Genomic DNA, 67,956 nt, shown 5'->3' on the forward strand with positions numbered 1-67,956 from the left:
TATGTAAATATTTTGAACAAAAGATTAAGAGGATGAACAGGAAAGACATTTTGCTTTGTCCTGTTTTGCTTATATTTAGTTTGGAGGCATCAACCTAAATCAACCTTTTTATGAGCCATGTTTGTTATCACTTTTAATATATGTAGATCATCTGCAGGTGTAGTTCATCAAGTTAACATGAACATGTTTCACTGATGCATGATATGCAGAAGAATAAATTTAGTCTTCAACAGTTTATCTGTTGATTTATTATGTGACTTCCAACAATAATTTGTGATACAAATATAATTTGTGATATTTTGCTTTTAAATAAATGTAACTTGGTTTGATAATTTATTTTCTGTTGAGCTGTTTTTTATTAATTTTATTTATAGTAATATTTAATTAATAGTAATAGTAAATTTGAGATTACTCCATTCACACCAGAAGATGAATAAAAAAACCTTACAACCACCTAATATAAAATACAAAAACTATACAGTAATGTGATACCGGGAGTAAATTACAGTAATATTTCACTTACTTGAGGTTCAATGTACCACTTGTCTAGTCTTGTGCAGTTCTTTAGTCCTTCATACGTGTAGGCTGAGTACACGGGAATCTTGTTGTTAGTGTCATAGAATGTGGCATAATAAACAACATTATTTAGAGTTTGACAGATCTGCTTTTATTGTTCTCCAGAAAATCTTGTTGGTGATTTTCTATTTGCAAAAAATTTATAACATTCTCTCTCAAAATCCTGCACAACTTTGGCTGAACCACCGGAGAGAAGCGACAGCATCAGCACATGAAGAAGTAGCATCATGATGAAGAGGATGAGATGATGAATGATCAACTCTGCGAGAACAAGAACCACGTGTGATTGTTTTTATAACTTACATCTTATATTGTGTAATAGGCTACATAAATAACCTCCAAACACTTACCTCACATGTACAGTATAGCAGTACAATCAAAGATCAAGCTTTAAAATTATACAGCAGCTATTTGCACTATGAGTAAATAGCAATAGAGGATATTTACACTTAGTGAAAAAAGCAGTATTTTTTTAGCAATATGCTATTTACATTAAGTGAAAATAGCATATTCTATTTAGCTACACTATGTTAAAATAGCAGGATTTTCAGCTATTTATAGGCTACAATTTATTGCAAATAGTAGCAATTATCTGCACCTCAGTATTGTAGTACATTATAAAACAAAGTTCAATAATAACTTATTGAGTGTAAATTGTAATGTAAAATTGTATTTTAATTCAAATTATTAAATAGATGCCACCTTATTGGGACAATAAAACCCTCCCTACACCTACCCTAACCCTACCCGATACTTTACTTTCAACTTTTTGATTATTTCCTTTTTATTGAAAATAACTGCCTTTCCGATGTGAAATGAGATTTGAAAAGGGAGGAAAAAGTAGGAGGAGGCGAACCTGGGTTGATCGTGTCAAAAACGACTACGTCACGCGTTTTACCATCTGCCTCACTGCAGCCTGTAGCATGATGACGTAGCTGGAGTCTGGACTATATCCACTCTGTAGTAGGTCTCGAATAAACTCATATTTTTATTTACATTTCATAATTTTGCAGACACTTTTATCCAAAGCGACTTAGTCTAATGACTTGGTCTAAGTGAAGTCTAACACAGTACATGTAGCAAGTATGGAAGCAAATAAGAGACATAACTATTTGAAATTTAACAGCCACTGAATACTTAGTTTTGAAATATTTTATTTTGAAAAACATTTATCTGAATTTATTTGCTCTGAATTCACCCCTTTGAAATTATTTTACTTTGGAAACCATGTATCTGAATGTATTTGTTTCGAATTTACCTCTCAAAACCTGAATTTCGATGAATATTTTTCAATGCTCACAAATTCAGATAAAAAAAAAAAAAAATCAACTTACAGAATTTCAGATAAAATAGATTCAGGTTGATCAAATTTGATTGCTCAAATTCAGATCTCAAATTTCAAGTTAATATTTTTCAAAGAAAACATCAGTCTAATTCGACTGCTCAAATTCAGATCGAAAAATTCAAGTTAAATATTCACATGGTAACATCCGGCTACCCAGGATAGGAAAAACAGTTGAGCCGAGCACGGCGATCATGTGCGCAAGGTATACAGTAGGTGGCGGTAATACTCCTAAGCAGTGAACGGCTATGAAACGGAAAGAAGAAGAAGAAGAAGAGCACGACGACCTGTCTGTCATGATCGAAGAAGTAAAGATGACTTCCAGGGAAAACGAAGGTGCCCCGGTAAGTTTGCTGTTTATGTATAATCGGACTCAGGGCTCGACAGAACAGAAGTATGTTGTTGCTAATTATGTTTGGAACACATATGCTATATAGCTATGGTTTGTGTGACTCGTCTCCCTATGTAAGTTAAGTCAGCTAAACAACACGTTATAGCTAGCAAGATAACTGTTTATATCACACAAATACCCCGCTGTAACATTACGTTATACTTTATGTGATGACTCTTTTAACCATATCCATCTACATTGATGGCTCCCAGTCTGTCTGTGAGTTTCTACCATTGAAATCTTTTTTTTTTTTTTTTGCCGTTTAAAAAAATATATATATGCGGCGCCAAATCAAATGTTTTATTGTCAAGATTCATCTCGGAGCTGTTGGCTTGGTTCCAGGCTTAAACCTTTTTATGAACGTTAATGTAGCTTTCAACCAAAAAGTGGGCGGCCACCGTTGAGCTCTATTGAGCCCTGAAACTCCATTTAAATTATTGGGAGAATGTTAGGGTTTGAAATGTAATTACTGTATGTTCATTAATGCAGCTGATTTTTCTGACTTCCATTTTTTTGTTTCTAAGGAACGGCTGCTTGACCACATTTTGGAACGACTCCGCTCTCGTTTAGAGCATATTCTTGGACAATTGCCTCTGGATTTGGACTACTTAGAGTTCATTAGCACACAAGAATTTGTATTTTTAAATGCCATATCCAGTCATGTAGCTGTTTCACAGCCTATTTTAGATGCCTTGACAGAGCTATATAGCCTTGTAAATGTAGAAAAAGAAAAAAGTAAGCAACACTATAAAACTGTGCAATTTGAGCAAGGACCAGTTGGACGACCGAGAATGGTCCTGTCTTTGGAGTACATTTCCAGCCTTTTGGACCTTAATCTGTCCATCCCATGCATAGCTGCACTTTTGGGGGTGTCGAGACGAACAGTCCATCGACGCATGGCTGAGTCTGATCTCTCAGTTAGGGCACTGTATAGCACTCTGACAGATGAAGAATTGGACCAGTGTGTGATAGACATTAAATCCAGGCAGCCTCATTCTGGATATCGAATGGTGAAAGGACTTCTTCAAGCTCAAGGACTGCGGGTGCAGTATGAACGGGTCAGAGCTTCCATGCACCGTGTTGACACCATCGGAGTCATATCCCGAATTACCAACTTAGGTTGCATTGTTCGAAGAACCTACTCCGTTCCTAGCCCTCAGTCCTTGATGCACATTGATACAAATCATAAACTAATCCGGTAAGTTTTTAAAGTCCTTTTATTGACAAAGGACAGATTAATTAAAAACAGTAAGATAATATTGTAATGAAATAATTATACTTTTGTGTAGGCCTATTCATCATACCATCTTTATTTAATAGTGCTGCTTTCATGCTACTGCACACATATTCTCCATCAAACATGATAACTGTGTTGTTCACATTCACTTTTGACATACTAAATTACTTTTTGATTGCTTCTAAAAATTACAGTAATAATCTAGGGTTTTAGAAATTTCTGTATTTCATTTTGCAATTGTTAAAAACATTTTTTAAATTGTTCACAAGTATAAGTTCACAATTCAGATGCTTTTTCAAAAGCTTACCTGTGAAAAAGCAAACAACTAACATTTTCTCTAAGTTATATTTATCTTTTTTGTATGTGTGTTTTCCTACAGCTACAACATTGTCATCTTTGGTGGCATAGATGGCTTTTCACGGAAGGTAAGCACAGTATTCAGTGATAAACACAGTACACATTTGTCATTCTTATATACATTTGTGTTTCATCCAAGTAGTAAAACTGCATTGTACTGCAGATTATGTATCTTGGTGCAGCTTCCAACAACCTTGCCGCAACATCCCTGGCATTCTTCCAAGAATCTGTGGAGAAGTTTGGTTTCCCTCTTAGGTAAGTATTTTACTTAGGAATGTTTAAGTTTTACAGTCATGCTTGAATGGTTTTAAACCTCTTTGAAATACACAAAAGTGTACTTTTGGTTGGTATTTGCCTAAAACACTGTTTCTATATTTGTATGAATTGGATAAAGATCATGCTGTATTTCAGGAGCCATTTATACAGGTTCTCTTATGAGAGTACTCGTGTTGCGTAAGTTAGCTTATGCTACGGGAAAACCTCCTTTTCTTGAGAATACTGAAGCCAAAAATTATCCATAATTTTGCATTTCTTGTCAACGCATTGCAGCAGCAAGCAGACCTAGGCGAGCAAGGTTGCGCGCCCATTGGCTGCTCTGCGGCAACTGCAGCAGCCTATCGACGAGCCGCCAATGAAGGCGCTAGCGCCTTAGCACATCATGTCCCGCCGAAATAGGCGTGGCTTATGGCTATAAATACCGGGCTCGGATAAGCTAGCTTAAGCAACACTCGTTCCCTCTTCTAGAGAGAACCGAGACGATTTCAGTTATTTTTGCATGACTGTATAGATCTGTTTTTGTTAAAGCAAAGTCTATATAGATATAATGGGGTACCCTTTATAACTAAGTTAAAAGCATGCATCATGTTCCATGTTAATGTTTGGTTGAGATATATATAAAAAAATAACTCTTATAAATGTTACTCTGTTTTAAGGGTACGGGCTGATCAGGGCGTGGAAAATGTAGATATTGCACGCCTCATGTTTACAGTCCGTGGCACTGGAAGGGGCAGCTTCATATCCGGCAAGAGTGTTCACAATCAACGGTCAGTCCAAAACTTCAGATAATGCTAGCTGAAAGATACCACCTCACTGCTGCCATGAAAGAACAATATTATTTGTTACAAATACAGTATATCAGCTTGCAGCAGTACTACTATTTGAGAAATGTGTGAGCTGAAAGTCCTATCTCCAGTGGAAGCTGCTGTCAGTTAAAGGGTACTGAATTGCAACCTCCTTAGCATGCAAATTCAACAGCCTTTTCCTTGCTGCAAAAAAAATAAGTTAGTTTTTTTGCTGGGCAATGGGTCTGGAATTACATCTGTATGTCACTTCTGTTTTGATAGTATGCAGTGACATTATATTCCATTAAACATTGTTTCTTCCTCTAAACAAATAAAGTAGATAAAGAAAAACACAACTATGCATTGAACAATCTGATGAATTTTCCCTGTATATTAAGTTTAAAGGTTCCTATTGAACTTCACTATTTTCCAGAATCGAGAGGCTTTGGAGAGACCTGTGGGTAGCTGTCACAAACATCTACTATGATGTTCTCCACTACCTTGAAGAAGAGGGCTTCCTCAACATCACCAATGCTACACACCTCCTCTGTTGCCATTATGTGTTCCTGCCACGGCTGCAAGATTCCCTGGACACTTTCCGCAGTGGCTGGGACAATCATCCAATAAGAACAGAAGGCCATATGACCCCTAATCAGCTGTGGGAGCTGGGCCGAATCCATCACCCAATTCAAGGCCCAGAAAATATGGAGGTATGTACCAAATGTACAACTTGAATGCTTTCGATAGTGTAAATCCCTACATTTGTGCTTGCAAACATTAGTTATGAAGATATTGCACGTATGTCAATACTCCTTACCAAAGGTTGGCCTTAAAGGAATACTTTACTGATCAGCATTAAGCTTTGTGTCCGTAGTATCCCGGTAGTATTTTCGAACGAAAGTGCATCGGTCCCTCATATCCCACTGCTCTGTTTTGTGTGTGGGAAAAATGCCTCCCTCCGATGATGTGAAAAAAAGAAAACATTTTCTCGTCGGGATGTGAGGGAACGACGCACGTTCGTCTGAAAATATTACAGAGATACTACGGATACAAAGCCTAACGCTAAACGGTGAAGTATTCCTTTAAGTTCATAAATATTTAGCAAAGCTGTTTACAAAAGTGTAGGTTACAGTAAGTGCCATAAAGCATTAGGATAAATAATACTGCAAACAAGTAAGGTTTTTCTATTTTGCTTTGATAGGGTATGGATTTTCCTCACATTGAGTGGGAAAACAGTGGACTTACTGCTGATGGCTACTCCAGTGTCATCGTCCCAGACACAGAAAGCCCACTGACTGATGAACAAATGGCAGCTTTAAGAGAGGTTGTTGACCCAAGAGCTGCATCCCAGTCCTTTGGCTGTGATATCTATGTTGCTGCTGTTCAATTTTGTGAGCATGTTCTATCTGAAACCTGAAAGACACACACATGCCCCCCTTGTTTCTGTTGTTTGGAACTCTTTTTTCCATAGTGTGTCAGATCAGGGCAAGCTAACTACCAACATTTACAAGACATAAATGCATTTTAGGCATTTCTTGTAATTGTTTTGAGTTTTATGAACGGGCCTTTATACTGTACAGATGTGAACAACTTAATTGAACTGGCAATAAAAACCCTTTGTAAGACTAGCAGCAGCTGCTAATGTGTCTATTTGAGCAAACGCCCCACAAATTAATCAGTACATGAGTTGTAGTGACCTACCGTATATGACTCTTATTCAATTGACAAGTCATCACTTTGACAGACATCCATTGCAAAATGTGCTATTACCACTGAAGATCACACTGACCCTGCATCACAATATACACATTTTCCTTGAATAACCGGAGGATTAAACATGCACTATTTTCATATTTAGGATGTTATGAAGTTAATCAGACTGAAAACTGTTGCTAAATTGCAGTCAAATGACCCTTAAAAGCACAGATGGGTGTTAAGATGATCAGTGTCATGTCTTCATAGAAGTTATTTGGTACCAAAGATTGGAAAAGCATGTTTGCAAAAGCAACAAAGGTTATAGTGGATTTGTTCTAGGCATTGAACATTCACTCTGGAGCCAGATGCATTTCTGCATAAGATGTTAAGCACAGTGAAATAAAACAGGCATCATATGAGTTAATCTATGAGTTTCCATCATTCTAATCTGAAACAATAAATGTCAATCACTGATGATTTTTTTGGTAATGAAAACACTGACGGATCTGTCATGACCACAATGATACATTTATTATAAGAACCTCGCAGACAAATACTGATGAAGCAATCTGAGAAAAGCAGCGGCAACAAAATATACTTCATCCAAATATTTATGTGCTTAAATGCATTTGTACGTAACTAAAATAACACTTAACTTTCCTTAAAACTTTTTTTTAAAAGGACATTAACTTTGAAGTTGCTACATTGCTAGCAGGTTGCATGCCAATTAATATAATTGTCCATCAAAAAACAATGAACTTTGTATTCGTAATTTAGCATATTAATATGCAATCATTTAAACATTTAACATTATTCAGTAACGGTAACGTTATTCACCACTACTTTGTCCCTACACAAGACCAAATCCTGTTTGGCAAGTGCCAATACAAGCCAGGATGTCATTTTTAAAGGATGCATAGTCCTTGTAATGTCCTGGGATTCGCAGGGTCTCAAAACAGGTGGAGGCTGTTGGGACGCTGCCTTTAACCACCTCAATGGATAGGTTATTCCTTGGCATAATCTCCCACCCTGTCCAGAATTTCAACAGGTCAGTCAATTCATCAGGTGATGCTGTGGATTAAACAAAATGGATCAAATGATAGGTTGCTACAAATAATGGAAAATAATTTAGAAAATTAATATAATGTTTAGTATTCAATAAATGTATCATAGTAGCTCTGTTATGTAACAAATAAAGCAGTTTCTTGAACAGAAATACCATAACACCATATACCCTGGTGAAATGTCAAAAAGGTATGAAAAAATACTATTAATAAAGCTGTGTGTGAAGAGTGTGCGGTTATCTACTCTTCCTGTCCTATATACAGGTGTGCAAAGATAGTCTTAATAATAACCTTAATGAATTGAACAATTTCTATAACTAACTGTTTAAAAAGTAACCTGCCACTTTCGAACTCTGTACACATACCATTTTCAATGAAGTGGCGAAGATAACCTGATATGCGGCATTTTGTGTCAAGTGAATAATCGTCGTCGTCGTCGTCATCTTCATGAGGCCAGGTGATGTGCTGCAGGATTATCTACATTGACAATAAAACAACATGACTTTAATAATCTTACCACTTTATCATGGATTCTATCTATATAATATATACACACAAATAATATTGAATTGTAAAAAGTTACCGCAGGGTTACAATCCACTGCTCTCTCCTGCGGAAAAAGCTGGGCCACTGTGTCAGGTCGTTTGGTCAGCAATGTCCACATTGGTGTCTCTTTAAGACCACGCCTGAATTGTTTGATTTGTCGTGTGACACGTCCAATTACCTGTTAATGACATTACCGGACAGAAGGTGAAACAAGTCATTTTTTATTATTATCCCAAAGCAAGTTCTGAGGATGACTTTTGCCAATATGTGACAGTTTCTTTAAATTTCACACACAGCATGGATCAACATCTTCTCAAAAAGCCATCTTCGGTTATTTCCAGTAAGGCCAGGGAGATCCCAAGCGTAGGCCAACTCCTGGACACTTGTTTTGTCCTTGTCTGAGAGTTCAGATTCCACTTCAAGCTTTAAGACAGAGAGGGAAGCGAAAGGCGAGGCAAGTTTATCTATATAGCACTATTTAAATTGCTTTACATACAAATAAAAAAGCAGTTTAAAATGTAAAAATATTCATTAAGGAGAATATAAAAAAAGCTAAAATAGCACAGTCTTCACCCCCTCAGCCATTTTTCCATAAAATATTAGAACCCACTAAAAAAAAAAAATTGGCCAAGGGGGTGGAGACTTTCTTGCTTGATTGTATATAACAGGGAAGAAATAATGAGGTTAGATAAAAAACATACAAGCCTGATTGTTTCACGGATGTCTAGGTCTGGACAGTCCTCTGGTGTTACTGTTGCAGTTTCCGGGCTTCCTCCAAACAGGACATGCACAACAGCAGGGCTAAGCCCTGACAGGCATGGTCCTCCATGAACAAAGGAGTGCCCCACCATTCTGCCTGCCATGACGAACATGTCACTTTCCACGAGAAAGTGAGAGGCTGAGGGCACTAAATGGCCTGGCTGTCCATCAAAGAGATGTGTAACAGCAGTGTTTGCTGTTTAAGAAATTTACAAATTTAGACAAAAATTCAAAATACTACATACTCTGCATAGTAGGAATTATAGTACATATTCTATAAACTTTATAAGTACCAGGTTACAGCAAAAAAAAAAAAAAAAGATATAAAAACATAACAGAATTACAATGTTTAAAAGAAAAAATGTTTAAACAAGACTTTAATAACAATATTTGCTAATGACAAGACAGCTTACACATAGCTACAGTCAACATACCAAAGTTGAAGCAAAACCCAGACTTTAGCTTGTTCATGCAAGTTGAGAGGAAAAAGCGACTCACACCCTGTCCAATGGCTGCATCACCTGTAACACAATGGAGGATTTGATATAGTAAAAGGGAAAAGCAATACTTAAGGTAGGCTTTAACTACTTTAACATGAAATTGAAGCTACCTTCAAGTCTGCAATTCAAGGGTCGTGCCCACTCCACATTTGGCTTCTTATAGAAGCAGATGAGCGCAGCGTCTTGTTCAGCAGGGCTCTTTCTAATATCCATGCTGAGAAGTAAGGGATTCTTACTTTGATGATGGCTAAGAATAGAATCCCGAAACAGAGACATGGCCTTGGTAGGGTCTTGTACCATGAGCCACTCTAGTAAGAGATAAAAATGAAAATGTTACCAATAAAATGACTTTGGATATGTAACTTATGGAAAGAGTATCTCTGCAATTACATATTCTAAAAAAATCAGACATTAAACTTACTTGTAATAAATAGAAACTGCTATTTACTAAAATCAGTACAATACCGTAATGTTTCACATGGTCAGATAAGGTGTAGGTTATGTCATGTGACATGCCACTTTTGACTGCATTGCATCACCACAGTTTACCCTCCCTAACATTATTATCCTGCTGCTAACCCTGAATAGGACCTACCATCTGTAACTTTTTCACTACTGGACGGTCCAGGCATTGCTGCTTGCTCTTCAACAGTACTCCTATCCAACACCTCATACATTCCTTCACTGCCCACATTCACAACACAATGTTAAACACTATAATTATATTTGTGAAACTGCTACATGGTTTATATCTGATGGTGAGTGAAACAAGTACATACAAATTAAAACTGAATTACAGTATATAATGTACCTTTCACCACACGAAGCAGCATGTACTTCAATAAATTCAGCGGTAAACATTTCCATGCAGATAGGACAGGGCTCCTGAACTGGTGCTGAGAAAATGGAGTTAGCAAAGATAATCAAAAATGTGACTTCAGCAAGAACCACTAAATTTAGTCATGGCTTTGTATGTTTCAACAAAACCATTTGCCCTTATCAAAAATTGTGATTTTAGGCCATCCATATTGAATGTCAAATTGTCAAATGTCAAATCTATTGAAAATGCTAAATTTATTTTTTACATTGTCTCTCACCTTGCTCACTGTTCTCCTCCACATTGTCCAGGTTGTCTTCATCATTGTCAACATCAATGATGTTGCAAGACTTCAAGTGTTCCATCAGGAGCTGCAGTGGAATGGCTGCTCCACACTTTTGGCACATTGCCTTGGGCATGTCACTGAATACTTCATTACTTAGTTGCAAAGGAGTAGTGTTAAGTTCGTCTTGAATTGGAGCCATGTAAAGAGGAGATTTACCCCCCTGGCTTGCAGCCTTTACGATCTTGCCTGTGTATCCAGTATGATCAGGTGCCACCAGGGAGAGCTTTTGGGAACCCCATCCTCCTATAGAAAACATGAACATGGAAAAAATCAAAAAATGCTTTACATATGACATAAACTGTTTACGCACACACAAAAAGTTGTGCATACCTGCTGCTTTGTAAATCATCCAGCCTCCAGTTACAGCCTCCAATTGAGGAAAGACACCTTTGAGTGTCTCACATAACTGTAAGCAAAGCAGATACACAGAACATTAATAATATGCATGTATCCTTAGAATGGATGCTGAACTGTTGAAATGAAGGATGATTGTACTAGAACATCAGTCTTGATTAGATGCATTTTAGCTTATTTGAAATCAGAATTAAAACCTGTGCCAAAGGATTATAATTTTCAAATACATTAATGCAGACTATGTTAAAGGTATAATTTACCCAAAAGTTTAAATTCAGTCATTATGGATGTTGTTATCTGACCATTATAAACTCGATGACTACTACTTCATACAATTTATAGTAGTTTGTAGCCTAGAAATTTAGACGTACCCTAGCGGCCGCAAAATTTATTTTGCAGCCAGTCAACTCTCCGTTGACTTTCGGAGCTGTAAAAACCTAAATTGGGTCAGGCCAATCGCATCGTGTATAGAGTAGGCGGGGCGGGCTTAACATAATGACGACAGAGTTGTGATGGTTCCCTGCTACTTGAAAACAAAAAATGGCTGCTGCTGCTGGCGAACAGTCTTTCGAATCGGCTTTGGCCGTGACTCTGGAGGATTTGGAGTTAAGTTTTTCTTTGAGAAAAGAGCAAAGAACAGCACTTAAGTCATTCTTAAAAAAGGAAGATGTGTTCGTAGTTTTGCCGGCCAGATTCAAAAGTTGAATCTATCAACTAACGTAAGCACTGCTGGTGGGAAAACGCTCTGGTTGGTTGAAGCGCTGTCCTATTGCGTGCAGAGGGAATTTGAAAGACAGCCGTTTATCCCGCCCCTCAGATTGACCCGTGTCTATGAGAGTTGCCAGACCTAACATCTTGATGTAGGTCTGGCTTGCCAGGCTAAGCAGTTTGTGTAACTATTAAGAAGCTTTCTTCCAAACAATTGCAGTATTAGAACCCTGTATTGCACTGCTGGTTTGCTTCTAAAGCAAAGCAGAGTCGGGCCTGGTAAGTCCCTGGATGGGAGACCAGTGCTGCTGGAACTGGTGTTGGAGGGCCAGTAGGGGGCACTCTTCCCTCTGGTCTAAATATAATTCCCAATGCCCCAGGGCAGCATACCATCATTCGGATGGAACGTTAAATGGGTGTTCTGACTCTCTGTGGTCACTAAAGATCCCATGGCACTATTCGTAAGAGTAGGGGTGTTAACCCCGGTGTCCTGGACAAATTTCCAATCTGGCCCTCATACCATCATGGCAACCTAATGATCCCCATCTCTCAATTGGCTCATTCATCCCCCAACCCCCCAACTCCCCCTCCCCAGGCTGTTGCTACAAATGAGAAAAGGTTGTCAGTCAACTTGCCTGGTAAAATAAAGGTTAATAATAATAATAATAAAATGGTTGCCAGTCCTGGTTGCCACATCTCAAAAAGGAATCGGGTAGGACTAATTAACAGAATTCTTCATGGTCATAGTACAACTAGCACAAATATACATCAATGGAATCTGCTTACCTCATCATGTGTTGTGCTCTCATCTAAATAAACAGTCCTGCGGCCCAGTCCTGCCTGCAAGTGGACTAGTTGGTCTTGTTCTTTTGGGGTTTTTTCATATTGTTTTGGCAAAAGGTGGAAAGCAACTTCTACTGGTTTAGGCCTTTTAGCAGGAACAAGACTCACTGGCGGAAAAGGCCTCTTCCCTTTTCCCTTAGTGAACATACCTGGAAACGATCTGTAGGAGATAGTACAGTCTGTTAAAACTTGATTACTATCAAACTATGAGTTTTTATAAGATTAAATTAATCCAGAGAATATAATGCTGAACCTTGTCAATTCCATCTGAATAGAAGGTCTTGGTGGCTGATTGCCAGACCTCTCATTTTGGCCTATTTGCCTCGGTTCCCTGCCGTATAGTAACCAAAAATAATCATTAATCACAGACTAGAAAAATATCCTTGTGAACAGATTTTAAAATGTATTTTAAACACTTAACCTTATATCCTGACTGCTGCAAGGAACATCACTACTGGCTGCACCTCCTCCCCTTTCAGATTCGGTCAATAAGGACATTAAGTGCCTGGCTGATCGTAACAGCTCAGCATGACTAGTACCCTGTCAACACAAATATCATACAGAAAATACAAAATAACATCACGAGAAAAAGTTTTAAACCCACTGACCGTACGACTGATGTTAAAGCTAAAGTGTAATCTGCATAAACCGCTGTTTATATCACACAAATACCCCGCTATAACGTTACGTTATACTTTATGTGAGGCTTAAACCTTTTTATGAACGTTAATGTAGCTTTCAGCCAAAAAGTGGGCGGCCACCGTTGAGCTCTAAAGTTATCTTGCTAGCTATAACGTGTTGTTTAGCTGACTTAACTTACATAGGGAGACGAGTCACACAAACCATAGCTATATAGCATATGTGTTCCAAACATAATTAGCAACAACATACTTCTGTTCTGTCGAGCCCTGAGTCCGATTATACATAAACAGCAAACTTACCGGGGCACCTTCGTTTTCCCTGGAAGTCATCTTTACTTCTTCGATCATGACAGACAGGTCGTCGTGCTCTTCTTCTTCTTCTTCTTTCCGTTTCATAGCCGTTCACTGCTTAGGAGTATTACCGCCACCTACTGTATACCTTGCGCACATGATCGTCGTGCTCGGCGCTCAACTGTTTTTCCTATCCTGGGTAGCCCGGATGTTACCATGTGAATATTTAACTTGAATTTTTCGATCTGAATTTGAGCAGTCGAATTAGACTGATGTTTTCTTTGAAAAATATTAACTTGAAATTTGAGATCTGAATTTGAGCAATCAAATTTGATCAACCTGAATCTATTTTATCTGAAATTCTGTAAGTTGATTTTTTTTATTTTTTTTATCTGAATTTGTGAGCATTGAAAAATATTCATCGAAATTCAGGTTTTGAGAGGTAAATTCGAAACAAATACATTCAGATACATGGTTTCCAAAGTAAAATAATTTCAAAGGGGTGAATTCAGAGCAAATAAATTCAGATAAATGTTTTTCAAAATAAAATATTTCAAAACTAAGTATCCAGTGGCTGTTAAATTTCAAATAGTTATGTCTCTTATTTGCTTCCATAGCAAGGGTTTTTGACCTACATTAGCCTACATATATGATGACCTACATTACAATGTAAAAACTTTAATGTCTAAATTCATCCACAATGTTTTCGTCTATATTGGCAACATCAAAGCTTAATTTATTTTATTTTATTTTTTAATAGCTTGCATTTCATATGTTATCACCAGGATGCACATCAGTGCTGTATCCAATACTATAAGGATACAACAAGCACTGTAACACGATTGATATGCAGATGTTGCACTGTAAATAGGCCTAGCTAATTATTAAGATATAGCCTACATCACTCTGACAGAGTTAGCCTAAATATCTTTTTGATTGTATCCTTTGTGTTTATTTAAATTTAATTGGGGATATTAAATTAAATTCAAAATTCATGGACATTGAAAACAAATGCAGTTTTTGTAATGTACAAGAGGACGATTTGGACCGTTTGTCTTACACATAGACTGTAAAAAAGATTCTTCCATTATAGAAAATGAAATGATCTAAACAAAACTCATCTCAGCACTGCACAGAAGCTGCATGAAGTGACATTTAGATGTGGCATTTATTCATTTAGACCATATTTATAATTGCATAAATAATGTTATGAGATTAAGGTTTTAAATACTAAATTCTGAATATAGAAATATGTTGGAAAATAATGTAATATGCCTCTTTTAGACGGGAAACTTAAAAACGGCCAGCAGGTGGCAGAAGTTCGTGATTGAATCACTGAGTCATTCAAATGATTCTTTCAAAACGGCTGAATCCTTCAGGAGTGAATCAAATTACTGTTTTTATGAACGGCTCAGTGAATCAGTGATTCGCCCAAATCAACACGGATTTGGATTCGAACGCAAACGAAACAAAAACAGCACTCTTGCTCGTGTCGTATTGCCTAAGTGTCAGGAGCATATTTTGCTCGCATATCTTGAAATTTCCGAGTTAGCAGCATGTATATTAAAACATAACATTATAAATGAATAAAAAAATATATATAATGATTGATAAGAACCAAGTGCCAAGCCGCGATGGGACTGAGCTCGAATAGCTTCGGCGTCAGCGACTTTTTATTGTACACAATCGCTGTCAATCAAAAGGAGATACAGTCTTTCGACAGACCCTCCAATCATCACGCAGAAGCCTGGAGTCCAGGCCAGCCCACTCCTCCATTCACCCCCAGAGACGCTGAGCGTCCGGGGGCGGGACATAATCACAGCATTTATCCAATCACCGTCTAGTTTCGAGGCACTGAAAAAAACTGTTCAAAGCAGCCCCATTGAAGTCAATGGACGCTGGGCTTCAACGGGGAAATACACTGACGCTACGGGAATGTATGAGAAGGAAATCGAGTCAGCCGACCTGCTATATGTAGCTGATTCTGAACGAACTCGTCTTTGAGATGAACGTGTTCTAACGCATTTTTAGTCAATAAAATGTTAACACAATAGTACATATTTTACCATTAATTTTTTGACATTATAGGGGAAGCTGAGCTTCCCTTGCAGTCTTAAAGAAATCCCCACTGATATATATATATATATATATATATATATATAATTTTGCAAAAGAAAATTACAGATGCATGGTGATATAGGCGATATCAGATCACCTAATTCAAGATCATATAAAGAAAAATATGTTGAGACACAGACAGAGCGTCCAAAGAGACAAATAAAAAGACTGATGTGTCTAGATCAGAGAGAAGGGGTTTCTGGGGGTTTCAGGGTACGCAGAGATTGAGTGGAGAACTTTTTGTTTAAGATTAAAATTTTTGTGGAGACAACTAAGAATTATTAAATGGTGAAATACAAAGAGTTATCTGTATTACTTTTAAAGGAGGTTCAAATATTTTGTGTGTATGAAGTAATAAAGTATTAACTGTTTAAAAAAAGAAAGAGGGGAAGATATGTGTGTGTTCCATGTTAAAATGGCCACTAGACGGCAGTATAATGCAGCGGTAAGCCAAGCTCAGGACTGTGTTAAAGGACAGAATAAATGCATTCTGATAACAGTACTCTGTGTGTGAGCCTCTTCAATACAAATACATTTCAGTTGTTACACAAAAATTACCTGAGGGGTATTGCACAAAAGCGAGATAAGGGATTAAACTGGGATTAAGAGCAGGCTAAAATTAATCCTAGTGATGTATGTGTTAGTTCCGCTGTCAATCCTACTAGATATTAATGTGTTTTACAGTCACTCCATGGTCTTTTGTAAATATGTTGCATCATTTTAATTATCCTGCATTAAAATACTAGATATACTGTCATTCATATAAGTATGCCTATTTTACTGTTATTATGAAGACTGTTCATATTGCTGTCAGAGGTTTGATGAATACATATATTATTGCAGTTGTTGAGATTATAAGAAATGTCTGATGAAGTTGCAAAAGTGGTTTCATTTAAGTCCATAACGAGGTCAATATGTAGTATATATATATATATATATATATATATATATAAGTTAAAGTCTGATTCAGGTGTTTCCTCTCAACGACGGCGTGCCTTTTGTTGGATGATGTAATAGACGAGGAGGTGTTTATACTCAGACGAGCATTCGGGCATGAAAGAGTCTTCCGGGACAGGTCAGACCTGTTTGCCTTTGCAGACGAATATCTGACTGAGAGGTACAGATTCTCAGGTGATGGCATCCGATATTTGTGTAGACTGCTTGGTCCAAAGATACAACACAGGACAGCGCGGAGCCACGCTCTCACTGAGGGTCTCGTCAGACCAGGCCTGTGACGTGACTGTGGCCTGCACAGTGCTGCACAATATTGCCAGCTTAAGAAAAGAAAGGGCTCCAAGAGTCGCTTTGGATATTGACTGGGACAATGCTGCCATCTTCCCAGATAACATAAATGGTAGACTGGTCAGAGAACAATATATAGTAAATTATTTCAGTTAATTCTGTTTTGATTTTGCCTATCCATTAATAAAGGATAATGTATGTCACTCTTTCATGTGTACATGCATTTTATTTGGCATTGGTAGCACACACTGTGTGGTTATCTTCCCAAATTCTAGTTCCACTTCACTGGATCAATAACTATACAGTGTACTGGACATTCATGAAAAAGGTACTAGACCACAATGTTTTTGCAATTATTATTATTTTTTTTATTATTATTATTTTGCCGTCATCACTAGTCAGCTTGGAGCTTTAATACATTGTGCAGTCATGGTTACAGTGTGAACTGAAATCACTTCTCTTTCTAGTTTCTGGATTTCCAAGTCCAGTTTCCTCAGTGTCTTGCATTTAATTTCCATCTCAAGGTCCATGTCCTGCAGCTTTCTCTTGTTCACTTCGATCTTGCCCTCTGCCAGCTCTATATGTCTCTTAAGATGCATTGTTTAGAGACGTCTGACAGTTTGTGAATTCTGTAAATCACCAATCAGTTAGCGCAGCAGGATTTGTGCATAATGTAGATTTACTTTAGGCAATACTCACTATGTTACCAGGCTGCACAGTGTCTGGATCCTGTTAAAAATAGATTTTCTATTAGCACCACATTGCTGACTACTTATCCATTATGGACTAAAAGTTTACACAAAATTGACATGATACTTCAAGCCTTCTGAAGTCCAGCGTCTCATCATATTCAATAGAACTTGTATTGATAGTTTTGACAAGACAAGCCTATGATTTTAATAAAGAGTACTCACCAGCAGATCATAGTCTGGTGGCTCCAGAAGTGCAAGTGTGTTACCAGACACTGCAAGGTAAGGCAAAGTCAGACAGTCCACGTAACAAAATCTAAATATTTGATTGTTTTCCATGTGCAGTAGTATGGCAATAATGCTTCATACAATAACCTTGTATGAAGAGGCCAGTCTCTCTTGCTGGGCCAGAGTCAGTGGCTGTCCCTCCCTGGATCCCTTCCATCACTGGCTTCCCTTTATTCAACTCCAGGGCCAGCTCCTCTGCTGTGGTGAAGTCTTGGGTTGGAGGGCCACCCCCCATGCCAGATATATGAGCCTTTTTTTTTAAATGCTAAAATCAGTGCAGACAATAAAACATTAGACACTATTCACCTAATTTTTTTCCATCCATCAAGTCACTTACCAGCCAGCAAAATGTTCTTGTATTTAATCTTGACTTTCTGCCAGGTCCTCTTTTGGCCAGACATGCTTGTTCTTTAAGAAGGACAGATAGATAAGAGAGATAAGATAAATAAACGATTAGATAGATTTAAAAAAAAAAGATCAAATCATCGGGTTATAGATTAGATCAAATCAATTAGATTGAAAAATAAATAAAAATAAAATAAAAAAATTAATGAGTAGACAGATAGATAGATTAAATAGATAAAATGAACAAAATCAATTAAATAGATGCACATAGTGGATAAGTGTTTGCATTTATTCATACATGTGTTTGCATGAGTAACATGCATGTCCACTGGTCACATTTAAGGCAAAGTGTTAATTTGTGGAAATGACTAGTAACTCCTTGAATTGTAATTATGATGGCTTCAGTGGAGCACTGGTTATTTGGACTACTTACGCATTCAATCGGTCCGCTATTGTCTGCCAGGCCTTTTTTCTTTGTTTTATTATAGCAGCTGTATTTCCCTTTTTACATATTATGCGTTTCACCTCTTCATATGTTTCCATTAGAAGCTGTTGCTCAGTTGCACAGGTTTTATCCATTTTTGCATCATTGATTCTGTGATCGATCCCGTGGTCTGTTTAAGAATGCCATGAACGAGCACTTATCCCAACTAGCTACAGTACACCTGGCTTGACATAGCTGCACGTTCTCATCCTGGCTCAGCAAACATGCAACAAACTAAGCCAGAATGCGCTGATTAAACTAGGTCAAGCCTGTTATCTGTTATCCTGGCTTTCTTAATTCTAATTTTGTGCAATACCCCTCGGGATTGCATAATTTAGTTATCCTGTTTTATTTATAAATAACAGTATCACGAGTCTGCCTGCCCATTCAGTCCTGCTAGATAATGGTAAGTGAACTTGACAATTTGACTGACCACACATATTATTGATAATAAATCAGACTGGCCTCAGTTTTTCCTCTGGGACAGGTGTCTTCCATGAGCGATGTGATGATCTTTGGAAGCACATGTGTGGTTGTGATGAGGAGATTCCTTGAATCTGTCAAGTCCAGTTGTTGAAGTAGACTCTAGTACAATATTTTTGTTCTTACAAAACAAATGGCACAGACATATGAAGTATACACAACCAGTGTAGACCGGTGGTGTACTGGGTTGTACTGGAGTGGATTCTCAAAGGTTATGTGGATATTGCTTGTGTTACTACTATTTTAATAAAATACACAAAAGCCAGTTTGTGTTGTGGAGTGACTGATATTTATTATTTACAGCCTACTAAACAGGTTCTTTTTAAGGTTGCACAGCTAGCTTCAGTCGCTCTGAATCGTTTACTTGGAAAGTGTGAAACTTAAGCCTGTCATCTGTCGGCGTTGGTAATGCACTAAGTCTTCAGTAAAAAGATCTCATCCAACTCCATTGAGTGCCTCTCTTCAATTAAGAAACCATCTCACTCAGTTCTGACAGACTGCCTACTGTGTTTCACACCCCCAAACTTAATACACCAACGAACCCCCCGTTTCAAGTGGTCCTTCGAGCCGGATACGTGAATCACAGTAGAGAGATGACATCCCGTTCTGAGTCTGATCCTCCTGTTGTCCGACCTAGACGACAAATAAGGCCACCTGCACATCTAGCAGACTATCAAGTTCATGGATCAGACTTAGTGAAGAGAGCGCCATCAGCTACACGTCTGAATGAAGCTGGAATGGAAGCAGCTGCACCCACGTCAGAGAATGCATCTAGATCGTCTTCTCCAAAGAGTCAGACCTCATACGCTGACGATCTAGTTGTCCGAGATGTATGGCCTGAGTCATATGGAGAAGTGTCACCAGAGCCCGAGGATCGCTACCTTCAAGTCCAGCAGTTGTCTGATATAAAGTCAATGTGGTTCGAGATGAAGAAGGACAATGATGAGCTTCGCAGCCACATTTTACCAGAGATCCTGTCTACGCTGCAAGGGCTCAAAGCAGAGAATGCTTCGTTGAAGCAGGAGATCCAGCAGTTTAGCACCAGCCTTGAGACTCCTCGTCGATCAGTGACACCAGTACCAGCTCCTCGCATTCACGTGCCACCATCCGTCTGTAGTCGGAAAAGTTCTGCAGTGCATGCTGATGAAGTTCCTCCACCCCGACCTGCCCAGTGCGAGCAGCTGACGAGACAGATGGGGGACCTTACGATTTCACCTAGGACGCCACATGCTGATGAGAGTCATCACGCCCCCCTTCAGAGGTCATATACCTACTCAGCTCAGCCTGCAGGAGCAGGACAGTACGATGATGCAACGCCTGGTCCCAGACACAGTCATCACCAGAGAGAGAGAGAGCTTGGTCTACCCTCACGTCCACAGGTAACGCCTAGAACGGAGATGCTGCGCACCCAAGAGCAGATATATAGAGGACCTAAGCCTACTATTCCCAGCCTGACAGCAGCTGACCCCAGACAGTTTTCCAGACTACGGATGGCACTAGAGAACCTTCTGCCAGCAGATGCAAGTGAGCGCTTCAATTATCAGATTCTGACTGATCATCTGGAGCTAGAAGAGGCCTTGCTAGTAGCGGACTCCTACTGTAACTCAGTCAGACCATATACAGACATGATGCAAGCCCTTGTGAAGATGTATGGTCAGCCCCACAAACTTGTCCTGCGGAGTATCGCTGAAGTACTGGAAGGTCCCAATCTCAAGCCAGGTGACGTGAAGGCATTCAAGTTCTTCGCCCTTCGTGTGCGCTCATTAGTGAGTATGTTGGAGCAGTTGGGTTCAGAGGGAGTAGCTGAATTAGAGTGCGGTTCACATGTGTCCAGACTCCAAGGCAAGCTTCCTCATGAGCTCCAGATCAGCTTTAAGAGATACGTCCACCCGTCTAGGATAACCCAGCTCTGTCAGATGCAGAGAGAAGTCACGTGCCTACTGTCCTTATTGTGACAATGCTAGTCACTTCCTCAATGGATGCCCCAACTTCAAGGAGCTAACTAAAGAACAGAAAGAGGCATGGATCCGCAAGAACAACAGGTGTTGGAGGTGTGGCCGCAATCATCATGCATCTAGATGCACGCTGAAGGCTCTGTGCAAGACCTGCAACAGGAAACACCTACTTATATTGCACGACCTGAATGAGCGAGCTGTGAACACCAGTGCTGAGACCGAACCCAAGGAGAACTCGTGTCTTGTGAGTAGCACGAAAGACATCTTGTATGCAGACCGCTCTGTCGCCAGCCGCAGAGTCCTCTTGAAAGTTAGTAAAGTGATCATTGCGAATGGGGATGCATCAATGGAAACGTATGCAGTGCTGGATGACGGATCAGAAAGGACTATCCTCCTCCATGCTGCAGCTCAGCGACTGAACATCAAGGGGCAGCCAGAAGATCTGATCCTGCGCACAGTGAGACAAGATCAGCAGGTGCTTCATGGGGCGGCTGTCTCTTTCACAGTATCACCTGTGTCTCATCCCCACAAGAAATACCTCATTCAGCATGCGTTTACAGCCGAGAGACTAGGCCTCGCCGAACACACCTATCCCGTGGCTTCCTTACGGAAAAGATACAGACACCTAGCTGGCCTCCCATTGCAGAATATGGATAAAGTGCAGCCCGTATTGCTGATCGGGTCAGACTGCCCACATCTCATCACGCCTGTTGAACCAGTCCGGTTAGGCCCACCAGGGGGTCCTGCAGCAGTCAAAACCCGCCTTGGATGGACTCTTCAAGGTCCTACTCAGGAGGTTCGTCGCGAGATCAACACACACCAGTGTTTCTTCACATCTGTTCTCCCCAACACAGACTTGTTTGCTCATGTCGAGAGACTATGGCAGATGGATGTGATTCCCTACCGTAGTGACAAGATAGTGACACGATCCAAACTAGATCAAGAAGCCATCAGACTCCTGCAGGAGAAGACTGTGCGAGTGGAAGTGGAAGGTACGATGCGGTATGCCACACCGCTCCTTCGTAGGCAGAGTATGCCATGCTTGACAATGCCTAAAGAAGCTGTTCTCCCTCAGCTCAGGAGTGTCGAGAGGAGACTGCTTAAGAATTTAGAGAAGGCGTCTGCCTACCAAGTCGAGATCACTAGACTGAAGGAAGCAGGTTATGTGGCCAAGCTGGAACCGAGAGAGGTGGATAGCTCCACCGAGTCATGGTATATCCCCCACCATATGGTTCAGCACAATAACAAGAACCGGGTCGTTTACAACTGCTCCTTTCAGTTTGAAGGCCACAGTCTTAATGAGTTCCTCCTTCCAGGACCCACACTTGGCCCATCGCTACTGGCAGTCCTGCTCCGCTTTCGAGAGCACCCTGTCGCCGTAAGCAGTGATATTCGTGGTATGTTTCACCAGGTGAGGCTGCTCCCCGGTGACATGCCCTTGCTCCGTTTCCTGTGGCGAGACTTGATGTCTGAGCGACCCCCTGATGTGTACCAGTGGCAGGTGCTCCCCTTTGGCACCACGTGCAGTCCCTGCTGTGCCACGTATGCCCTGCAGAGACACGTTATGGATCACAGTCAACCGGGAGACCAATTCAGAGAGGTAATTGAGAGATCATTTTATGTCGACAATTGTCTGCACAGTCTTCACTCCCCCCAAGAGGCTAAAGACCTAGTTGATCAACTTCGAGCACTTCTAGCCACTGGAGGCTTCGAGCTTCGACAATGGGCCAGCAATTGTCCGTCTGCGATTACTCACCTCCCCACTGAATCCAGATCCAGTACCTGTGACCTCTGGCTCAGTCAAGGCCAACAAGATGTCCATGAGTCTACGCTTGGACTGCAGTGGCATTGTCAGACAGACACACTCCGTTACAAGCACCGTGCCAGATGCTCTTCCTCAGTAACGATGCGTCAGATCTACCGAGTACTAGCGAGCCAATATGATCCTCTTGGCTATCTTATCCCTTACATCACCCGGGCTAAGATACTAGTACAGCACCTGTGGGACAAGAAGCGCGACTGGGACGACCCACAGTTGCCTAAGGATCTGATTACATCATGGCACGAGTGGGAGAGGGAGTTGAGTGGACTAGAGGAGGTATCTCTACCCAGGTGCTACTCTCGATCACCCCAAGACCACCAATTCAGTAAATATGATGTCCATGTCTTCTGTGACGCCTCTGAGCAGGCGTATGGTTCAGTGGCCTACCTGCGGACAGAGCACAAAGAGGGTCAAGTCGAAGTTGCCTTTATCGCCGCTAGGTCCCGTGTTGCCCCACGCAAGCAACAATCCATACCACGCCTAGAGTTATGTGCTGCCCTCAATGGAGCGCAGTTATCTCAGCTTCTGACCACAGAGCTTACAATTCCTATCCGCTCCACTACGCTCTGGTCTGACTCCACCACTGTGCTCACGTGGTTGACATCCAGTTCATGCCGTTACAAAGTGTTTGTGGGAACAAGAGTAGCGGACATCCAGGAGATGACAGCATCTGCCGTCTGGCGCCATGTCAGATCTTCCGACAACCCAGCAGACGACATCACTCGTGGCAAGCCCCTTCGAGATCTCTCCAGAGAAAGCCAGTGGAGCCAAGGGCCGGCATTCCTTAAGCTACCCTCAGATAGTTGGCCCGAGCAGCCTCCTTTATCGCTCGAAGAGTCAAACTGTGAATTAAGACAGCCATCCTTCTCTGGGTTAGTGACCACTACTACACCCTCAGCTAAGCTGCAGCACTATGACACGCTGGCAGAATGCCTGAATGCCTATGGGCAGGAGCTTCACGGGGCGGCCTACACCTCCAGTGCCGACCTCCAAAGGGATGTTCAACATGCAGTCCTCCGTCAAGCTCAAACCGAGTCCTTTCCCAACGAGTTGAGTCTTCTGAAGTCTGGGAAACCAGTATCATCCATAAGCAGACTTATCACACTCACCCCGGAGCTTGACTCTGTCACTGGACTTATTCGGGTTGGAGGACGTCTACGCCACTGTGAGGTACTGGAAGAGGATGCTGTACATCCAATTGTCCTCGACCCCCGACATCCAACCACAGCACTAATCATAAAGGAATATGATGAGAGGCTGCATCATCCAGGTACAGAGCGCTTGTTTGCAGAAATCAGGAGGACATACTGGATACTAAGAGGTTGTGAAGCTGTTCGGCGACACCAGCGCCAGTGTACAGAGTGTAGGAAGTGGAGAGGCCGCCCAGAAATCCCTCTGATGGCTGATCTACCCCTCACCAGACAGAGATACTTCCGTCCAGCTTTCTACTCGACCGGCATGGACTGTTTCGGTCCCTTCCTCATTAAGATCGGCCGGCGTAATGAGAAAAGGTGGGGCATAATCTTTAAGTGTATGACCACAAAGGCAACCCATCTTGATCTTCTCACCAGTATTGATTCTGACTCTTTCCTGATGGCTCTACGACGGTTCATTGCCAGACGAGGCAAACCGTACGAGTTATTGTGCGACCAAGGCACAAACTTTAAGGGAGGAGAACGTGAGCTGAACGATGCCTTTGCCGCCCTCCAAGATGATCTACAGACCCACCTTGCCAATCAGCAGATTAAGTTCACCTACAACCCGCCAAGCGCCCCTCACTTTGGCGGTTGCTGGGAGAGAGAGATCCGCTCCATCAAGGCAGCCCTCAGAGTGACCATCGGAGCCCAAACTGTTACTGAGGAAGTGTTGAGGACAGTCCTGATTGAAGTGGAAGGTATCCTCAATTCAAAGCCTCTCGGGTATACCTCCTCTGACATTGCTGACCTTGACCCGATCACCCCGTATTGCTTCCTGATTGGCCGCCGAGACGCGTTATTACCTCAAGTCATCTACCAGGAGTCAGAGATCCTGAGTCGGCGACGCTGGCGCCACAGCCAACTGCTTGCGGAGCACTTCTGGAGACATTTTCTGAAGTACTACTTACCAGATCTCCAAGCCCGCCAGAAGTGGAAGACTGAGAAGAAGACTTTGGAAATCGGGGATGTAGTCTTGATCGTTGATCCCCAAGTTCCTCGTGCCCTTTGGCCGGTAGGCAGAGTCACTCAGGTATTCCCAGGCGTTGATGGTCGAGTCCGGACTGCCAATGTAGAAGTCAACGGGAAGACCTACACGCGAGTTGTGGCCCGTCTCATCCAGCTTCCAGCCCTACCTGAGGACGACTAAGACAAATATAGACCCTTTGTTAGATGAGCGAATTCAGTTCCTGAATTCAGGGGCGGCTGTACAAAAGGCCCGGTTGTGTCTGTGTCCCGGATGTTTCTGACGAATCAGAGAGTTACAGCGTGGCAGCTATGTCACGAGAGGAGGCGGAGCAAAAATCGCAGGTAGAGACAGACACAGAGCACATGAGAAGATGGAGAGTCCGGCAGCTTTATTCTAATTAGTTCAGTGATACTGTAAAGAGTTGACTTCGAGTTTATACTGGGTTACAGTGTGCGTACATGTGAAGTAAGTGATTGTTGTCTATATTTTCCGCTATTATTGAAAGATCAGCCGTTATTCTCGTGTTGATTAAGTAGTAGCCGATTAGCATAGCACTGCCTGTAATACCTACCAGATTCAGCATAGTCGCGAGTATTTCCGTGATAATCCTTGTTGTGAGATGCTTATGTATACGCTGTACATTGTGTTATTAATGCATATCCGCTCTATTACTGTGTGCGCGCGTCATGCGACTATTCGTGTCTGCACGTAGCGATCATCTGATCAGTACAGGTCCAGGCAGTACCAGCTGCCCTCATGCTGCATTCACGTGCGGATAGCGCCATCTTGTGGACATTTAGAGCATAAGCACCCATGTTATATAGTAATCTAGCGTTGTTATATTTATATTGTGTGCTGTTCAGTGTTTTAATAATGTTTGTTGTAGAACTTGGAGCTTTTGTATATTCATATCATTAAGTTTATTTCTCCTGTTCAATTCATTCCAGAAACCACACATGTATACCCAAAGTCTTCAGTAAAAAGATCTCATCCAACTCCATTGAGTGCCTCTCTTCAATTAAGAAACTTGAGAGAGTGTGTTCTTTAAGACCCATGTTTCTGGTTTCCCCAGGAGCCCTGCATTCATGCAGAACTGGACAGAAATGGATATGTGCTGCTATCTATACAAGCACGAGAAATGTGCTTGTCATGGTTAAATAGAGATAATTTAATTGATACTGACACAAAATTATGGCTAGTGAAGGACAGATGTTGCAAACTATTTTTATGCTTTACTTTTGCATATCATTGTCCAAATTCATAAGAACCTAGCTAAATAAAACCTATTTTGTGGATTTAATTGAGAAACATTTAAAGGATTTTCTCTGTTTGGCCGCAGGGAGAATGACCTCTTAAAGAGTTACTCCACCCCAAAATAAAAATTCTGTCATTAATTACTCACCCTCATGTATGGAATGATTTTCCGGACTATTTTCAAAAGCAATAGCAAATTGTATTTTCAATTGCGTTTTCCACATGTGGGTGCATAAACTGGGACATAATCCAAATGCAATTGCAAATCTTGCATTACCGTTTGCATTTTCGCTTTCGCGAACGCACAGTGACTGCCACATTTCAAATGAAAAAGCAAAGTCCATTTGCAACTGTATTTCCCATGTCTTACAAGTTATGAGCCTGTCATATTTAAATATCAATATTAATTACCACATTTGGTTTTTCACTTTCTCTGCGTCGCGCATGTAACCTGCCAAAACTGCAATTCCTTTTGCATTTGAATTTCCGATGTCTACACAGAAAGCTGTCAATCATTGTGAGGGGGTGGAACTATACTAGGGGGCGTGTTTGTATTGGGAAGTGACGTCACTCACAGACGACAGTGCTGAATGCTTTAATTTAATGGAGGTAATCGGTGAAGGCTCCGCTAAAGGCAGCTGCCAATCAGTTCGTGCCTGTGTGAACGAACAGACAACCTTCTTGGCACAATACATAACTCTGTCTTTTTTACCCCAAATGCAGCGATTATCCCCTGCTAACAGCGGGAGCAACAACGGTACACACAATAGGTCAATATTCACTATTAACGAAACGCTTTTCACCTGTCTCAACATCTCTCACTGCTTCTCTCACTCCGGTGAGCACCCCCTGCTGGCCTCACTAACACCTCTTCCAGCAGCAACATAGTTTTCCCAGGAGTCTCCCATCCAGGTACTGACCAGGCTCAACCCTGCTTGGCTTCAGTCTTGGGCTGCAGGGTGATATGGCTGTGGCGAGTTAATAGGCAAAACTGTTTTCATTTATTGTATCAACAAATTTGATGGCATGAGGCTATATCTCTGCAAAGCTTTGACATATTGACACCAAACTTTATCTGCATCATTGTCACCTCACACAGAGCACACCACATCAATTGGTCAAGATTGGTAAACCATTAAATTATATTACTAATTATTGACTCCATGAATCCATCCAGCCAGTCTGAGTAAAATCACCTTTAAATGTCTTTAATTACTCATTGTTGTTCAAACACAGATACGACAGATTCTACATAGAGCTCCATGCAATTCATAGATTAATTGTAAACACAATAAAATCATTAAGATTGATTCTTAATAAACACAGTGAACACTGGGCTATTTTCACATTGAAATGGCTCTGTTTTGTGAGATTTATAAAGATAAATCCTGCTGCGTATGCAGTGATGGTTGCGGTTCTGCTCTATTCAGCTTCTATCAGGACAAACATCTCTGTGTAAATAAGCTTTAGGCAAGGCAAAGCAAGTTTATTTATATAGCACATAAAAGGAAGTGAAATAGTCATTAAAATAATAATCACAACAATAAAAACAAGGGATTTAATATAATAATCACAACAATAAAAACAAAATGATATAAAAATTGAATTAAAAAGAATTTAAAATAGTTAAGAATAGAAAATGTTTATACATAGTGTAATCAGTTCGGACGTAGCACAGTGCTCATTCAACAAATGCACAGCTAAACAGATGAGTTTTGAGTCTGGATTTAAATGTGGCTAATGTTTTAGCACATCTGATCTCTTCTGGAAGCTGGTTCCAACTGCGGGCGGCATAATAGCTAAAAGCGGACTGCCCTTGTTTTGTGTGAACCCTTGGTATTTCTAACTGACTCGATCCTAATGATCTGAGTGGTCTGTTAGGTTTATATTCAGTGAGCATATCTGCAATGTATTTAGGTCCTAGGCCATCGAGTTATTTATAAACGAGTAAAAGTACTTTAAAATCAATCCTAAATGTAACTGGAAGCCAGTGTAAGGACCTGAGGACTGGTGTAATATGCTCAGATTTTCTGGTTCTAGTCAGAATCCTGGCAGCAGCATTCTGGATGAGCTGCAGCTGTCTAATGGTCTTCTTTGGAAGGAGACCATTACAATAATCCACCCTGCTGGTGATAAAGGCATGAACCAGTTTCTCCAGGTCTTGACTGGAAACAAAACATCTAATTCTTGCAATGTTTTTGAGATGATAGTATGCTGATTTAGTTACTGCTTTGACATGACTACTAAAACTAAGGTCTGTCTCCAGAATCACCTCAAGATTCTTGATTTTTAGTTGATTGACCCCTAGAGTCAAGGTATGCATTCACCTTGAGAACTTCATTTTTGTTTCCAAATAAATTGTTTTCTCCTTGTTTAACTGAAGAAAGTTCTGGCACATCCAACTGTTAATTTCATCAATGCATTGGCAGAGGGAGTCAATGGGGCTATAGTCATTTGGAGATAAGGCTAGGTAAATCTGCATATCATCAGCATAGCTGTGATAGGCAATTTGGGTCTTTCTCATTATTTGACTTAGTGGGAGCATATACAGGCTAAACAAGAAGGGTGAAAGAATTGAGCCTTCTGGGACTCCGCATGTCATGGACGTCCACTTAGACTTACAGGTGCATCTCAATAAATTAGAATGTCATGGAAAAGTTCATTTATTTCAGTAATTCAACTCAAATTGTGAAAGTCGTGTATTAAATAAATTCAATGCACACAGACTGAAGTAGTTTAGGTCTTTGGTTCTTTTAATTGTGATGATTTTGGCTCACATTTAACAAAAACCCATCAATTCACTATCTCAACAAATTAGAATATGGTGACATGCCAATCAGCTAATCAAATCAAAACACCTGCAAAGGTTTCCTGAGCCTTCAAAATGGTCTCTCAGTTTGGTTCACTAGGCTACACAATCATGGGGAAGACTGCTGATCTGACAGTTGTCCAGAAGACAATCATTGACACCCTTCACAAGGAGGGTAAGCCACAAACATTCATTGCCAAAGAAGCTGGCTGTTCACAGAGTGCTGTATCCAAGCATGTTAACAGAAAGTTGAGTGGAAGGAAAAAGTGTGGAAGAAAAAGATGCACAACCAACCGAGAGAACCGCAGCCTTATGAGGATTGTCAAGCAAAATCGATTCAAGAATTTGGGTGAACTTCACAAGGAATGAACTGAGGCTGGGGTCAAGGCATCAAGAGCCACCACACACAGACGTGTCGAGGAATTTGGCTACAGTTGTCGTATTCCTCTTGTTAAGCCACTCCTGAACCACAGACGACGTCAAAGGCGTCTTACCTGGGCTAAGGAGAAGAAGAACTGGACTGTTGCCCAGTGGTCCAAAGTCCTGTTTTCAGATGAGAGCAAGTTTTGTATTTCATTTGGAAACCAAGGTCCTAGAGTCTGGAGGAAGGCTGGAGAAGCTCATAGCCCAAGTTGCTTGAAGTCCAGTGTTAAGTTTCCACAGTCTGTGATCATTTGGGGTGTAATGTCATCTGCTGGTGTTGGTCCATTGTGTTTTTTGAAAACCAAAGTCACTGCACCCGTTTACCAAGACATTTTGGAGCACTTCATGCTTCCTTCTGCTGACCAGCTTTTTGAAGATGCTGATTTCATTTTCCAGCAGGATTTGGCACCTGCCCACACTGCCAAAAGCACCAAAAGTTGGTTAAATGACCACGGTGTTGGTGTGCTTGATTGGCCAGCAAACTCACCAGACCTGAACCCCATAGAGAATCTATGGAGTATTGTCAAGAGGAAAATGAGAAACAAGAGATCAAAAAATGCAGATGAGCTGAAGGCCACTGTCAAAGAAACCTGGGCTTCCATACCACCTCAGCAGTGCCACAAACTGATCACCTCCATGCCACGCCGAATTGAGGCAGCAATTAAAGCAAAAGGAGCCCCTACTAAGTATTGAGTACATATACAGTAAATGAACATACTTTCCAGAAGGCCAACAATTCACTAAAAATGTTTTTTTTATTGGTCTTATGAAGTATTCTAATTTGTTGAGTGAATTGGTGGGTTTTTGTTAAATGTGAGCCAAAATCATCACAATTAAAAGAACCAAAGACTTAAACTACTTTAGTCTGTGTGCACTGAATTTATTTAATACACGAGTTTCACAATTTGAGTTGAATTACTGAAATAAATGAACTTTTCCACGACATTCTAATTTATTGAGATGCACCTGTATGCTCTCCTATACTCACATAATAACCTCTCCCTTCTAAGTATGACCTGAACCATTTGAGTACCATCCCAGAAAGCATGACCCAGTTTTCCAGTCTCTCTAGAAGTGTGTTATGATCAACAGTGTCAAACGCAGCACTAAGATCTAGTAGTACCAGCACTGATATTTTGCCAGAATCAGAACTGAAGCAAATATCATTTATTATCTTAATAAGCGCTGTCTCTGTACTGTGATGTGCTCGGAAACCAGATTGAAAATTGTCCAGGTATCCATTTGAGTTTAAGTAGTTGTTAAACTACCTTTTCAATAATCTTACCTATGAAAGGAAGATTTGATATTGGTCTATAGTTGCTCAACATGGTGTTATCAAGATTGCGCTTTTTCAGAAGGGGCTTAACAACTGCAGTTTTCAGGGAGTTTGGAAAAGTCCCAGAAAGAAGTGAGGCGTTCACCACTTCTAAGAGATCTGCTTCTAAACAGTTAAGCACACTTTTGAAAAAAGATGTGGGAAGTGTGTCAAGATAGCAGGTTGATGATTTAAGGTGCTGTACTATTTCTTCCAAAAGTTTGCTATCAATTGCTTCAAAATCAGACATAGTCACTTCTTTTTGAAATTGCAGTCGAATCTGTGTGACCTCTGCAAAACTAGAAGATGTGCCAATCTCCTTTCTGATATTATTGATCTTCTCAGAAAAGAAGGAAGCAAACTCATTGCATTTACTGTCAGAGAGCATTTCACTGGGAATCTGACTTGGGGGGTTTGTCAGTCTCTCCACAGTAGCAAAATGAGTGCGAGAGTTGTTTAAGTTACTGTTTATAAGGTTTGAGAAGAAGGTCTGTCTAGCTGTGGCTAGTTCCACATTGAAAGCATGAAGGCTGTCTTTATAGATGCTATAGTGAATTTCAAGTTTTGTCTTCCGCCACATCCGCTCAGCTTTTCTGCATTGTCTTTTCATACTCTGAACTGCTGTTGATTTTCTCCATGGTGATTTTTGTCTGCCATTCTTCTTGCAGACCCTTGCCGGAGCAATATTATCAATAACGTTCTTAACTTTTGAGTTAAATGAATCCAGGAGAAGATCAACAGAGTCTGCAGAAATGCTTGGTGTTAAAGATATAGCCTTCATAAATAGCGCACTAGTGTTCTCATTAATGCATCTCTTTCTGACAGAGACAGATCTAGATTCAGTGGTAACAGACATCAATATATCAAAGACAATACAGAAGTAATCAGATCTACATCCTTAATAACAATGGATGAAATGTTTAGACCTCTACTGATGAGTAAATCTAGAGTGTGTCCACGATTGTGTGTGGGTCCATGCACATGCTGGATCAGGTCAAAAGTGTTTAAAACAGTTATCATTTCTTTTGCTGTTTTGATTTCTGCATTATCTATGTGAATATTAAAATCCCCTGCAATAGTAAAACATTCAAACTCTGAGGAAATCATTTGTAACAAGGTCCCCCTTTAAATAAACATCAACAACTCAGGTTCTTTCAGATAAATCCCCAAGATTTATTGATGGCTTTACAGAGTTGTTTTATTACACAGGACACCCTACACACATGAGTTAACCCCGCAAGAGTTGAGCATCAAACCATGCAAAAGGGCAAACAAGTCACACAAAACCATTAAATAAATTGAAAACACAAAAAAAGATAAACCTTGTGATTCATACCATTCATCAGAGTAAAAGACGTGTAAAAATAGCTCAACTCTGCTCAAGCACTAAGCATATAGTGTCCTTGTAAATTATATATAAACAGTGGGGTAGACAAACAAAATACAGAACACAAAAAAGAAACTAGTCCACCCAAAAGGCCGTTACTATTTCTGCAAATACCCGGGTGCACTAGACAATTACCCAAACCAAACATCTAAACCAAAAAAACAACAAAAAAAACTCAAATACAACAAGAGCAACAAATGAGCTCCGTAGAGCTGAAACACACACACATTAAAATACCTTTTTTATTTATATCAAGACAAAGACCTATTAAAACATTTTAGTGCTTCAATCAAACTCCTACCTACGGCAAAGATCCAAAAGACGACATATGTGATCCTCTCGCCTATGACACAATTGGCTTCATAGAGCTGAAATACATGCATTAAACCACCTTTATTATTCTTCCTAAAACACACACCACATATTAAAACACTTTAAGACTTCAAATAAGCTCATACATATGTCCAAGATCCAAGAAAATCCACCTGCGAACCGCTCGCAAACAAACCCACTGAGCACAATACCTAGGTATTCAAAAGACAAATACTGACCAAATGACACTTGCTTGCATTGATAGACATCTTTAAATAGAGCAGCTACACTTCCACCTCTCCTAACAGTCCTGCAGACACTTGTAAAATTAAAGATAGGAGGGGCTGTTTCATTGAGGACTGTTGCACTGCAGCTGTCTTCAAGCCATGTTTTAGTTGTATGAACATCATCACGCAAGTAAAAAAAAACAAAAAACAACACAATCAGATGTGCGGTGAGCTTTGTCAACCTGAATTTGTGTAACATCGAGTAATTAATTTGTGCTTACTGTACTGACATGTGGGAATGAATCTGGTCTGGCGGGTTTTAGTCTGGTTCACAGGGACTTGCTGAGTTTCCAGAACTGTTTGTAAACTGTTGTCATATGATATGCTGTATCAGGATTAATCCATTGTCTCATCTGTAAGGTCATCTTCATGAACACAACATCAGCACATTACTTCACGAGGTTTGTGGAAGACGCACATATTACTGCATCTGACTGAAGAGTGAACAGCCAGCAAGACGTTTGTCCCTTCAGAGAGCCATTACCGTCGAGAAAGAGAAGAGTCGGGTTCACCAAGGTAGAGATATTCAGCTGTTAAGCGTGTTTGTGCTGAAGTGGCAGGTGGCATGGGAACTGAACTTGGACTCTGTTTGAAGCGCTTGAAGGGAACTCTGGGTTTTTATCGGACTCAATCCTGCCGATCTTAAAGGTTTCTTTTCTACATACTCATGCAAAGTTTCTGCATTTCTCCTGCTATGGCTTGCTTCCTAATCTAGTGTTCTAATAAACCTGGCATTACCAGGGGCCTCATTCATAAAGCGTGCTCATTCTTAGAGTGTGCGAATGCTTAAATCCACGCCAGCGCTCATATTTGTAAAAACTGTCTTTGACGTGGAAAAGTGCTTAGCGTCACATCAGGGTCCGAGCAGACGTACGCACTTTTTCTTGTCGGAGTAATGCAGGTTTTTGGAAATGTAAGCTGTTCTTGAAGCTTGCTGTTCTAAATTATGATGACTGGTGATATTTCATATGTTAATGACATTAATTAGGAGTTGTTTACAAGGCAGAGAGCTGAAACCATTCAGTTGCGCGCAAGTTCAAGACCATTTGCGATTCATAGATTTCACATCTGAAAGAGAGGCGTACGCGTGTTTTCTGTTCGTACATTCATTCTATGAATCACACGTATGCATATTCGAGAGATGATCGTAAGATCAAATTTAGGATAGTTTCTGCACAACATTTTATAAATGAGGACCCGGATCACCGTTGTTTTCAGAATGCACGACTATCTGGGTTTTTTTGGTTTTTTTTACTAACTGTGCTGTAAAGTTTTCTCACCGGTGAATGACACATGATGTAGCCCAGCGGTTCCCAATTCCAGTCCTTGTGCCCCCCGCTCTGCATATTTTGCATGTCTCTCTTAGTTAACACACTCGGTTCAGATAATAGCTCGTTAGAAGTGAGCTCCGTGCATGAACTATGTTCCGATTGACATGCTCCCTATACAGTGTTCATTGCTCTCTACTCCCTGAGCAGGGAAATCCGTTGAAGTTTACTTCACTTCGGAACATTCACTCACGGATTTGCGCTGCGCAGCGTCTTCACACACAGACGAAACTTACTTGAGAAGTGTGAAGTGTGACATAATATACCTCTGCAAATAAGTACAATTTAAATTCACGTCTCGCACACTTTAATGCCCTTTGTATGAAACATATACACTCGCTTTGAACTGGAATGATGGTGGAATATCTGGTGATGTCCACTTCGCAGGGCACTTATTACGGTCGAACAGAACAACCGTCGGACGTGATAAGATACACATATGAAAAGTGCAGAGCAGGGAGGGCGAGAGGACTGTAATTGGGAACCGTTGATGTAGCCTATTGTAGTAATTTAATGTTGTCTCTGGTATTTTGCTCTTTGAGCGCATGTGTTTTCAGGGGGCGTGGCTTTGGATGGCGATTGCAGGGAGGGTGGGACGTTCGCTTTCAGTGCTATCAGGCTAAAGTTAGCATTTTCCGAGATCTCCTACTGCATCTTTAATAGTCAATTCATCCTTTATAAAGCATTGTTCCAACATTAATAGGCATTAATAAGCAGTTTATAAATATAGCTATAAATGTTTTGTTCTTGAGCATATCTACAATGTTTAATAATTGTATTTTCATACTTTATTAATAATCAATTTATCATTTCTAAATTATTACTGACAATTATTTGTCAGTGGTTCATAAGATCGTTCAGAAAGTGTAAGTAAAAGATTAATAAACTATTTAAATGTACATTTATAAATCTTATTATGTAGACATATGATAATAGTTGCTCAGTGTGTTAATAAATGCTTTATTAACACATATTCCTGCAGTCAGGTAGTTATAAAACATTTAGTAGTTGCCAAAGGAGATTTAAAGGCTCATTTATCTCCCAAACAGAAAAGTTAAACAAACACAACACAGAGGGATACAGAACACAGAAATATTTTTTCAAGATGCAAAAAATGAAACTGTACGACTGTACACTTGATTAAAAATGAAAAATAAACCTCTGCAATTTCATAGAAAAAAATAAAATACAGTTGTACAGTTGTACAGTTTCATTTTTTGCGTTCTGCAAGTTCTGTATCCCTCTGTGTTGTGTTTGTTCGTAAACATTAAAAACAAAAAGAAGTGTACAATACAGTAAAACTGCACATTTTAGAGTGGCCTTTTATTGTGGCAAGCCTAAGGCACACCTGTGCAATAATCATGCTGTCTAATCAGCATCTTGATATGCCACACCTGTGAGGTGGATGAAGTATCTCGGCAAAGGAGAAGTGCTCACTAACATAGATTTAGACAGATTTGTGAACAATATTTGAGAGAAATAGGCCTTTTGTGAACATAGAAAGAGTTCAGCTCATGAAAAATGGGGGCAAAAACAAAAGTGTTGCGTTTATAATTTTGTTCAGTGTATATATATGTTTATTTAGACTAGTTATGTGTTTGTGATTTAGTTAATAAAACTTGGTGCACAATACATATGAGTATTTGTTTCTGATTCCCTGCTTGCAACAAAGTCAATTTAACGATTTTGATCTTGTTGCATGCTCTGAGTATTACTGTACCTCAAAAAAGGGTATTTCTCTTACCCTGGAAATTAAGATTTCTATTCATTCATAAATAGTAAATACTGAGCGTTCGCTAGATGATCTGGTCAATTGATTGTACTCTAAATTCTGCTTTATCAAGCTAATTCTATTAACTTATCCAAATATTATAATTAATTATAAAGAGTTATGATTAATTATTAATATTCCCCCTTTGAGCTAATTTACTACAGTACCTTTACAGCCTCAAGTCTTTTTTTTTTTGTTTGATGCGATAAGCTTTGCTCATCAACATTTGGCAATTATCTGCCATTTGTCTCCTCACCTCTTCACCTCTCAAGCTCTGTCAGGTTGGATGGGGGCAGACACACATTTTCAGGTTTCTCCAGAAATATTTGATTGGGTTCAAGTCCAGGCTGTGGCTGGGCCACTCAAAGACATTCACAGAGTTGTGTATAAGCCACTCTTGCTGTGTGCTTAAGGTCGCTGTCCTGTTGGAAGGTAAATCTTCTGCCAAGTCTGAGGTTCTGAATGCTCTGGACTGGGTTTTCATTAAGGCTATCTCAATATTTTGGTGCAATGAGCTTTTATTCTATTCTGATGGGTCCCTCAGTCCCTGCTGCTGAAAAACAGCCTCGCTATCAGCACACTTTACTTTTGGGATGGTACTCTGCAGGTGATGAGCAGAGCTGGTTCCCTTCAAACATGATGCTTAGAATTGAGGTTCATGAGACCAGAGAATCTTCTGGTCGGAGAGTCTGAGGGTCCTTTAGGTGCTTTTTTTGTAAATTCCAAGTGTGTTTTCTTTTGACTTCACTGTAAGGATCCACCCGCTAGCACAAACAGCGTAATCCAGCGGCCTGGTCGAAGGCTTAATGCATGTTCGGTCTTTTACTTGCGTCTCTGAATTTATCTGGATTTAGTTTCAAATTTAATCTAGCTCCGTATTCAATCTGACTCCAATTCCAAGTGATTATTAAGTTTGGACAATATCTATAATTAAAAACTGATCACAGACATCGAATGTATATTAATTTAGATATTTGATCATTCTGGAAATCCCATACTTTCAATTCTTCGTTCATTAGCGACCCAGTGTCGCTTAGCAATTCACTCGACCAACTGTGAACGCACGGCACAAACTCACCAGTTGAACTTACTCAGAGGATACAGGGTGACTATAATACCTTTAAATAGGCTGCACCCCGCAAACACATAATAAAGAGCGTATTTTTTATATAATCACAAAAACTGTAACATGTTAGTAACTTGTACAGAAATCAGAATATCCCTAATGACGAGCCCCCGCTTCATTCATCGGTACTTAAGTATGATCTGTCCTGGACGCAGATTTGTGGAAACACTACACTACAACTTTAATCTACTGGAAAAAATTATTTCAGAAGAGATCAGAACAAATCAAATATAACAATTTATTATTAGTCAGGTAGAGTTGTATCATGCCAATTACATAATGACAATAATTAGAAGCCAATTTAGAAATAAGAAAATACTGAATTTAAGGGTAAAATATATATATCTGACTTCAAGAAGAAGATACATAGTATGGAACATATGAAATACACTCCACACTACGGGCTGATCTGACTACAGAATCGCAATGACTGATTTGCAACTTTCCCTTAAATACTCCCAGAACAAAAGGGCCATAAACATTTATTCTCGGCCCCCCACAGATTACCTTTGTGTATGGGGAATACCTCTGTAGGAGCTGTTCTCGTGCCCCAAATGGTCACACCTGGTGTAGAGCAAAGTTTATCAGATTTTGAAAGGAGAGCGCCCATAACAGAAGTACAGAATTCACTTAAGTTTTCAATATTTCTCATAATATAAGTGACTACTGTGAAATTGAGACCGTTTTACCAATCGCACCGAGACCTTTAAAATGATACCAAACATGAAGGGGAAAAACAACAGGTTCACAAGATACATGATATGTGGCGTAGAGCCTTGTCAAAAAGGAGACACACATATAATCTCAACTCAGCACATTCCAAGGATTTTCCCCCTCCACCATCTGCGGTCGTAAAATTAATAAATGATCAACACAACGCCCAATTGTCTGACTGGCTTCCTGTCCTGCTCTGCTATCTTCTCATGAGACCCATAAAAACAATGATAGACTGGAGAAGAGAAGGACCGCATATCTGCATGGATTTAAGAACAGAACCTCAGTGTTGTTCCTCACTAACTTTAGCGTAAATAACCATCTAAAGAACAAAGAACTGCTTTTTTGGAGATGTTCCAGAAACAGATGGCTCACGATACCCGCATACAATAATGTATGATTGCAACACGTATGGAAGTCTGCTAAGATATTTTCTTCATGTGATAAAATAACTAAGCCGATAATGTATGCATGGAAAAGAAGCCATGCGGGGCGGGGCACCGCCCTACAGGGACAATTTGATTGGAAGAAACCTCTAGTGGGTGGACAGAATTCAGCCCGTTAAAACTCTGTGACACAAAGGCTTCGCTGCTCACTGCTTGAAAACTCTCCCTGATCGCACTGCGAAGCACTCGCAGACTTAACATCAAGCTGATCATCCAAACTCAAACACTTTGTCAAAACCTGAAGCCGCAAGAACTCTACAGAACTTCAAAGCGTCGCCACTCTTGCGTCACCAGGAAACTAACCAATCACAAGAGGGATTCCCCGAGTGACGCCATGCAACAACGACACATCAGCAGCCAATCAGCAGCCGCGGGGTTCCCTCAAGCAGACATCCAGGGACGAGCCAGCTGTCAAACTCAACTTAAAAGCAAGTAAATAAACAATCTCTATATCTTGCTGAGCTGGTTGAATTAATCTTTAAAAGTAAAGATAGTAAAGTTCTCTGCTTGTGACTTCCTCAGGTTGAATTTACAGAATTCTTGGAAAAGAGTGTTAGAACTTTTGGGAACTTCATGCAAATGTAATAACGCCTGTGTGTGTGTGTGTATGTGTGTTTAAATAGGTTTAGTTCATGTATCACAGTAGAATAGCAAAATAAATTCTGATTAATTTATAACAAATTCTTGTCTTGTGTTGTGTAATATTCAGGTCAAACATTGCCCAGAGCCCATGCTACCTGTACTCACAATTAACCCAATCAATTCTGTATTATTATCGTGGCCACAAAATAAGCAGAATTGCTAAGATACACTAAGTGCTAGACGCTAGATAAATAGTTGAAGTGTATGCTATCAGTCGTGAATAAGGTGTAAATTATAAGGTTTGAATTAAGATCAATTTAATCAAATCAATATCGAACCTATAAAATTCAAGTCCCAAAAGGATAAATAAGAGCTAAAATTAATAAAGTCCTTACAGTGGTCTTTGCATATTCTTAATGAACTTTGAATGAACCCTTTTGGGGAGAAAGAGGGAGATGCAGAGATGGCAGGGTGAAGAAAATGATCAAAGAAGATACGTTTGGTCAGGGTGGTGTTGTCTGTTCTCTTTGAAGATCATTTATTCTCTTTGGAGATCTCTTCTCCAGATTAGTTTTATGGCTTTATTGCATGGCATATGAGAGTTTTGGCTTCATGAGGAGTTAATTTCATAAAGGAAATAATTTCACTCCCTACATCACTGAGGAGAGGACTGAGTTTGGCCACACTGCCATAAAGCCCAGATCGGTGGAGTGTTGCAGTGATGTTTGTCCTTCTGTAGATTTCTCCTGTCTCCACATATGATCATGGAGCTCAACTAGAGTGACCATCAGGTTCTTGGTCACCACTCTAACCAAAGCCCTTCTCCATCAATTGCTCAGTTTGGCCAGGAGGCCAGCTCTAAGAAGAATCCTGGTTGTTTCAAACTTCTTAACAGAGAAGTAACAGAGACTACTTGCTTCTGTGACCCTTCAATGAAGCAGAATTTTTTTCTGAACTCTTCCCCAGACATGTGGCTTGATGCAAACCTGTTTCTGAGCTCTACAGACTGTTCTTTTGACCCCAGGGCTTGGTTTTTGCTCTGATAGGCATTATCAGCTGTTGGACCTTTTATTAAGACGTGTGCCTTTCCAAATCATACCCATTCAATTGAATTTGCCACAGGTTAAATTCACTCAAAGTGTAGTAACACCTACAAGCAATATGAATGCTCCTGAGCTAAATTCCAACTATCCCAGATAATTAACCTTTATTGCAATGGAATCATTTAAGTTTTTTAAGATGTTAAAAACGTTTTTTTTTTTTTTTTTGCTTTACCTTTATAGTGTATGGAGTGTAGATTGATGTGGAAAAAGTAATTTAAAGCAGTTTAACATAAGGCAGCAACATAAAACATGATAAAAAGTAAAGGGTATGAATACTTTTGCAAGCCACTGTATATAGCTAGTCAAGCCAGCAAGCTAATTTAATTAGTCTTACTAAAAGTTAATTAAAAAACTACGATTTAAGTGATGCAAAAGTGGTCATTCATGCATATGTGCATAAAGTTTTATATTGTGTTATCCATTTAGTTTATTTCCATTCCACATTTCAAGCTGCCTAATATACAAATTTCACACTGCTCAGACATTCCACGACCCAACAAACGCCGATTAAGAATGTTCAGTCGGGTGAAACTCCAACCAATGCCAACAGTGGTAACACATTGATCCAACACACTCCAACAGATTAGTTTGTTGGCGTTTGTCTGTGCAGTGTGAACTGGCCTTTACTCCGTAATTTATGGTCATACAGACAGAAGCAAAACATAATTAAAAACTGTAAAGCTTTTTCAAAATAAAGAAAACAAGCAGGATGCCGCTTAATTTCTGCTGTCTCGGTTTCCTTTCCATGAACTTCAAAGCACGTCACAATGTCCCTCAGCACATTTTTTTTTTCTTTCACCTTTTTTAAAATCTGTAAATGATTTAAGTGAATATATTTTGTGTATAGGCTTATATACAGAAAATTCCTTTTTATTTCCATAGTTTTATTCAGTTTTCTCTGTTCAGAAACAGATGCGGTTTTATTTTGTTTTATTTTCTGTATAACATTTTATTACAACAGTAATGTAATTCTTAAAATATTAGAAATGAAAGAATCCATACAGGCCTACAGTTGCTTAATGTTTGTTTTTTTATGTTTTTTCATCTGCAGAAATAATAAAATAAAACAATGTTTGATGATTATAGGCTATAGCGATGCATTAATAATCAGTCTGAGCTGAACAACAGGGAAACTCTTGCTAAGCATGACAAGTAGCGTGACAAAAATTCGCAAGTTTACAGTGATTTTTTTTTCCCGTCTTCTCTGTGTTCATGCAAAATTATCTGAACTAAATGAACATGTTTTAACAGGTTTCCAGCTTTTAAAATGAATGTTTTCAAATAGGAACAAATGAAGAGTTTATTTGCAAAAACTGAAAAACACCACTTTAAAAAAAAAAAAAAAGAGCTGATTGCCGTGCATTATTGTGTATTGCGTGTAATCACATCCATACAGTCTATACACAACAACAACAACATTTGTCAGGCATCTACATTGTCATCTGAGGAGATTGCAAAGATTAAACAAATGTTTTTTTAAACTCTAAAACATGAAATGTGGAGTTACCTGCTTTTACCAAAAAAAATACTGTTGGAGTTATCTGCTTTTGCTATAAAACAAACTTTTAATATGTAAAAAAACATACTTTCAATGAACTTTAATTTTGTAAATTACCTGTATTTGTTTAAGTTATTATTACTTAATCAAAACAACCCAACTGCAGTTTGATTGATATTACTTGGAATGCAGAATTTCTGAAAATAAATAAAAATGGAGTTATCGTTTTTTACAAATTAACTCTTCAAATAAACCCCAACAAAACTACCAATCACTAAAAAAAAATGCCCACCAAAAAATGACACAACAGGCTCAGCCCTGAGTTTTAGTATAATAATAATAATAATAGTAGCGGTGTCTTGCTACAACTCTATATATTACGCCGGTTGAGGCTGATACTGATTAACGCGATTTTCTCGTTGCGAATTATGGCTGCTATGGAGCTCAAAACTCGCCGATGGTAACCGCAGAACGATCATGGGACATCAATAACACACATTAGATAAACATACATATGCAGATGTACTTACATCAAGTCATAAAATGCATTATACAGCGCATAAACAAGCGTGCAGAGATGAGCATTCACCAAACTGACTTCCTGCGTGACACACTGTAAAATCAGTCCGTGTGGACACCAACTTTGGTTCCTAGGACAGGCTTTCGTACAATAATAATAATAATCATAGTTTTTAGTGGAACATGCCTACTGTAAAATGCGAGACTGTGAAAAAATAAACTCGCTGTATAATGCAGACTGTTTTCCTCTGCTTCATCACTTCATTTGCACATACAAAATCACAGACCCTGTCTTTATTTTTGTAAATGTTATTTTTAGGTCACGTCATGTAGCAAAAATACATTTTGTTTGTCTGTCAGATTCAAACTCATATCACTCACGTCAAAGGCTAAGCATAAACAAAAACTTACTACACCACTCTCTCACGGTTGAAAAAACTTTCTATTGTTAATTTATTTGCTCTCTTAGTGTAACGGGCTTTGTCAACAAGGGATATTTGCACTTTTAAATTAAATGTAATTGCTTTTATGGTCTCTTTAGTTTGTCGGTGTCTGTTTTTGTAGTAAGTTGTTCATAACACAAGGGGAGTGTGGTAAAAATACTGTATGTAGGTGTTCTGGGTTTAGTTCTTACCACATTAAGCAAGTTTTAGTTTGTGATTTTGGTCCCACTTTATATTAGGTGGCCTTAACTACTATGTACTTACATTTAAATTAATAATTTATTACAGTGCGCTTATTGTGTACATATATGCTCTTACATTGTACTTATATTTAAAAAAAATACTTATGTAATTACATCTGTAATTAATTTCTGTAATTACATTTATAATTACACTGTTGACCCATCACTTACACCTTAACCCACCCTTAAACCTACCCAAACCACCAAACCTGTCCCTAACTTTTCCCATATCCCACCTCAGTAGCAGCAATAGTGTTTTGCAATACAGTATGAACACAATAAGTGTCAGAGAGTCACCTCAGTCTCCACTAACAACACTCACCAGATCCCAATCCCCTGATTTCTAATCACCGCCACCTGTCAACACTCATCAACAACACTATATCCCTGCACTCCTCCCGTTCACTCACTGTCTGGTCTCAAACTTACTATGTTGACTTACCTGACCCACTTACCTGTTTGTCTACTTACCAGTTGCTCCTGTGTTCCTCTCCGTTCTCCACTGCTCCAGCTCTCCACCGTCTCCACGCTCCGCTGTTCCCTTGGGATCCCCTGGAATAAGGAAAAGGACATTCATACTCAGGTAAGCCCCTATTGGCATTCCTATTCCCCGCCTGCTCACCTGGACCTTCAGCTCATCTCATTCCCCTCTGCCTCTTCTCAATAAACCAGTTCATTGTATTGCACTCACCTCTGTGTCCCGTGTCTATCTGCTGACAATAAGTACATTTTACTTATTTTTTTGATGCAAGTACATAGTAGTTAAGGCCACCTAATATAAAGTGTGACTGTGATTTTAGATGATCCACAAGGTATAGCGAAGCATAATAAAAATAAGCACTGTAGAGTAATACTTTTTAAATGATTTTTCAGTGATCAAAATGTCATGATAAACACCTGATAATACTTTTAATAACAGAATCATGAATATTTTATTGACCTTTGCGAAGTACACGCAATAAACTTCAATAGACTACAGCTCGCCATGATTAATGTTCTCTGCCGCATCAGTACGGTACGTTACATGACTGCCCCCTACTGATCATGTCTTTCCTGTGTTAGAGCATTCCCTGTGATGCTGCGTAACACACCGTGGTCACGTGAGATCCCTTTTCTCTGCGTGCGCATTCTCTGTGGCCACATCTGTACATCAACGCCTGTTTTATTCAGCTACAGCGAGAGCATATACCTTTGTACATATTAGGGATTTCCTGGAATGTCATATAATTTATAACTTACATGAGTTTTCCACTGATGGATTTACAGCACGAGGGTGCCCTCCAGCCACCATGAATGAAACAGACATTGCATTACATGTGTGCACTCAATAATGCCCACAACACCTTATTTTGGGTAAAAATAGGAAAAATGAATGCTTCTGTTTTTCTCCAGTGTAGAGGAGTTTTTTACTCTCTCAATGGATAGAGCACTGACCACCAGAACAGCCAGGCAAAAGAACAGTTTTTTCCCGCAGGGCATATTTAGCCTGAACAATTAAAACTATCATAATTATAATTTGTCTATCATTTGTTTGTTTGTTTATTTCCTTCTTAACGCCATTCCAGTATCTATGGCTATATTCATGGGGAGAACCAGTTATTCCATTCACAAGTCTTGTCTTTACACACATGTCCGGGGACAATTTAGAGTCTTCAATTCACCTAAAGCCAAGTTCACACTACATGACTTTACACGTCGGCAGATTGCTGTGCTGTGCTGTTCAGACTACATGACTTGATCGTCTGTCTTTAGTCATTGTGGTGTTCACACTAAATGATCTGCAACCAGGGGTTACACACTACGCGAGCTGACAACTCTGTCACCCAACGACTCTATTCTGTCCCTAAACCACGTTTTGTCATGAAAACACATGCAAGAATTGGAACGGTAGTAATGGGCAAATGCAAAACAGTACCATCTGGTGGTTAATAAAAAATATAGCAGCCAAAAGCCTGTGAAAGAGAGTGAAAGAGGCTCTGTAGGACGAAGCATCTACCACACATTCTGTAGATCGATGCAAGTTTTATGTGCAAAAATAAAAGCCTAACTTTTCTTTAAGCCAAGTTGCTGCTGTTGTTTTTCTTCCGGTGACCTCAACCCATGCCTGGCTCTTTCATTGGCTGTAGCTCATCACGCCACCTGACACCATGTGATGTTGAGTCGGCCGACCGGTCCAGATATTTGGCATGCTAGATATTTGTTAGCGAGGCTCTTTGATGCATCGTTGTGTAGTTCACATAAAGATTGCGAGTGCCGATCACCCACTGATTTTCCCCCTATTACAGCCCGACCTGTCTACGAGCTCGTTAACTTGCAAATCGGGCTTAAAATCCTGTAGTGTGAACTAGCCTTAACCTGCATGTCTTTGAGCTGTGGGAGGAAACCGAAGCACCCGGCGTCAACCCACGCACACACAGGGAGAACATGCAAACTCCACACAGAAAGGCCTCCCGACTTGTCCATCGTAACCGACACATTTACACATACAGAAGAGTCCGAAATTTGTACATTTGTAAACTGCACTCTTGTAAATTCCATATATGCACACTTGTAAATAACATATCTATACATTCCTTTAAACAATTACAATTTTTTTATACTTCTATTTCTGCATATAGTGCATTATTTAATTTTCTGTTTTTCTTATATTAGTTCTTATATTATATTCCATCTGCACTGTGTCGTTCCTGTATGTCTGCACTATCTGCACTATCATGCATGTTTGCACTATATCTGTACTTTGTTCTGCACTGGAAGCTCCTGTCGTCAAGTCAAATTCCTTGTATGTGTAAACATACTTGACAAAGCTCTTTCTGACTTTGACTTTTTTTTTTCTTTTTCTGCTGATCTCTGTCTTACTGTGAATAAATACATAAGAACACAAATAAATAAACTCAAAATTCAGACAGATTGTGTCAAAGTCCACCTGGGAAGTTTTACAAGCCTCTGTTTTGTGTGAAAGCAACATTTATGTGAGTTCATAAATTATGATGAAGCAAATTCCTAATTTCTTCTCATTCTTTGATTTCAGTCAAACATCACAGACTCTTGAGTGTTCTTCTGGCGTCTCTGCTCTCTAACACCATGATTACTCTGGCTCTGCTCACCTGTATTGTGCTGAGAGCATTCAGCATTCAGGCAAAAGTGGTCGACAGCTTTGACGAGTGTAGAGAGTTCTTCTACAAAAACACAGAACCAGGAGGAATGGATCAGAATGCCAAGAAAATCTGCCAAATGTATGAAGAAGGAGGACCATATCATTACGCTACGCTGTACTCTGTTCCTCACAGGATCCCTCTCTACAGTGCCTACACATTGGACCCTGACTGCTCAAGCACTCCAGGAGTAACCTGTGATAACAAGTGGCATGTCGAGCCACAGGTAACCACGCACTTCTCTTCTCTAACAAAAGACTTTCACTATAAAAAGCAAAGTTTTTCATCAGAAGCAAAGCAGTTGTGTTCAGTTAATGGAATTATTGGTCTTCATTCTGTTTCGTCATAGCAAACTATATATAAAATGCAGTAGATGGATGGTACTTTTAATACCGTAACTGAACAATAAACATTTAAAATGTTAAACAAAATTCTGTTTTCACAAGTGGTGAAACATCAAGCTAACCATCTAAAGTAATATTTCTTCTGTAGATTTCCCAACATCAAAACCCAACTAATCATATGGTGCTTGAGAAGGACTCTGATGAGAACGTTATTAAAGGAAATCAATCCATCAGCAGCGACTACAATGACACCGGATATGATCGTGGACATCTAAACCCCAACACCTTCCAATACAGTGAAGGCCGTATGGCAACGTGTACACTGACCAACGCTGCACCTATGGATGCGTGTTTCAACAGTGTCCACTGGAAAAGATGGGAGAGCACACTGAGAAGTTTCTTATTACAGAAGCTTGTCAGTGTTCATGGTTCTGCAACAGCCTACATTGTCACAGGGACAGTACCCAATGCAACTGAACGAATACCACAGAAGGGAACCTCTGGAGACAGTGGAAGGGTGACAGTGCCCTCTCACATCTGGACAGCCGTCTGTTATAAACACCACACTGATGACTCAGAGTCTTTCTCCTTCAGCTTTATGGGGAGAAACCAGTCGGCAGAGCCTGGCATAAGCCTGATGAGAGTCTCAAACCTGAATGATCGGCTCAGTGAACTCTATAGTGAGCAGTCAAAAACCCCTCAGCTGATTAAGATTTTTGTTGATGAGTGTGGTGAAAACAATAAGTTAAACATGATTCAAGAAATGTTTCAGAAATTAGTTAATCTGCCAGTGAACGAAGGAGTCAAAATGAGCCCAGATGTGCAGAACATGCTTGGTGCGTTGAAAAGGATTGTCAGCAGCGACAGCATATCATCTAAAAGTAACGTCAAGGTGAGGAAGATGACATCAAATTTAGCCTTTGACAGCATGCACGACTATTACACTGTGACAGAAGAGCTGAAGGCTTTTTCTGGAATTTCTTGTCTTCTGACTCATGCCAAACCACTAGATATCCAGGATGAGCTCAGAAAGAGGGAGGTATCGGAGGGCTCAGATGCTGTTGAGTGCCTGCTGGTCCCAGAGAAGCAGAAGACTGCAGCTGACGGCTCACCCTGCTCAAGCATCTCAGACTCTGGTGAAAGCTGTGAGTGTAAAACAGCAGGTGACACCAAGCCCTGCTGCTCCTCTCCCTGCCTGTACCACGACAGTCTCGAGGGCTACAGGTGTTACTCAGGCCAGACGCAGATACCGTGCTCACCGCCATACTCAGTCATCACGTATAAAGGAGAAAGGTGTATGGATGATTACCAATGTGCCACATATGGCTGTGACTTCTACTGGTGCTGGACTGGTTCCTTACCACACAATTGGGACTACTGCAGCCCTCCGCTCTGGCACAGTAAGGCCAAAAATTGGAAGTACTGCCACAGCAACCACGCCTGTGCCAAATATGGTTCAGAATATAAGTGGTGCTACACAGATGACGAAGGCAACTGGGATTACTGCTGTACCTCTGATGACTGCTACTCAGCTGTGAATGACCAAACCTGCAGGTCTGATCACCTCTGTGGCTATCATGGCTACAGTTACCTGTGGTGCTACACGGATGATATAGGCAACTGGGATTATTGTTGCAAAGATTGTCATTAGTTGATTTGCAATGTTTAATTATTACTAGGGCTTTGCAAAGTTGATTGTACTTGTTCTACTTACTAACCTTGAAACTTTCAAACAAAAAATCTCATGTGCATGTGAAATTAACAGCAGCTTAAAATGTATATTTCACTAATGATTGTAAGCAAAAACAAAATAGCTCAATAAAAACATACATGAATCTAAGGAATACAGATTCTTACATGAAGTAGCAAACTTTGTTTTCAGTAAAAGCAGATCTCTGACATGAGTGTAGACTCTCACAAACACACATCTAGGCAAAGCTTACAGAATGATGATGTGATTGTCATGATTGCTCACCAAATGCACAGACATCTCCATCCACTGACACTCCTCAACAGAAGTCCACGCTTGATAAGCAGCGCAAGGAATGTGGACTTACATTTATACTTTCATGTCAAATTTATTAGTGTAGCACTTGCACAATACATTCCCAATCAAAGTTTTATTGTTGCAGAAATCATAACGTAGTGTCTTTACATTCTCTATTATGAACAGAAGCTCCTAAAGAAATGACCCTGTTCTCTGGTCGAGGAGGTAACATAAATAAAGAGATCTCCATTTTCTACCCTTTCCAATTATATTAAAGAAAACACCACACAACAAAGAAGCAAAAGTGACTTCAGTGTTGAGCCTGGACAAAACACTAAACCAAAAATAGCTACTGCCTAATCTGTGCCTGCAGATACCTGCAGAAAACTCTGCAGAATGTAGCGCCCGTTATTCACAAAACCTGCGTGCGCGCGTTTGTGAGGAGAAATGAGCTGAGCTGTTAGACGTGGTGTTTTTAATGTGAGAGTGTATAAAGAATTTAATATTTAAAATGATTAATTGTTTTTGTCTTAATATACGCCAAATTCATAATGATAAGATTGTATGGCTGCTGGGTGGTATGTGTAGGCTATTTTTCAAACGCGGTCACAGCGGTGCGGAGGTGGAAAATAAATGAATGGCCAACAAAGTCACGATACGTACAGGGCTCTACAGTGCCGTCATTTCACTTGCATTTGCGACTGAAAACTACTGCGTGCGGCTATGAAAAAATATTTAGGATCACCAGTGCGACTGACCCGATCAGCATATTGTGTTTGTGTTCAGGGGAGCGTCAAAGGAGACTTACAACGTGTTTGTGCAGCATTGAGTATCACAGACAAATCTGTTTGATTCCTTAAATCCTTTCATTATAGCCTAATAAACAAAGTGTAGACAGAGTGTAAATAAGAGATTCATTGTGCAGTGTGTAGTGAGCTTCGTTGATTATGATGGAACTTCGTGAGATCACGATGAACTAAGATGAGGTCGCGCTCACCCAAAGCGAACTTCTGCTAACACCGTGATGACGTCATATTTGGCGCGCGCACCCAAGCGAACTTGCGGACGCATCAAGTATAAACCTGGATTCTCTCTGCGTCTGTCCAGCAGACTCGTCAGTAAATGAGTACAAAACAGTGTTTCCAATCACCTGCCACTAACTGACTGTTCGGAATTATAAATATGAGCATAGTTCGTCTGTTAATATTATGCACTTTTTTAGTTTGTTACTCAGATGCAGGCAGTGCGCTGCATGAGATAAAAAAGTAATATAGCCAAAACCACCGCATAGCCACTCTTTAGTGTAACGTTAGATGCATGTTGATTTTATCAGACGATGTCGCGATTATAAATGAGAGTGACTCCTGGTTAACATGTATTAATGGGTCGTGTGTAGTCACTATTTAGTGTGGACTTTGTTTTACAATATTTGCAATTTTTTGCAGTGAGAGGCGCCTTTTTTGAATTGTTTTCTGTTGGCAGTGAGCGTTCTCCCACTAAACATTGGACGTCGGATAGACGTGCAGATCATGTCTATATTGGGTCCGTCGGTCCATGACCAATTCTGGACATCTATTCGACGTCCAAACTAGGTCCTCTATTTGGACGTCTAACCATGACCCAAATTGGACGTCAGATTGACGTTCAACATTTGACCTTTGAACTGGGTATTTTTTGGACGTCATTTGGACGTCTAGGTGCAGGAAATTTACATGATTGTATGTAATATTTTTTTTATTTACAAATATCAACATTGTTGTTATCAACATGATTGATACATATGAATACAGATTTTTTTTTAATAAACAGTCACGATTTATTATGTGTATGCCAAATAGGCCATGTTTTTTTTTTTTTTTTTACATTTTCCTGTTTTTCTTTAACTGGTTTATTTATTCTAAGTAGCCTAATCAAGTTATTTATTTATTCATTCATTCATAGATGTATTTTTGCATGTATATGTTTATTTATGTGGAAATGCAATTTGTAGGAAAATAAAGTTCAGAAAATAATTTAATGGTAGCATATTAGGTCTGTTCACCTTATTCCTAACTTAAAAAGAACCAACAGCAGCAGAAAAGTCAAGGACACGAGGACAGGATTTCAACCATAGACTGTAAAAAATTATTTTACAGGATTTCAACCAAAGAAGAGCTATTTTTTACAGTCTATGCCAAAGAGTCAAAAACCAGTCAACGTCACTCTGATTGGCTGAGGCAGCACATCAGCATAACCCAACCAGTAAACGCCCCTCTAATTGGGCGAGGCAACGCGTCAGGCATTTTGGCGCGATTCAAGCATTGCAGAATAACGGCACTGCACACAGCTCTTCAGCCTGCATCCCTGGTGAACCCATCAATTCCTCTAAATTGAAGGTAAGTTCGGTCAGCCTAGTGAATTCTATGTCCATGTGTACATATAGTGTTAGGTAGATTAGCGTTATTGTCTTAAACTTCACAAACCTGCTGTGGTTACAGCCGCGAATGGTCAAGGGCGTTAGCCTTAACGGCACACAATTTTTTTTTTTTTTTTGCGTTAGCTTGCTGCTCTTGGTTCATGTTCAGTTTCGATGTTATTTTAGCTGTCCACGAGAGAACATGTCAATTTGAACAATTTGGGACACTAAACTGCACGTATAATGTTACCGCTAGCAGAATGGCCTGGAGTTCTGACTGACTAGCTCGTTGCTAACTAACGGTAACTAGCGCCCGTACGTTATACGGGGTGCACAGATGATGCAAGGTTGGTTGATACCCTCAGTCACTTTTATCGTCCATGAAAGGAACATGATACGTTTTATTGTAAACCATTAGAGGTGTTTTGTCTCTGATACCACCCCATTGGTACAAGAAGCAAACACATAACGTTAGGTTGCACGTTGTTATCTGTCTGCTAGCTAGCTAACGTACCATTCTACGATTTCGTTTTGGCTGTTCTATGGGCTTTTCCCAACGCATTCACTCTTGAATATCGTCAGAAATAAGGAAAATTAATATGTAACGGGGTCATAAACTCAAAGCACGTAATTTGTGTGTATGCTCTAGGCCAGTGGTTCTCAATGTGGGGCGCGCCCCTCAGGGGGGATGGGGGTTACTGCGCGGGAGATCAGCAGAAAAAAAGGGGGGAAAAAATAGGCACTCTCCAAAGCTGCTATAGAGCTCCGGATGCTGACGTCACGCAATCTAAACTCCGCCATTTTGGCAGTCAAACAAGAGAGCGCCAGAGCAGCTGTAGCATTGGTATCGATAGCGGTCGAATGATTATTTAAAGCTAGACTGTTTAAACCTAAATATTTCAACATAGTGGACAGCTGCTGTGCGCCTGGATGCCATAACAGAAACATTTGTGATTAAAGGGTTAAGATTTCATGACATTTATTGTCTCAATAAAGGGAAAAAAGGGAAAAAAATATATACTATGGAAGTCAATGGTACCAGAAACTGTCTGGTTACTGACATTCTTCTAAATATCTTCCTTTCTGTTCACCAGAAGAAAGAAATTCATACAGGTTTGAAACAACATGAGGGTGAGTATATGATGACAGAATTTTCATTTTAAAGTGGAGTATCCCTTTAAGAAAGCAGCCAGAAAAATGGAGCGCAACTGGAAGAAAACAAAAATAAAGGTATTTCGCATTGCATGGAAAGCAAGCTCGATCTTATACAGAGAGGCATTAAAAGCTGCTAGATCTGCTTATTTTTCAACCCTATTAGAAGAAAACAAACACAACCCTAGGTATTTATTTGAAACAGTGGCAAAACTAATGAAAAATAAAACTCTAAAGAAAAACTATTAATTATATGAATCATATTGAATGTAAACAGTGAAGGCAGTGTTATTTTACATTTGATTATTCAATGTCTGTAACTTAATAGTTAATTTACCTGATAAACATAAAGCACTGCTTTATTTCACGTGTATTTGTGTTTTATTGTATTTATATATGCTTGTAATTTGTTTATTATTTTCTATGCAGATGCTATAGGCCTACCCTACAAAATGACCCCGATCATCCTAGAATTATTAATTCTTTACAAAAAGAGCTATTCAAATCATCAGGTGAAACTGTTTTCAGGAAGGAGTAGTAAAGCAAGAAGAAGTGCTAGATAGTTTTTCAGAATTTCATTTGACTATATGTGCCTATAGGGGTGGGCCGGGGATGGCGGCAATGTAAGTATCTGGATATTTGCCGCGGGACGAGGGCTTCGATTACCTCTCTTTTTTGACCATACATGTGTTTGCACCCCTGGGAAGTATTGGATAGCCTAGAATAAAATACAGTGCACTCGCACACTGTTACATTCTGAGTGTCAGTTTAAAAAAATAATAAATAAATAACTTTATTATGGACTTATGCCAACAGGTGCTGCAAATTTCAAGAATTGGTAGGCGGAACACCAAGGACTGTGTCCACAAAGTGTTGGACAGGTACTGAATCAACTAGTGTAAAGGGTTTATTGCATGTGTAATGTTGTTCCTACATACATCCTTCACATTCATTTACTGAATTTTATTTTTCTTTAGGCTCTTCACCAACAGCCTCATGGCCAAATTTAATTTGAAGGGCAAGGGGAAAAGGGGGAAACGCCCTTTAGAGGGATCAAAGGTTTATATAGCAATACAAGGTAAGCCCAAGTTTCATGTTGACCAGTCTATAAATAACTTTGGACAAAACATTTCCTTCCAACTTTTAAAAAAAGCAATGCCAATTCTCTATCTTGATACATGGATAGACCTTATTCATCCACAAGAGGAAATTAAGGTGTTACAGCATTAAGAGAGAAACAAAGACAGCAAAGTTGAAAGTAAAAGATGGTAAATAATAGTCACAATTCTCAAATATTCACGGCACAAAGTTGAGTCATTACAAACCGTTATACCAGTGGGTATGAATGACTTCCTGTGGCGGTTCTTATTACATTGAAGCTGAAGTAGCCTCCAACTGAAAACAGTTTGCTGTCTGACAAGTAGTACATGTAGTTGATGTGTTGTATTATCCAGAATACTTAACTTTTTTTTTTTTTTTTGCTAAACTCTTATCAATAGTAATTTCTATGTCATCTGAGTCTAATGTGTTTCCAAGCACAGAGCCAGTTTTTGTAAATTGCACTAAGCACAACAGGCTGATAAAACACTTAACATTCTAATGCACACATTAAAGGATCTAAGCTTTCTCAAGGTATAGTCTGCTTGGTCCCTTCTTGTAGACCGCCTAAGTGTTAGTTAACAGTTGCTGCGATGGCTTTGTATTAATCCAGTACTGGTAGTGGATGCACAGGAAACTTACAAATGTGGGGACTGGGGTGTATGACTGCAGATGGCCTTTGCATATATCTAAATCATTTGTCTTTTTTTTGCTTGTGTAGATGGGATCATGAAATTTGATTCCACAGCCACTGAGGACTGCATCAAGGTGAACGTGTCTGAGCACCTCAAGCACGCGCCGCAAAGACTTGGAGGTGGAGGATTCACTACGCCCTGATGAGCCAAGCCTATACAGGACTTGAAATAGAAGTTCAATTAAGAGTTCAATTAAATTAATCTAAATATTTGTTCATAATTCTGCCTCCATTGTGCTTGATATGTCTGGTGCCCTTGTGATGCCACTCAGGGCAATTTATTTTTGAATAAAGATGGTAAAGGCGAACTTGAATTGTGATTTATTTGTATGTGTATGCATGTTTCCAGAGCGTGGATTACATGCTTTCTGTGCCAGTTAATTTTCCTGTAGCTTTGTTTGGCTCAGCAGCTAGATTCAACAGGAAATGTGTCTCCAGTTATCACCCGATGCTGAGACAATCAAATGGAGTTTTTTGAAAATTATCTAGTCCCATTTCAGAAGGTGGCATACAGTTCCAGATAATTTTCCAAAAACTCCATTTGATTGTCTCAGGATGGGCGAGACGTCACGGGCGGGTGACGTAACGGCCAGGAGGCATAAAAGCACGTGCGGTGGAACAGGCGTCAGCTTTTGTCATTCAGCTACCGCTACTCTGTGTGTCTGTCGATCTGTGTTGTGAGTCTTATTTAGTGTTGTTTGTCACTTGAAATAAGCTCCACAATGTCTAAAGTGCAGAGAAACTAGCACTTGGGCGAGAGCAGATCGCATTACAGGCTGTGTGTTTTTCACTAACAGTCCGTGTGTGGTCTGCTTGAGAGCAGAGCTCGCGGAGTCAGCTCTCGAGGGAGCTGACTGCCCGCTTGTGAGCGTTTGTCGCTGCGTATGCTTACTCTCAGAGGGCTCTCTTTGAGGAGGGAGCTTTCACATGCGTTCCTTGCGTTGCCGGCCCGCTTTCGCCGAGGCGGAGCAGCGGCTGCGCTCGCGGGGATCGCAGATGGAACAGGTGGAGAGAATGAAGACGGGCGAGCCCCTATCTTCTTCCTTCCCATCAGATCCAGCGCCCGCTCTCTGGGTTCGGAAGCCCCGCGGGTACTTCCCCCCAGAGAGAGAGGGTGCGACGCTCCGCCTGTCTTTCTCCGAGGAGGTAGACGTGGTGAATGGTGTCGATGAGCTTTGTAAAATCGCAGTGTTTGCACAAGCTTATTATGAACGAGGTTGTCATTATAGCAGTGTCCCTGCTTAGGAACGGAGTTCGCGCTGTCAGCTCGAAAAAAAGGGGCTGATCGTGCTTCTCCCCGCCGTATGATCTCGCAGTTAAAAAGAAACCGGTCGAGATCGCGGGGATCGCACATAGATCTGGCGGACGGGTTGGAGACGGGTTCGCCCTCTCTCCACCTGCAATCCCCAGATCTAGCGCTCTCGCTCGGGGCTGGAAGCCCGCGGTGCGGTTCTTCCCCCTTTGATTGAGATCTCACTGTTGCAGCGCGCATTGCCGAGGCTCCTCCTATAGGGAGCGTCACTTCTCGTACTCCCCAGTATGTTGGAGTCAGAGTGGCGCTCCCGGGCCGAGGCCTTCTAGCAGAAGGCGGATCTGCGGACCGTCACTCTCGCTGGATAGTCTTTGGCTAAAAACATCCTGCTGCCTATGGCCCAGGACTTCTGAGGGCCGGCCCCTCTGGGGAAGAGCGGCATACACGCGCCCGTCTCTCCTCAGTGCCCTCAGGAGATCGGTCTGCCAACCCTGCCACGTACAGTGTTCCAGGGCACAGCGATCTCCAGCGAGCATACATCTCAGTTTCTTCCGCTCGGAAATGTAGCGGAGCTGAGATGCTCGCCACCCCTTCGGGGGTCTCTAGAGCAGCTAGTTTGGCTTTCTCCTGCCGGTGTGCCGTTCCAGGATACCGAACTAGCCGCTTTGATTATACCAGATGCCAGTCTCCAGAGACTGGTTCCCTTAGTAGGCACCTGGTGGTGTGGGAGCCCCTGCCAAGCGTGTCTCATTGGGTCCTGCATTGCAGGCTCTGGTTCTACCAGTCTAGTCTTCCTTGAAGATGACGCAAGTCTGAGGACAGTCGCTTCAATAGGAGACTTCGGCTGAGGCAGTCCTGGTGCCCATGGCCCAGAACTTATGAGGGCAGGCCCCTCTGGGGAAGAGCGGCGTACACCGCGGTACACGGTGCCCGTCTCTCCTCAGTGCCCTCAGGAGATCGGTCTGCCAACCCTGCCACGTCGGTGTTCCAGGGCACAGCGATCTCCAGCGAGCATACATCTCAGTTTCTTCCGCCCGGAAACGTAGCGGAGCTGAGATGCTCGCCACCCCCTTCAGGGGTTTCTAGAGCAGCTAGTTTGGCCGTCTCCTGCCGGCGTGCCGTTCCAGGACACCGAGCTAGCCGCCCTGGTTATACCAGAGGCCAGTCTTGAGAAACTGGTTCCCTTAGTAGACTATTTGGCAGCGTGAAAACTACTGCCAAAGTCTCCATGGGACTTGCATACTGTAGAAAGAGGCTACGGAATCCAGTTTGGTTCTCCTCCGCCTCGTTTCAACGGGTTGAATCCCACTCTGGTGGGCCCCGAGCAGGTTCTGGTAATGGAACGAAGTAGAGTACTCTCTTGAGAGAGGAGGCCATCGAGGTGGTCCCTCCTCACGAAGGAGATTCCGGGTTCTACAGCCGGTACTTCATAGTTCCCAAGAAGGATGAAGGGTTGGCGTCCCATTTTAGATCTGCATCAGTTGAACCACTCAGTCAGCAGACTGAAGTTCAAGATGCTCAAACAGGTCGTGTCTCAGATCAGGTCCGAGGACGGGTTTGTCGCGATCGATCTAAAAGACGCATACTTCCATATCTCCATCCTTCCCACTCACAGGGAGTTCCTGAGGTTTGCTTTCGAGGGCGAAGCTCACCAATATCGGGTTCTTCCCTTCGGCCTAACACTCACCACGCACTTTTACAAAGTGTGTGGATGCCGATAGCTCCGTTGCGGCTACAAGGCATCCGCATATCCACTTTGGTTGATTCTTGCTCTATCAGAGCAGATGGCGGCTTAACATCGAGATGTTGTTCGTGCTCACATGAAAGTGTTGGGGTTAAGACTGAACGCCAAGAAGAGTGTGCTTTCTCCATTACAGAGAACCACTTATCTTGGTGTGGTGTGGGATTCGACCACAATGCAGGCACGTGTGTCCCCTGCTCGGATCGAGTCAATCCTCACAGCAGTCAGGAGAGTGAAAGAAGGCCAGTCACTCAACAGTGGTGGCTCAAGACCAAGGGGTTCTCCCCAAGGGGAAAACCGCTTCACATGATCAAGGTCACGTGGTGGTGCCTACGTGCCTTAGACATGTGGAGACATCCTTGGTTCTTGTCTCAGGGCCTGGTGTTGGGAGCTCCGTGTTGCTGCGTACGCTAGCGACGGACGTGTCCCTCACCCTGCCCGCAGTCTGTGGAGTACTCGCCGTCTCATGTGGCACTTCAACTGCCTGGAGATGCTGGCGGTGTTTCACAGAAACACTTTCTCCCAGACCTAGAGATCGCCGGTGTTGGTGCGACAGCACCGAAAACACTGCGGTGGTCTCTTACATCAACCACCAAGGAGGTCTGCGTTCACGCCCCCTGCACAGGCTGGCGTACCAGATCCTTGGGTGGTCCCAGGACAATCTCCTCTCGCTGAGAGCAGTTCACATGCCTGGGCATCTCAGTGTGGGAGCAGACATCCCGTCGAGGCAGGGGCTAAGGCCCGGGGAATGGAGAGTTGGAGAGTGTTTGGCCAGGCTCAGGTGGACCTCTTCGCTACTCAGGTAAGTATACAGCGCATGTCCCCTCTGGTACTCTCTAAATTCATCCAGCTCCACTGGGGCTGGATGCCATGGTACAGACATGGCTGAGGCTTCGTCTGTACATTTTTCCCCGATCGCTCTGCTCCCGGGAGTTCTGGCGAGAGTGCGCTGGCACGAGGTCAGTCTACTTCTGGTAGCACCGTTCTGGCCGGGCCGAGTATGGTTCTCGGACCTGATTTCTCTCCTTGACGGCTCTCCATGGGAGATTCCCGTCAGGAGGATCTCCTCTCCTGGCGGGGTCTGTCACCCCGCCCGGAGCTGGAAGTTGTGGGTGTGGCCCTGAGGGGCACAGCCCATAGCTTCCGGTCTCCCAACCGAGGTTGTTGAGACCTTCCTCCAATCCAGAGCTCCCTCAGCGAGGAAACTATACGCATTGAAGTGGAACTTTTCACTTCTTGGTGCGGAGACTGCCGACTGGTACAGTTCTGGAGTTCGTGCGGGCCTGTTCCTCCGCAGGGTTAACCCACTCCACCCTGAGGGTTTACGTGGCGGCTATACTGGCCTACCGCGCCCTTCTCGGTGGCCTTTCAGTGGGTAGGCACCCCTAGTTACATGCTTTCTCCACAACACAAGGGACTTGTACACCCTGAAGTGAAGTGTCACTTCATGGTGCAGAGGTTGCCAGCTCGACCCAGCCAACTGCCCGTTTGGTACAGTTCTGGAGTTTGTACGGGCCTGTTCCTCCGCAGGGTTAACCCACTCCACCCTGAGGGTTTACGTGGCGGCTATACCGCCTACCGCGCCTTCTCGGTGACCTTCAGTGGGTAGACACCCCTAGTACATGTTTCCTCCAGAGGCTGAGGCCTCCGGCCAGAGAGCGTTTGCTATGTGGTGGATCAGGATGCTATTCCATAGCCTCGAGTCCTCTGCTCTCCCTCTTGGGGATCAAGACTCACTCTTCAGAAGTTGGCCTTGGGACGCAGGCCCCGCTCACCTAGCCACCTGTGGCCTTTTTCTCTTGCCCTAGCTGTGCTCCATCCACACTAGGCAGGGATTTGTCAGTCTGGCGTGGGGATCTCGTTCCCCTAGCGTTCTTGGACGCAGCTCGAGTTCCTGAAGAGGAACGCCTTAGGTTACGATGTAACCCCAGTTCCTCGAGGAACGAGACGCTGCGTCTCAAGGCCATACTTCCGGCATCCCTACAAGCGGTTGCTTCATTCCTGAAGCTGACGCCGGTTCCACCGCACGTGCTTTTATGCCTCCTGGCCGTTCGTCACCCCGCCCGTGACGTCTCGCCCATCCTTTGGACAGATTACATTTGTATCAGAGCGTGGTCACGCTGGGCGTTTCTAGCGTTCTTGGACGCAGCGTCTCGTTCCCTCGAGGAACTGGGGTTACATACGTAACCTAAGACGTTTTTGTTATTATTATTGTTGTGATTCTCAAGAATGAAGACGCATCTTACTGTGGCTTATTTGTTAGTGGGCTGTAAGGTCTCTGCATTCTTCTTCTCATCTTGCATTATCAGATGATATTATACATATTCATCAGAGCCTTTATAAACTATGGGAATTCATTATCTATTTAGACTATCATAAAAATAATTATTCTCTTCTCTCTTTTTTCAGTGTCGATTGCCATCTGATGTAAGTGAAAATAGTAAATCATAAATAAATAAATAGCATCCTGCATCTCTGATTTGTCAGATTCATCATAACATGCTAATTAATCAATAATCACTGATGAAACTGAAAACATTTTAATTTGTAAAGACATACCTCACTCATATTCTTTCTTCTTTTTCTCTCTTTTGCTGGTGTCTACAGCAGCTACATACACCACAAAGGCTCTTTTCAGAGCCACATCACGAGAGCATCTTTGGCTTTGTGAGTATGTATTTTGACTGACTGTCAGATACCTCGCAGTATTTGGGTTTAGATAAATTAAAGAAAAATCATGCAGCATGATAGTAATGTCTTAATGAAGACCTAAAAGGGTTAATTTAAAAAATAAATAAATATATAAATAAAAACTAGCATCCTGCATCTGATTTGCCAGATTCATCATAACATACTAATAGAATTCTTGATATCAGGAATCTGCTTTTTTAAGAGTATCAAAGTAATTATTGATATCAACAAAGGCAGTTGATATCAGAAATTGCCCATGCAACTAGTGAGAATATAATTACTGATATCTTAAATAATATTTTAACTAAGAATAGCTATGGTAATGAGTTAATGAATATTAATGAGTTCTGCTTTTCCCATAATCTTCTTTTTAGCGTCAGTGTAGGTGAAAGATGGAGGAAGAATATCCATGCACAGATATGGCTCCTCCTTTATTTATTTGTTTAGTCAATGAAACATAAAAATGATATTATGGCTAGATTTATTTTTATTTTTGTTAATTATTCAAAAAAAAAAAAAAAAAAGGTTTCATCCTGTTTCTACTTATTGGTCACCAAGTCCACTTAAACCATCATATCTTGGTAGCAGAAACAAAAATCCCTGAAACTTAAAAAATAATAATAATAATCCTTAGGAATAGAACTGGGCCCTGCAGATATAGGCCCTTCAAAATGTGTTCTGATGACACTCACTGTCCCATGACATTAAATTTTGGGCAGATCAAAAATATATTGACATTTTGGCCATTCTTTCGAGTTTAGTCCTAACCCTCATCCAGCAATCATCAACTGATTAGAATTAGAGATAAATTCTTCAGGTATCAGGCCCTTCAAAAATAAAAGAGGTTGACACCCTCACCTTTAAATTTTAGTCACAACAAAGTAACTAGCTGAATTAAATGGAAAAATGTTATCTAAAATAAGTGACCACACACACATTTATTAAGCTTTTGTATGCTATTTCTAGGCACACATTTAGGTCCAATACTTTAAACAAAATGACAAAACTGACATTACCTGTTATACTGCTTCCCCAATTACAGAGAGTTCTCTACAGTCAACCACACTCACTCAACGACGATATCCACAGTTCACACTCTCTGTCAAAAACAAGGTATGTGTATTTACTGTGATAGAATTATTAGACATTAAGCCAGTGGTTCTGAAATCCAATCTTGGGGACCCATAACACTACACATTCTGGATGTCTCTCTCATCTAACATGCTCTATTCAGTTTAAGGAGCTTCTATTATATGATGAGTTGAATCACGTGTAAAAGACATCCAAAATGTGCAATGCAAGGGTCTTCCAATACTGGAGTTGAGAACCACTGCATTTGGCTTAGCAGGTTAGTGCAATGCATCTTTGTGTGTGTGTGTGTGTGTGTGTGTGTGTGTGTGTGTGTGTTAATATCTCAGTACCATGGATAGCAAAAAGCAATCTTACTGGACATTGCGGAGAAAAGCCAAGGTTAAGATGGACAAACAACTTCAGTCAATGGAAGCATTATCACCATCATCATGGAGGGAGGAGTATGGTGGCATGCACAGTGACACAAGCAGCACCGTTGATGACAACAATGACTTTATGGACGGTTTGTCCCATATCGATGAGCCTGAATGTGTCACCATGGCAAGTGCTTCACATAGCAGTGAATCTGACACAGACTCAGACACAGATTCTGAACTGCATCCAAGTTCCCTGAATGATGACTTGGCAACCTGGGCAACAGAACATAAAATAACACATGTTGCACTAAATTCATTACTGAGTATCCTCCACAAGCACGATCTGAATCTGCCGAAAGATGCCAGGACACTATTAGGAACAGTGCGTTCAAACAGAACTGAAGTCCAAAACAAGGCTGGTGGCCAGTACTATCATTTTGGTCTACTGGAATCCATTTCAGGGGTACTCTACAGCAACATGGACATTTTGCGGAACATGAGCAATCTGAAGCTCCAGGTGAGCATTGATGGTCTGCCTCTCTACAAGAGTTCAGCAACTCAATTCTGGCCAATTCTTGGAACTGTGCAAAACTTGGTGCAGAAGGAACCTGTGACAATAGGTTTATTTTGTGGTGAGAGTAAACCAAGCTCACTGGATGAGTATCTTGAGGACTTCATCTGTGAAATAAAACACCTAAGTCATGATTTTGAATTTGAAGGACTCAAGTTAACTTTACAGCTTACCTCAATGGTTTGTGACGCACCTGCATTTCTGAAAAAAGTGAAAGGCCACGCAGGCTACCATGGATGCGAAAAATGCATTCAGGATGGAGTGCACCTGGAGAACAGGATGACATTCCCTAGAAATGACATGCCTCTTAGAAATGATGACAACTTCAGAAATAAGACCGATCCAGAACACCACCATGGCACCTCACCTCTGGAAGAAACCTCCCTGGATATGGTCTCTGGATTCCCCCTTGATTACATGCACCTTGTGTGCCTTGGTGTCATGAGGCGACTTCTCCACTTGTGGCTTCGACTGGGTCCTCTAACTTACAGGCTGTCAGGATTTCAAGCCACTGTGCTGACAGAAAGGTTGGTTGGTGCCAAGAAAAATGTGCCTATGGAATTTGCGCGCAAACCAAGGGCAGTGAGGGAAATGGATCGATGGAAGGCGACTGAGTTTAGACAGTTTTTATTCTACACAGGCCCTGTTATGCTGAAAGACCTACTCGGCACAGAGGTGTACAAAAACTTCCTGCTGTTTTTTGTGGGAATCTTCATCTTGTGCAATAACAGCCTAATTGGTGATCACATCGACTATGCCAATGATATTCTGCGACTTTTTGTCACACACTTTGGACAGCTATATGGCCCCAAATTCCTGTCCTACAATGTCCACTGTCTTGTACATCTTGCAGAAGATGCAAAACACCACGGTGTCCTCGACAACTTCAGTGCTTTCCAGTACGAGAATCACCTTAACAAGCTGAAGAGACTCTTGCGGAAACCTACACGTCCACTGAGTCAAATTGTGAGAAGGTTCTTAGAAATGCAAAGCAGCAGCAAAAAAAGGAGAAAAACAACCCACCACTGCTCAGAAAACACACAGCTGGCCCTCTACCCGAATGTCTTCATGGAGCGTCACAGTACAAAGAAATAAAAACATGTTCTTACACTCTGAAACTGGACCAGGCCAACAGTTTTGTTTACATTGATGGGAAAGTTGCAAAGCTGCAAAACATAATTTCAGCGAGGGATGACATTTACGTGGCCTACACTACCTTCAACAATCATGAACTTTTTTTTGATTATCCCCTTCCATCTTCAGCACTTGGTATTCATTTAGTTGATGGCATCTCAGGACCAACACATTTCTGCAAGTTTGAGAACATTGAGGCGAAAGCTTACTTAGTTCCTTATGACCGTTATTTTGTTTCAGTCCCTCTTTTACACACACAATAATTATTTTTTTCCCACTTTTTTCCTTTTTGACTTGCTATATATTTTGGGTAATTAAATCATGCATATGAACAACTGAAATGTAACAGATGTCGTTACACATTATGGGGCTCTAAGTTGTTGCTGATGTTTTTATGAATTAAGTTCACATACTTTGGTTCTTTCAGCATCTTTTGACAACATTTCCAAAAAATGGAAAAGGGCATGCTACACTTCTGACATCCCAGAATCTGAAGTTTCTATAAAAAGAATGCACAAGTAAGTTGTAAAAATGCATATTTCACTTTGAAAATAGATACACTGAAAAGTAATTAAAAAAACAGCAATATTCAGTCTTCTGAAGCTATACAAAGTTTATGTGAGCAACAAAGATAAATTTAAGTTATTTACTTATAATCTTGAATTCAGCCCCAGCTTTCACATGTCAATCACAATTAGAAACCAGGTATGTTCAGTTACTAATGTGTCATCAATTGACCCTTTGCAAAGACCCGCCACCCTTAGTTACTGTTGCTATGTCCGACAAGCCATGGCGCTCTCACTGTTCTCAAGCAGTGAAAAATACATTGCGGTGGCAAAGAAGAAAATGTCAGTGCACCGGCAGACAAGACAGAGCAGGTTACTTTAGGTATGAAAGAAAGTCTCAGCTTTAAATTGTTAAATTTTTCAAACAATAAATAGCATTTTGTGGCTCTTTAATGTGTCGTGACAGATCGCTGTAGTGCTTCAGTTTAACTGATCACATCTTCCTCTTTACTAGTTCCAGCATGAAATAAACTTCTATGAGCATCATAAGGTATCTTGTTTTAACACGAAAAGACGTCAATACAAAATTTGTTTTAGTCCTCTGACGTTAATCCGGTCGTTACTCTCCGGTCTGGTTTGTTTGTCGGACTAAAATCCTTATGATTGGTCAGATCGCCTGTCAAACAAACTTCCTGCGAAGGGTCAATTGTGCCAGATTCAGTTTTTTTTTCTTTTACACTATATTTTGGCTTTTTCCTAACCTTCTTAAGTTATTGTACGGTGTCAGAAGACTTGTATATATACCACAGAAAGTACAGTAGTATGCATCCTTTTTGGAGTTTGAATTGCGAGAGGAAATTACATTGTTCTTATTGTTTTTTAAAGTTTTTTTTTTCTTTCAATTGACAAACATGCCAGTGTTATTATCTATATAATCCAGTTTTGTAAAATAATCTAATTCCCTTATTTTGCTCTTAGAAAGAAAATATACACATCAGATGATGAGCCTCATGATACCCCCCACAAAAAAAAGAAAATTAATAGAGAGAAAGCTCCACCTGCACCAAAAGTTCCGCCCGCACCAAAAGCTCCACCTGCACCAAAAGCTCTAACACCCCTAAAACACATCAAGACAAAAGGTAAAAATACAATAAAACCAGTCAAATGACTGCTGGACAAAAGTGTTTGACCGCTGAGTGTTATTTTTTCAGGTCCTGTTGTACGACCTCTGCTTACATCAAGCAAAGCAGTGAACTATTTCAGCAATTGTAAGTTTTAAATTTAGAAAACTGATATTTATGGATGTTTTAAGCACTTTGTGCCATGCTCATGAATGTTCCTTAACCATGGTAAAATCAATGTATTGCACAGTGTCTTGTGACTTGTCGGTTTACATCATTCTTTTCTTTTTCAGCTTCACCCAATTCTATTGCCATTTTAACAGTTTGGACATAAATACTATCATTACATTCATAACTTGAGGATTTACATACTAAGCATGATTTAATAACAAACATTTGATTGCTAATTAGAAGCAATAGCACTCTCAAGCTTTAGTAAGGCATTGTGTAGTACAAAATCTTGTTTTGTGAGGCAAACATAACACATCTACATACCAATTCTTTCAACAGCATTTGTTAATCACCACCAAAGGGCCATGGAAAAGCCACAGCAGGCCTGTTCTGAGACTTTCCTCAGCTGTCAAGGTAACGGGCTCTACATGAGTACTGTAAACACAATGTAAAAGTTGTAAATTCACAGCATTTATGACAACTCAAAAGGCTGACTCCATGACAGGGCGGGTCAAGTTTCTGATCGCCGAACAGACACCGCTGACATGCAGTTTGTGCACAATTATTATGCAAGTTGATATTCTGATCATATTTTTATTCCAAGTACATTTTACCAATTCCAAATAACAATCTCAAAAACTACTAATAATTTATAAGTGTTCTATAATTGTTAAGAGCACTGGAAGTAAAAAAAGTTTTGTTTTCAGGTGTGCAAAAATAAGCATTTTTTCTTTTACAGATAAAATTGGCCAAAAAAGAGATTTAACTCACAATTTAAAGTAAAAAAAATAAAAATAATTAAATGTCCAGGAGAAAGATGCAACACTACAGCAATTGCAAAATTGAGGTGTGACCATTGGACAAGAAATACTCATTAGTGAAGCAGGATCACAAAAAACAGGTTGAGAAGAAAATATATTAACTGCATAAGACTTTAGTAATTAAGGTGAAGGATTAAGTTTGAAGCCATCAGGAGCTTTAGCCTCCAGTGCCAGCACAAGTACAATGTGTCAGTCTTTGCTAAGGTAAAGTCCTGAAAAATGACCCCTAAATAAGACGAAACACAAGCCGAAGTGTTGTAAAACCGATTTTTAAAAGGCTTTATAAACATAGGTTGAGACTGGCTCTTGAAGGACCACCACATCCTCTTGTACCAGTTTGAAGAATTTGTCTCCAGAATCTGGCAGTAAGTTTTGGGAGTTAATTTATGTCCAACTCTTACCCTGAAAGGTCTGTCTTGCTCATTGTTAGTAGCAGCTCACACCATGACTCCCTCGTCACCGTCACTGTCATCTGACTTGAACTATCTATATCCAATCCATAAAACTTTTTTAAAAAATCAGTCTTCATCTGTTTCATGACCACATAGCTTGTGGTTATGTGATATGGTTTGTAATTGGTAAAATGTACTTGGAAAAAAATTTGATCAGATATATGCATGCGTAATAATTATGCACACACTGTAGATGTTTAGTCATGTGCTTATTCTGCCTAATGTCAGAAGTTGCAAGACTCTTTAATGAATGAAAACCAGCCATTAAAAATGAAAATGTCATGTAAAATTACTTAATTACAAACTAAATTTACCAGTACCATCATTCTCAGCTCCAGATCTTCCCATGAGCTTCTCTCAGGCAGACGAGCCTCAAGATGCTTGGGGTGAACACTCACCTAACATTCAAGGTAAAAAAAGCATTAAGTAGTATTTAGTAAAATAAATCAAAAGGACAATTACTGCAAACACGTGCCTCACACTAGGTAATTCAGCATTTTCTGTTCAATCCATCAGTAAGTAAGTTGTATGTCTCATAGGACTGTGCAATTAATCGCATGCGATTATCATTCACATCTCGTCAGTAAAGATGGTTCTGTGATTGGCACTAAATCGCCATCACCTGTTTTCAAATGGAGCGGCAGTTAATACACAGAGCCTTAAGCCCTATTCGGACTGGATTAGTTTCACAAGGGTAGATGGAGTAATGTTAATTTACCACATGACATCTGTGAAATTAATGGCCAATTCGCACTGGATAAGAAATCATAGTAAAACTACCAGAAGTGGGAGGAGTAACTCGATTTACACACTGCCGTCACCTCCCTGTCTTCATGTGCGTGCTACATTGATTGATTTACTAATTAAATTAAGATTGAATTCTGTTTGCAATAGGCACTTACCTAAAACTAACAGAAGTTTCGTGCCTCTAACAAGTGCTTTCAACCTTCTTTTTGATCTGAATGGTATGCATTGTCATATGCAGGAAACATTCGAGGTTTGCCACAGAATTGTCCCACCACCTAGAACGCAACTGAATGCTTTTTCAAGCGTGAAAAAAACGCGGAAAACTAATTTTAAATAGGAAATTACAGAATCTTTACAGACATAGTTACAGCTATTCGCACAGGATTAGAATTACCTGAGGTAATTCTTCCGGACCTTTTTACGGAAGGTAAAAGTCACCGTAATCTTTACTGACATCGTCCGTAATGATTACTGAGATGTCACATTCGGAGGGGACTAAAATCACTGAGAAGCTCTGGTAAAAATCACTTTGCCCCACCTCTCCATGTAGAAGTAATCCTGTCCGAATAGGGCTTTAGTTCACTGACAAGCTAGGCAATATCGCGTTCATAATCGAATGCGATTCATGTTGCGATTAATTGCACAGCCCTAATGTCTCACTTTTGGTAAATACTGTAGCATTTCATCTAGGGTTACTATAGAAAATGTGTTTGTAAGAATAGCAAGAATGTAAAACTAAATAAGCTAAAATACAAAGCGAGAGCACAATTCAGTTGCAGCAGTAGAATGATTACCTTTTGTAATGTCAATTAAGCTCATTTAAGAGAGCTTCTTTCTTGCAGACCACCAGCTGGAAACTTGGGAAGAACACCCATCTACCACTCAAGGTAAAAAGCATTAATTACTATATGGAGGAAATCAAAAACACATTCATTGCAAATGAGTCACAGCCTAACACAAGCTAATACAGAAAAAATTTCTGTATAATTAGAGAACGCATTCTCTGTCCTGAGACTCTCTCAAAACCAAAGACCATCAACCACACATCAAGGAAGAATGCAGAGTAAGTAAAGAATAATAATAATAAAAACATCTGTCAATTTCAGTCATTACTGGGGTATCACTTAAGAGCCCTTGGACCAGATTTACTAAACAAGCCAAATTAGCATTAGAGCGCAACTCCATAAAAGCGCAGATGGGAGGGAAAATTCTGCATGTGATTTACTGACAATGCACACATTACAGAACAGATGCAGCCAGATCATTTCCATTATGACCAGCGCAATCTACCAAGAGCAGCGCAAATTACCGCCTGCTTTAAGACATTAAAAATGGAGCAAATACCAGTAATTTGACGAGAGCAAACGTTATTAAATCACATTGCATGATTCATTTTAATACTCTCCTCCCATAAATTTTGCGTCTGAAAGGAAAACTCCTACAAATGCATATTCAATAAGTCAGGCGCAAAAAACAACCGTCCACACCTTTTCAGCGCTAATTCTTTACTGCCTCTTCTCTATTCCTCTTTAGTAAATCCTGACAGTACTATTTTTACGCCAAAAGACGGTTTGCGCTGGCGCAAGCTGTTAGTAAGTCTAGCCCATAGTATATCAGTTTCATGCACTGTCATGGTAGCAAATGCAACTTACCAACTTCACCTTTCTCAGCTCCAGTTGTTCCAGTGAGCTTGACCAATGAAAATGACCAAGAGCGTGCTTGGGGTGAACACCCATCTAACTTTCAAGGTAAAAGAACATTCATAAACGCATGCAGGAAACACATACACTGCAAATTAAT

At 40.6% G+C, this 67,956-nt stretch overlaps 2 protein-coding genes across 2 annotated transcripts; one reads left to right on the forward strand and one right to left on the reverse strand.

Moving 5' to 3' along the window:
* Window positions 1-7,207: 7,207 nt before the first annotated feature.
* On the reverse strand, window positions 7,208-14,428 carry LOC131536772 (uncharacterized). The gene is made up of 15 exons (XM_058769888.1): window positions 13,538-14,428; window positions 13,018-13,136; window positions 12,850-12,927; window positions 12,540-12,756; window positions 11,022-11,097; window positions 10,626-10,934; window positions 10,340-10,424; window positions 10,124-10,212; window positions 9,639-9,836; window positions 9,463-9,549; window positions 8,971-9,224; window positions 8,564-8,692; window positions 8,307-8,447; window positions 8,089-8,200; window positions 7,208-7,730 (listed from the first exon to the last, which is right to left on the reverse strand). Exons 1-15 carry the CDS (start codon window positions 13,631-13,633, stop codon window positions 7,510-7,512), a joined length of 2,211 nt encoding a protein of 736 aa, XP_058625871.1. The 5' UTR covers window positions 13,634-14,428; the 3' UTR covers window positions 7,208-7,509.
* Window positions 14,429-42,848: 28,420 nt separating this feature from the next.
* Window positions 42,849-54,134, forward strand: LOC131536773 (uncharacterized). Its single transcript, XM_058769889.1, has 5 exons — window positions 42,849-43,259; window positions 45,708-46,057; window positions 46,324-52,590; window positions 52,687-52,787; window positions 53,529-54,134. The coding sequence occupies exons 2-3, from the start codon at window positions 45,761-45,763 to the stop codon at window positions 47,824-47,826; spliced, it is 1,800 nt and encodes a 599-aa protein (XP_058625872.1). The 5' UTR covers window positions 42,849-43,259; window positions 45,708-45,760; the 3' UTR covers window positions 47,827-52,590; window positions 52,687-52,787; window positions 53,529-54,134.
* The last annotated feature ends 13,822 nt before the right edge of the window (window positions 54,135-67,956 follow it).

This window comes from Onychostoma macrolepis, chromosome 03 (assembly GCF_012432095.1).
Source record: "Onychostoma macrolepis isolate SWU-2019 chromosome 03, ASM1243209v1, whole genome shotgun sequence".
NCBI lineage: Eukaryota > Metazoa > Chordata > Actinopteri > Cypriniformes > Cyprinidae > Onychostoma > Onychostoma macrolepis.

What these genes read in the sequence shown, in the direction of transcription:
- LOC131536773 (XM_058769889.1), top strand. Translation starts at nt 45,761, where the DNA reads ATGATTACTCTGGCTCTGCTCACCTGTATTGTGCTGAGAGCATTCAGC. An exon ending in AGTGGCATGTCGAGCCACAG is followed by an intron (nt 46,058 to 46,323) that starts GTAACCACGCAC and finishes TTTCTTCTGTAG; the next exon opens with ATTTCCCAACATCAAAACCC.
- LOC131536772 (XM_058769888.1), bottom strand. Translation starts at nt 13,633, where the DNA reads ATGAAACGGAAAGAAGAAGAAGAAGAAGAGCACGACGACCTGTCTGTC. An exon ending in AGAGCACAACACATGATGAG is followed by an intron (nt 11,098 to 12,539) that starts GTAAGCAGATTC and finishes CTTTGCTTACAG; the next exon opens with TTATGTGAGACACTCAAAGG. An exon ending in TCGCCACTTCATTGAAAATG is followed by an intron (nt 7,731 to 8,088) that starts GTATGTGTACAG and finishes TTTAATCCACAG; the next exon opens with CATCACCTGATGAATTGACT.